At 45.8% G+C, this 72089-nt stretch overlaps 2 protein-coding genes and 1 long non-coding RNA gene across 3 annotated transcripts in view; 1 reads left to right on the top strand and 2 right to left on the bottom strand.

Annotated features, from left to right (window-relative positions):
• The first annotated feature begins 12129 nt into the window (after positions 1-12129).
• On the top strand, positions 12130-49627 carry prkx (protein kinase X-linked). The gene is made up of 9 exons (XM_030361464.1): positions 12130-12276; positions 12642-12862; positions 25741-25909; positions 27604-27867; positions 32427-32546; positions 36430-36525; positions 39005-39062; positions 39364-39441; positions 48328-49627. Exons 2-9 carry the CDS (start codon positions 12706-12708, stop codon positions 48451-48453), a joined length of 1068 nt encoding a protein of 355 aa, XP_030217324.1. The 5' UTR covers positions 12130-12276; positions 12642-12705; the 3' UTR covers positions 48454-49627.
• A 20837-nt stretch (positions 49628-70464) lies between these two features.
• LOC115547560 (uncharacterized) lies at positions 70465-71392 on the bottom strand. Its single transcript, XR_003977386.1, has 3 exons — positions 71147-71392; positions 70686-70856; positions 70465-70549 (listed from the first exon to the last, which is right to left on the bottom strand). It is a non-coding gene; the product is annotated as an uncharacterized LOC115547560 (long non-coding RNA).
• Positions 71393-71447: 55 nt separating this feature from the next.
• Positions 71448-72089, bottom strand: part of LOC115546676 (uncharacterized) — a 1792-nt gene continuing 1150 nt past the window's right edge. The window contains exons 4-6 of the mRNA XM_030360343.1: positions 71971-72061; positions 71632-71748; positions 71448-71549 (exon numbers count right to left, since the gene is read on the bottom strand). Of these exons, the coding sequence (XP_030216203.1) occupies positions 71448-71549; positions 71632-71748; positions 71971-72061 (310 nt within the window). The remainder of the gene's footprint in view (positions 71550-71631; positions 71749-71970; positions 72062-72089) is intronic.

The raw sequence follows: 72089 nt of genomic DNA, 5'->3' as shown, positions 1-72089 counted from the left end.
ATACCGTCGCTCATCCTCCACGCATTTCTTTCAGCATTTGGAGGGTACAACAGGTGGGAAACTAGACGGCTATGCCTACAATCATAGAACTAGAGTTATAATAACATAACTATCGTTCTATTTCATGTAGGCTACGCCGTCTAGGCTTCGCCTTATGGGCTAAGGTGAAGCTGCGAGCGGAGCCCGATCAATGTACTCCTGCTGGACCCCAGTCAAAACGACTTAAGTCACCACAGCACATTAAGACTCAAAAAGCCAAGGAAGTGTAAAACACAACAGCTTAATAAAAAACTAATTCCTCCTAGATCAAGCAAGGCAATGATCAAGAGAGAAAAAAGTGAGTTCATAAAGACTCCGGCTCTAATCTGTGCTTCATGGAACCCATGAAAAGGAAAAGAAAAACCAGAGCAACACGGTTTCCATCAGGTCTGCTACCACCGGGGGCGGAGCTACGGAATCCGGCTCTCCAAAAAGGGGTCTCTCTCGGCCGTTTCTCTTTTCGGAGTGCCATACTGGCAAACAAAACCACCTGACAATTGGCGGGCCAATAGAAAAACCCCCTAGCCTGTTTTTCATTTGAAAAACGGTGGGAGAGTAAGACTGGTAGTTAAGTCCAACTGGCCAGCCGGCGAGAGGAAATCCAACCACGCCGCTTTAAAGAACATGTCTATATTCTTAAGCCATAAAAGGGGTCCCGGACTCCAGCACAGAGTTGCCGAGTGAACCCCTGAACATGTCTAACATGTAAAAACAGACAAAGGGGCCGGGGGAAGACCAAGACGCAGCCGCGCAGATGTCTTCCTCCGAAACGCCCTTGAGTAGAGCCGTTGAAGCGGCCACGCTCCGTGTGGAGTGAGCTTTAACGCCCAACGGTGGCGCCAAGCCCTGCCGAGAGTAGGCTTAGCAAACACCCTCACATATCCAGGGAGAAAACCGCTGCTTAGAGAGAGCGCAGCCCCTGCTAGCGTCGCTATAACACACAAACAACTGTTGTGTGGAGCGGAACGCGGCCGAGCGATTCACGTACATAGCCAATGCCCGAACCGGGCACAGGAGATGCAACTCCGCCTCCGCCTCACTAGAATGAGGCGGGGGGTGAAAAGCCTTAAGCACAATATCCCTTGACCGAAAAGAACTATTAATGTTCTTCGGGAGGAACGCAGTATTAGGTCTGAGCAACGCAAAGGAGCTGTCCTCGTTTAGCAACAAGCAACTTGGGCTGACAGACAGAGCGGTTAGCTCACCAGCCCGCTTGGCAGAAACCAAGGCCAACAAGAGCGCCGTCTTAAAGGACAGGGCATCCAAAGGGGCCTGAGAAAGAGGCTCGAAAGGATCCCTGGACAATCCGCGCAACACCGTGGGGAGATCCCAGCGTGGTGTAAGCACGCATGAAAACAGGCCCAACCCGTCTAGCCCCATGCAAGAATCTCTTGACCAGTGGATGGCTGAAGATCGGTCCACCATCATAGCCTGCATGGCCAGCCGAAACGGCTGTCGCATAGACCTTGATAGTGGAGAAGGCCAAACTTTCTCCAATAAGTTTTGCAGAAACGAAAACACGTCTCCCACTTCGCATTGAGATGGGACAGCGTGGTTCCTCTCACACCAATTAGAGAAGGCGCACCACTTCGCCGCATAGAGGGAAGAAGTAGAAGGCGCACGAGCACTCTGAATAGTGTTGATAACCGTCTCAGGCAAACCTTTGCCCTGCAGGATCAACCTCTCAGGAGCCAAACCAACAGCCGTCCCGAGACATCGGGCGGGTGGTGCACCGTCCCGTGGGCCTGTGAAAAGCGCATCCGGCCTGAACGGTACCGGCCACGGCGCCGACCGCGAGAGCGCGGCCAGCTCTGGAAACCACAGAGCTGATCGGTTCTACGGGGCCACTAATATCAGGGACAGTCTCTCCTGTCTGACCCGTTCCAGAAGAGGAAGGATCAGCTGGAGCGGGGGAAACGCATACAAGAGAGCCCGCGGCCAATGTGTGTGTGCCAACGCATCTACCCCCAACGGGGGGAGATCCCGAGGGCTGAGGGAGAACCACCACCTGCAGTGCATGTTCTACCTGGACGCGAAGAGGTCCACCTGCACCGTCCCGAACCTCTGCCAGATCAGTCTGACAATGTCGGGATGTAACCGCCATTCGTCTCTCATTCGTCTCGGCGGGGACCGCCTAGAGACATGAGGTGCGCCCCAAAGTTCTTGGCGCCCGCGATATGCAGGGCTCTCAGACTGAGGAGATACTGATGAGCCCAAAGCCAGAGCTCGACCGCCTTTCGGTGGAGAGCAGGGGAGCGGACTCCCCCCCGTCTGTTGATGTACGCCGCCGCCGACACGCTGTCTGTCCTGATCAGAACGTGGCGGCCGCGCACCAGGTGAAAGAAATGCAACAGCACTTTACTCACAGCGTCGAGCTCCAACACATTTATGTGTGCTGCAGGGGGCGTGCGCCACTCGTCTCCGACCGAGTGAGAGAGGCACGTTCCTTCCCAACCCGTCAACGAGGCGTCCGTGAAGACCACTACGTAGGACGCCACCCTGCCCAGGGGAACACCCCTGAGAAGGGCGGAGGGTCTTTTCCAATATTCCTGGTCTGGTGACACCGAACGGGGAACAAGGAGCACCCTGAGCTTGGGTCGCCTGGGGTCCAACCGTTGGCGAGCAAAACACCGCTGGAGTCTGCGCATAAAAGGCAGACCCAGGGGGACCACGGGGTGCGCAGCTGCCATCAGCCCTAACAGGCGCATGGTGGACAGTGCGGTCACGTTTCTGCGAACGCGAAAACGGGAGAGCGCCGACAGGATGGCATCTCGCCGAGGAGGTGAAAGCATCGCAGTCATGGTGGCTGAGTCTAGGCAAAGCCCCGACTGTCTGCCGGCTGGGGAGCGGGGAGCTCTTCTCCCAGTTGATGGCAAAACCCAGGAAGGAGAGATGGATTATCACCAACATGGTGTCCCTTCTCGCGGTCTCCTCTGAGTTGCACAGAATAAGCAGGTCGTCTAGGTAGAAGATAATCCTCTTTCCCTTACGCCTGAGCGGTTCCATCGCCGTCTCCACACACTTTGAGAAGGTGCGCGGAGCCAGGGAGTAGCCGAACGGCAGACACTGGTACTCGTACGCCATCCCCATAAAGGCAAAGCGGAGAAACTTCCTGTGCGCCGGCCGAACAGGGACGTGGAAGTAAGCATCCTTGAGATCCAGGGATGTGAACCAATCGCCCTCTATCACACACCGGAGCAACGCTCCGACAGTGGGCAATCTGAATTTTCCTCGCGGCAACGAATCTGTCGAACATGCGAAGATCCAGAATCGGTCTCTTTTCCCCTGACTTCTTGGAAACCAGGAAGTAGTGGGAATAAAACCCTAGGTGAGACTCGTGGGGGGGGAACGACAGTGATGGCCCCCTTCACCAAGAGACGGGCCACCTCTGCTGCCAGAGCCGTGCTCGCAGCCGGGTCCCGTAGCGTGGTCTCCACCAACCCCATAAAGGGTGGGGGACGACGCTTGAACTGTATGGGATGGCCCCATCTCAGCGTGTTGTCCAACCACGATGGTAGAACGCACCGCCGACAATCTGTCTCTGGCGGCGGTCGGGGGGCAGCGGGGCAGCGGCTTTTCGTTAAGGCACCATCCGGCGCCCGGACAGAGAAGCGCTGCCAGGGGAGGCTCCACCAGAGTATCGGCCCACCGCTCCACACTGGTGAAATCCGTGAAGGATTTTCACCGGGGCCTTCAGGGTCAAAGGGTCCCCACCGGCAGCAGTGAACAGGTGCTGCACAGGCGGGAACAGGGGGCACTGGGTAGCCCGCCGGGAAGAAGATGGGGTGCGGAAAGAACTCGCCCTGCATATCAACAGATACGGGGACGAGTGGCGGGGCCGGCATGGGAATCCCCTTGATGGCCGCCGCCTCACCCATGATCTCCAGAAGAGATCGGCCATCCGGCGCGGTTTCCCACGTTGGACGACGGTGGCGGTTGTAACCCGGGAGCGGGAAAAAACCGGACGCCGAGTCACTGAAGACGTCGTCCGTCGTCGATGATGCCGTCGTCGTCGTCCAGATCAGGGCCGGCCCTGAACAGGTCGAAGGCGTCAGCGAGGTCCACCGCAGGAGAAAAGAAGAGATGCCTGGAGAGGATCCCCTCTTCAGGCAGCTCCCGGCAGGCGACACAGGAGACGGGGGCCGCCATAGCAGCCGCGGCGTGGTCGGCGCCGAGGCACCAAAAGCACGCCCATCACCCGGTGCCAGGGAGGCGGGACAGGAGGCGCATAGGGGTCCTGAAAAGGACCTAGCTCCAGGAGCGCTCTCAGGTGGCCCGTTTGTCCAAGGCCTCGCCCAAGCCGCTGCCACCGGCTTGGGAGATCTGTTTTGTCTGAGTCATCTTAATGTATTCTCGATTTTCCGCTGATAAGCACAAGTTCTGAAAGAAAAGGGATGAGCGACGGTATGCACCGCTTTATATAGACACGATACCGTGGGAAATGTGGGCGGTGCCCACGCTGATTGGTGCATAGTTTGAAATTCGCCCATAAGGCGAAACCTAGACGGCGTAGCCTACTTGTAATAGAACAGCTCAAGGTGATCTAGGCTCAGCTTGTAGGTGAGGAGGTAACGACATGGTACGTTTGGCTGGATGACCACTTCAAGGAAAATATTCCATGCACTTGCGCAACTGGCAATTAAGCCAACTACACAAGTTTTCCTCTGGCCTAAATGAACCAGCTTGCCTTTGCTGTCTTTCAATTCCAAGAGTGACCTTTGAGCCTTTAGCAGGATTTCCTGTACCTGGCCTTTGTTGGTTGTCGTCATTGGGGCTTTGGACCCCTTCCCCAAAGTTCTCAGGAGCTTCACTGTCTCCTCACATCCGCTGAACGGTGGAAGTTGCAACTCAAGTTGTTACTCAAGAGCATCTGTACACTGCTGCTGAACACCTGAGCTGCAAGCTTCACCTTCATCTTCTGTTTCACCCACCGTAAATGAGCCATATTTAACTTGTTTCCAAGTCGTAGTCCCTCCATCTCTTGAAGTTTAATCAACTCCTCAATGTATTTCCAACAGATCTCACCATTTGGAGTTCGGAGTAAACCTCCGTCAGCCAATGTGTTTCTGAGCAGCTTCAACATATGGCAAACATCCAGCAGCACATGGACCAATTGTGTTGGATCAGGAGGATGTGCAAAAGAGTATCTCATGTTATTGACATCCAATGTTGCTCCCAGTGCTCTCAGCATGGAAAAGTGGCATGATGGTCCATCGCACGTAAAGGAGACTGTACGAACTCCGGTGGCATGGAGTCAATCAAGGCATTCACTGATGATGTTGGCACGCTCTTCACCAGTCATTCCACAAATGAGGAAATAGGCAACACAGATTTTCCAGGATTTGTTGATGGCTACAACCATGAGGACCAAGGCATCTTTGGCTGGTGGTAGACTGTCATCTACAGTGCCAGAGCCAAGGTACACATATCCATGGAATCTTCCAGCTGCATGTTCCACGTGCTTTTGAATGGCCACTTCCTCCAACATCAGAGCACACAGGATCACCTTTCCTTCAACCTTTCTGTTCTGCACATGACATGCAAGAGCAGAAAAGGCGGGCTTTGTAAAACCGGGATCTGCAGAAATTTGGCTGTACCACGTCCGGATGGTGTCGGGATGGGGCAATATAAGGTCAAAAACTTTACGCACAAAACTATTTGGCGGAATAGAAGTGCAGTCATCGCAAATGAACGCACCTCCTCTGACACTTTCGATCTTTTACCTTGCACCTTTCTGGAGAGCAAGGTCATATGGATTCCACTGAAGGAGTTCTCCAGCATCTTTTCTTTGAGAGAAGTGATGACCTGGGTTAAGCAGGAAACTTTTATCTTCAATTTCCTACTCTTCTGCTGCACCAATCTAAGTTTTTTACTAATGGATCCCAGTTTAGTTTCAGCCTGCCTTTTGAAGGATAGAGGAGAGTTTGCCACTGCATAATGATGCTCAGCACTGTTTGATGCTGTGGCTGCAGAAACATTAACCTGCACCTTAACCGCTTCATCAACAATACCTGTAACCTCTGTGGCTTCCGAAACATTAACCTGTACCTCATCATCAACAACAGCTGCAACATCAGCTGCAACATCAGCTGCAACATCAGCTGCAACGACTTGGCAGTAATTGTGTTCCTGATACACATTACTTACCTCTCCCCTTACCTTAGATGGTGCTCCGGGCTTGCCGAAAAGTGTGGGGACCGCATTTGGTTTGAGTCTGCGTATGATGGTGAAGCAGTCCTCTGTGAAATTCCTGGCACACAATCTGCTGCACACATTTGGTACCCACATCTTGCGGTTAATGTTTTTCACCCATTGGCGGAGCCTTTTCTTCTGTCGGAGCGGGAGCCTGTGGAGAAATGTTTATTACCTTCAAGGCTTTTTCAAAGTCATTTTAAAGAACAATAGGAAGGGATGCTATTGTGTAGTAAAGATATTAGTGAAATTTCAAGTTAACACGCCCAATAATCGACTTTTTTGAAGTCTGCCTCCTCTAAAAAGACACCTGTCTCTTGTTGTGCAAAGCCCTTTGAGCTGCATTGTATGTATTGAAAGGTGCTACATAAGGACAATTCTCCTGCACATGTACCTTTTACATTTCATTTTATGCATTTCATCAATTAGTCAGTGGAACAGAAATAAACAAATTCCATTCATGTCTGAGTAATAACAGAACTGTAATGGGGCGTGAGGTTGGACCCAAGAACAGCACAGACCGAGACCAGCGTTGGAACAGTTCAACAGTTTTATTGTCCAAAACGGGGATCCAAGCTTACTAGAGACAGACAAGGGGCGAGCAGGCAGAGGGGTCAGGGACAGAAGTCTGTTCGGGTTACCAGGGCAGAAGGACGGGTCAGGGACAAGTGGGGTCGACGCCAAGGAAGCAATCCGGGAAATAGTACTAGAGCGCTTTGCATGCTGCAAAGACAATCTGGCAGAGACTGAGTGGAAGGAGTTGGTTTAAATAAGGTGAGGGAACACATGTGATGGTGGTTGCACTGATGAGGTGGGAGTGGCAGGCAGGTGATCTGAAGGTTGTGTGATATCTGGCTGTAGGTAAGTTGGTAACTTCAGATTCCTTTTGTTTTGAATTACAATTGCTAGATTTAACTTTTGATCTGTTATTGCAGTTTGATTGTAGCGTTTTCGGTTGTGATCAGCTAAGTGGTCGTTTTTGGTAGTATCGGCTACTTGGGTGGAAACAAAAGCCGTGATAGCTGGGCGGAGCCAAGTCTGTCTATTTAGAAGAGTGAGGAAGTAGAGTGAATTCAGTAATACATTTGTCTTTCAAGAAGGTTGTGTGATATCTGGCTGTAGGTAAGTTGGTAACTTCAGATTCCTTTTGTTTTGAATTACGATTGCTAGATTTAACTTTTGATCTGTTATTGCAGTTTGATTGTAGCGTTTTCGGTTGTGATCAGCTAAGTGGTCGTTCTTGGTAGTATCGGCTACTTGGGTGGAAACAAAAGCTGTGATAGCTGGGCGGAGCTAAGTCTGCCTGAGCTGCCTTTGCACACTTAAGGGCTAGCTGTTTTTAGCGTCAGCTGCAGCGTCAGGACCCAGCAAACGAAGACCCGGGAAACAAAGACTAAGGGAGTCTCTCTGTGGGAGTCAAGACCCGGGAAACAAAGACTAAGGGAGTCTCTCTGCGGGAGTCCCTCGAGGAAGCCCGGGGAGGCCCCCTGCCCTATTGTAGCTATGTGTCGTACTTCAATCATTGTCAGGATTTCAACCCGTAGACGGCGCTACCATGGCTACTCTGCTTGGCGCGGTAACCCGTCTAATCTTCGCCATCCACCCACCCGTGCTTCCACTGACCTTGAGGTGTTGGGGGGACTCTGGAACTGCCAGTCGGCGGTCAAGAAGGCGGACTCGATTTCAGCCTACGCGTCCCTCATGACCCTTCACTTCCTGGCCCTGACAGAGACCTGGATCACTCCAGAGAACTCTGCTACTCCTGCTTCCCTCTCCACCGTCTACTCATTCTCGCACACCCCTAGACCATCCGGGCGAGGAGGGGGGACCGGACTCCTCATCTCGCCCATGTGGTCCTACCAGGTCCTTCCACTAGACCACCTGGCCAGATCTGCGTTTGAACTCCACGCTGTCACGGTCACCATTCCTATCAAGCTCTCCATTGTGCTGATCTACCGTCCTCCAGGTCCCTTCCGTGACTTCTACGACGATCTATCTCACTATCTTTTCCTTCTTTCAGATTTCACCTCTTGTGTGTCAACAACCAAATCTGCCTTCTACCGGAACAAAATCAACTCCTCTGCCTCAAACCCCAGGAAACTGTTCTCCCTGTCCTCGTCCCTCCTCAACCCTCCCTCACCCCCACCTCCTTCCTGCCTCACTGCTGATGACTTTGTTAACTACTTTACCCAGAAAGTGAAGGACATTAGTTCCTTTTTTATCCCTGCCTCCATTCTCCCTCCTCCCATCCCCTCCTCTGTCTTTACCCAATTTATCCCTCTCACCTCTGACGAGGTCAACAGAATAATAACATCTAACCATGCCACCACCTGCCCCCTTGACGCCATCCCCTCCTCTCTCCTCCAGGATGTCTCAAGCGACATTCTGCCATTTCTCACATCAACTATCAATTCCTCCCTCACATCAGGCATTGTTTGTCTTTCAAGACTGCCAGAATAAAGCCTCTCCTCAAAAAACCAACTCTTAATACCACCGACATCCAGAACTACAGACCGGTATCTCTTCTTTCGTTCCTGTCTAAAACACTGGAACGGCTTTTCCTATCACTGCTATGCTGACGACACTCAGTTATTTCTCTCTTTCCCCTCATCTGAGAAAACCCTGATTGCAACACGCATATCGGAATGTCTGGCGGATGTCAGCACCTGAACAACTGCCCATCACCTGAGGCTTAACCTCAACAAAACCGAGCTTCTCCTAATCCCAGGGAAAGACTGCCCACACATGGACTTACTGGTCACCGTCGAGAACATTACTGTATCTCCCTCTCCAACTGCCAGAAACATCTGTGTGGTATTGGACAACCAGTTATGCTGCACTGCAAACATCACTGCGGTCGCCCGATCCTGCAGATTTGCACTTTACAACATCCGCAGAATCCGGCCCTTCCTCACAAGGGAAGCAGCTCAGCTTCTAGTCCAATCACTGGTCATCTCCCGCCTCGACTACTGCAACTCACTCCTGGCTGGACTTTCTGCCTCTGCGATTAAACCTTTGCAGCGCATCCAGAATGCGGCAGCTCGCCTCGTGTTCAACCTACCGAAGTTCTCCCATGTGACCCCCCTCTTCCGGGACCTCCACTGGCTCCCTGTAGTAGCTTGCATCAAATTTAAGACGATGGTACTGGCATACAAGGCAGTCGATGGAACTGCCCCTGCCTACCTCCAAGCATTGCTAAACCCACACACCCCTGCTCGATCCCTCCGCTCGACTACCTCAGCTGGACGACTGGAACCACCATCGCTAAGAGCTAGCAAAGGTCGATCAGCAAAGTCACAACTCTTCTCGCTCTCAGGACCGCAGAATCGCTCACTATCTTCCGAAAAGGACTCAAGACTCACCTGTTCAGAGTTCACCTCGACTCTGCATAGCCACCTTTCCTCTTCTGACCACCATTGTAAACTGTATTGTAGTGTATGGTATTGTAATGTAGCACTTAATAATAGTGGATTGTATTGTATTGTAGCACTTAACTGTGTAGCAACTGCAGCAGCTGCTATCATGTCTGTAATACGGGGAATTGATTAGCCTAGCGATTGTGGTACTTGCACTTGGTTCTATGAACATCCTTTCTGTACCGACAGCGATATATTGATGCACTTCTTATGACAAATGTACTTATTGTAAGTCGCTTTGGATAAAAGCGTCTGCTAAATGCCCTAAATGTAAATGATCTGAAAAAGTACTGGTAGGGTTGGGAGTGGGATGGAAAGCCAGGAGGGGATCATGACAGTACAGAGCTGGCAGTAGGACGGAAAGCCAGGAGCAGAACATGACAAGAACATTATAATAAAGTTTAAAGAATAGTCGTTTGCCCTTTCCATTGCTTTTAAGACACACACAAGTGATGGCATTCTGGTACTCCCCCAATCGTTTGCAATGGCCATTAGTAGGCTATAATGTTTAATTTAATCTGTAGGAGTCAGTATGAACATTAAGGTCATCTTTTTGAACTTCATCGATCCAACATATAAAATGTGAGATTACAACAACACTATAGAATAATGTGTGTATCACAAATTGGTACATCACTTCAATCTAAAGTTTAACACTGCATCACTAGCATGATCGCTAAGCCTAACATATAACTTAGATCTAACTTCAAGCTAATGTTAACTAATTTACTTTTTTATAATTAAGTATAATTAATAATTATTAGTATAGAAATGATCTTTTACATACCTGTAAAGTGCTATCTTGGATTCCGTTCGATTCACGCAGTTGATACCAACACAACCAGTAATTTTTGTCTTGATTGATGACTATCTTCTGGAGTGAGTTTGGTGAAAAGGGAAGCATGTGCAAATGATCAAATTATAGAGAACACATTGTCCATTCCCAACTTCAATCCCTCACCGCTAGTTCAATGTGTGCAGCGTCGGCCCATCGAAGGTACATTGTAAAGTTTCTTATGAGTTTTGCATAAAATATATTTATAATAGAAATCTATAATGTTAAATAATGTCAAACATTACAGCTCTCCAGAAATAGTAAAGTATGCTACCATTGGATGTCTACAGTTGATGTTTGCTGCCGCCTTAATCCTTTTTTCTTATATTTATATTTTATCTATTGCAAAAAAAATAATATAAAATGATACCGTAATGGACCTGTTCTTTGTCTTTGGATCTTTTGAATAAAAGGATCAATATATGGTGAATCGCAATGATCGCAAGCAGAGGAACGTGAAAGTTATTGAGCAGCAGCTGAACCAGTCTAAAAATCGGACACGAGAAGTTAACGGAGCCGTGAACTATAGGCCCTCTCTGATGCCAGGTCGAAACAACATTTGTTTCACTACGACTCCTTTCAGCTGCCCACTCCTCCTTCTCCAGCAAAAAAGAATTACAGAAAACGGCTAATAAAACGCTTGAGGTGCCTTTTTGAAAATAAATAACTTACATTTTTTTAGTACATGGCATAAAGATAATTATGTGCCTTTGATTGATATCCAGACATTTTTTGCAGAGACACATTCCTGCTCCCCACTTGTATTGGAGGTGGTACAACCTGAGACAATAAAAAAGAATTGCCTTAGTTTCTTTTTGGATTGTACCGAACTCCTACTGAACCTTGATGTCTGAACCGAGGTATGAACCGAACCATGACTTCAGTATACCGTTACACCCCTATATCATACTGACTTTATTGCTGTTGGTGATGTATGATACTGAGTGGTTTGATGTCAGTGAAGGAAACCCAACATTTTGTAATATTAAAAATTGCTTTAACCAATGAAACATTTCAAATGTATAATATTGACAATTGCTGTAACTGAAGGAAACACATAATACTATACTACTGAAATAAATGCTGTAACGGGAAAAAGCCAATTATTGTATACTGTGTTTTTGAATGCCGACTTTAAACTAAATATTTTGCGTCCCAGGTTCAATGTGCCCCTCCAACAAAACAACTGGCCCCAGTCTGGCCCCCCCATGAAAACTGGTCTAGAACCGCCCCTGATAAGGAGGTCAAAGTATAAAAACGTTAAAAACTAAATAAATACACGTATCAAATATTATAATGGTAAATGTCTAAATAATAAAAAATCATAATAATAAAAAATATAGCCTATATATATTTATTTCTTAAATATGTTAAATGTTAAATACCCCCATTTTTTTTTTATATGTATATATTTTTTTGCGTATTTAACATTCTAATATTTAAATGTTTATTTATTTATTTTGTATTTAACGTTTTTATAATTTTATACTAACGTGCAGGCATTCATCATGACACGGAACCCAGGCCAAAACGTAGCTCTTCCAAGGTCCTTGTTCCATACACCTCCCACCACGCCCTTCCCGACCTCCCATTGGCCAACACCCGACGCCAGTCGCCCTCTCATTGGTGCATTTTGTAAACAGCGCGGCTGGCCGCTTCCGTGTTGATGTGGTCGCAGGGTGAGGTGTTGTGCTGTCAGCTAAACAGTGAAGGATTACCGGGAGCGGAACACCAAAGCCGGGGAAAGGATGTTAAACTTCCCGTTAGGAACCGCTTCGACTCCTTGTTTTTCTCGTACGAAACTACACACACAGATTCAGGGCTTTTCCCGCGTTTGACCCATGTATAAATTGTGTTTTTGAAGCTAACGCGGCGGTGCTGCTACCCAGACGAGCTAACGCGGCATGCTAACGCGGTGGCGTTGCTAACCAGACGAGCTAACGCGGCACAGCGAGGCGCACCTGTCGCCACACGTCGTCTGCTTTTAGTCTAGTTTACTCGTTTAGTTAGCTCTCTTTATTATTCTAAACGTTGTATCCCACTTCCAGTACCTCCGGTCTGGTTCCATACGACCACAGTTCCAAGTTAAACAAGTTCACTGACCGCCAGAGCTGAACAAAGACCCACAGAATACAAAGCGCTTCCCTTCAAACCCCCAGAAATGGCGTAACGTCGCTCTGACGCGCATCACCTGACCGTAAGCTCCATCCCTGGATCATCACCATGGCATCCCCCAAGGCTAACGTTGGGGTGCAGCCGGACTCGAACCCGCACCCTCTGAAGGAGAGCAGGAGTGGCAACGCGGTGGCGGAAGACGAGGCAGCGACGCGCAGTGAGCGCGTGTACAGCCTGGACGACCTGGAGACGATCGCAACCGTGGGTGAGTCTTGAGTGACAGGTGACAGTGGACACGCATGCACGCGCGTGTGGAGTTTAGGGTCGTGTGGATGTCTGGCGGTTTCGATGTGTTGCACGTTTGCAGGTTCGAAGCAGACAGACAGATATCTAGATTAATAGACAGACATCTAGGTTTACAGACAGACAGATAGGTAGACAGACAGACGGATAGGTAGACAGACAGATATTTAGGTTATTATACAGATGGAAAAAATGGATAGGTAGACAGACAGACAGACAGACAGACAGATATCTAGGTCAATAGACAGATTGGTAGACAGCAGACGCAAAGATATCTGTTATTAGATAGATGGGTAGACGGACGGACAGAAAGATATCTGTTAAAAGACAGATAGCTAGCTAGGTAGACAGACAGTCAGACAGACGGTTAGGTAGACAGACCGACACACCCTTACTCACGTGCTGAAGTTGTTGGGTTGCTGGAGAAACACCAATAGCGACTGGCCCATCCCAGTAACCTAACTGGTACAGTGAGTCAGTATTATTCCTTGTCTTTAAAAGATCATTAAAACTAGACGAAGCCATTCGTCAGTATTAATCCTTTTATTCACCATGACTTGCTTGTTGATGCACACAGAGATTGTGCCAGCAATGTTGTGGTAATGTCACTTTAAAACAATATTCAGCATTGTGTAGCCGTAGCTTCTTATCCTAGCTATCTGTGTTGTGTACGAGGAATGGGTTAACCTAGCTTTGTTAGTGCTTTGCACTCACTGTACCGACAGAGATATATTGTTGTTTAGCTTCTTCTGACAAATGGACTTACTGTAAGTCGCTTTGGATAAAATCGTCTGCTAAACGACCTCAATGTAAATGGAATGTCATGTTATATAAATATAAACCAATACAGGTGTTGTTTGCTAGTGCTCTGTTTGGCATTTCTGTTATGTTGTCCTCCAATATTTGTGTTGGTTTTTGAGCGACATTCTCAGACACGCTCCTACAGGAATGTTTCTGAGTACGGCCTCTATCAGTGGCCGGCTGCTGATACGAACACTGAGGTTGTGTATGACTCTGTTTCTCAGAGTGGAAGGCCAAAAACGCCAACACATTCATCCATTCACGCATTCATACCGACATTCACATATCCATGCATACATTCACCCATATTAACCCATTCATACACATACTCAACCATGCATACACATTCACCCATTCATACCAACATGCATCCGTACACCCATTCCCCAATTCAAACACGCTGTGGCACTGCGGTTGGCGAGGTACCACACATCAAGACTCTCCTGCCAAAGACTCCAAAGCTCCTGCGTCTGAATCAATAATTGATAAGCTGTCCATCCTGCTGGCCTCAGCCTCTTTCCTCTCCTCTCATCACAACAGCCATCGGGTCTTCACTGTAATGCGGGAATCATCAACCAATCTGTTTAGAGAGAGAGAGAGAGAGAGAGAGAGAGAGAGAGAGAGAGAGAGAGAGAGAGAGAGAGAGAGAGAGAGAGAGAGAGAGAGAGAGAGAGAGAGAGAGAGAGAGAGAGAGAGAGAGAGAGAGAGAGAGAGAGAGACTCTAACAAAAGGCTTAACGTGTTGGGACGTAAGGAGGAACCAGGGTCAGCTAAAGGGCAATTCAGAGCTCCGGATCCGAACAAAATTTGTCCGTCCGTACCAGACGTTGTCTCCGGAACTTCCCTTCATACCTCCGTCCGGTTTCAGCTTTGTTATGGATTTTACGCAATACATCCTCTAGAGCAGTGGTTTTCAAACTGTGGGGCGCCAGAGTTCTTCAGGGGGGGCGCAACGTGAGAAAAAAATAAACCCGAAAAAAAACCTGAAAGTCGATGATTCAAATCATCAGTCGTACTTCATCTGTAGAAGTAACGTAACTAAATCAATTTTCAACCGTTTATCTTCGTGCAAACCATTTAACAAATCACACACACTTCAATAATATCTAAACAGAATTTCGATATCATTTAAAATTTCTTCAGAATCACAGTTTTAGTTTCATACCGCTTCGTTTTCAGCTGTTTTCATTCAAGACGTCAGCCCGTTCTGATACACCTACTTCTAGACATCGTAACTCATTAATTTTTCAACCGTTTACCATCGTTCAAACCATTAAACAAATCTACAACTCTTCAATACTATCTAAACGGAATTTTGATAGCATTTATACTTTTTTCAGAATCACAGTTTTAGTTTCAAACCGGCATCGTTTTCAGTTTCTTATAATAATTTAGGTCACCATAGCAACGCCGGTAAACAAACACCGCCGAATAGTCGAATCTCTGGACTTAAAAGGCAGATCTGATTCGACTCAGAAAATTCAGAGTCGGGGACCCTGAATGAATCTGTGTAAACTGGCAGTTTACACAGATTAAGATGTTCAAATGTATTTAAAAAAGGTTAAGCTAAAACATGCTTGGATAAAGTTGTTAAATTGTGTTAAGAAATGTGTTTAGAAACGCACAAAGATGTTGTAATGTTTCAGAAATATATTTAAAATATGTTTCAAAAATATGTTTCAAATGTTTCAAAAATATGTTTCAAATGTTTTAAAATTATGATCAGAGATGTTTAAAATGTGTAAAATAATTAAGATAGCTTTCAAAACACAGGTATTTAGAACATTTTCTTTTTGTGCGGGGGAGGGGGGGGCTCAGCTGAATTTTTTTCTCTGAGGGGGGGCTCACTCTCTCACACTTTGAAAACCCCTGCTCTAGAGGGCAGTAACTGTCGTGTCGCAAATTATCCCGCCATCGACAATCGCAAACATGGCATCTGTAGAGGATATGATTTTGCTTTGTCATTCGAAAAAGGCGCAAAAACTGTAGGCCTACGCGGCGGTGGCATGTGACACCCCTCACCAACCCGCATATTCTCTCCTCAGTGTGGCGCCATTTTTGAATGACCAGCTACAACTCATTGTCAAAGCAGGTGAACAATAAAATAACAAGTTTAGATAAATAGTCGGGCTGTGAATAACTCAAATTTTTCACGGTTGAATAATTGGTGGGTGGTATGAATGAATAATCACTTATTTGATGTGTACTTTATCGATAAACTGATTGTAAACTTCTCCAAACGTTTTGACAGCTTCCGCTTTGGACAGCGGCTCACCTTGTTCATTCAGAACCCATTTCTAATCACAGATGTCAGTGGGTTCTCATTCTCAAAGGAATCCACACAGTACTTCAAATGGGCAAATGCTGGGCTTCTCCAGATGCAACTGATTGATCTCCAAGCAGATGTGGCGCTGAAAGCAGTTTGGAATAACTGACCCCGCCAGTTTCTGGCTCCAAATGGTCTCTGAGACAGCTTTCCCAGGTTTGAGCAAAGTAGGCCTGTACTAGGGCTGGGCGATATGGACCAAAAGTCATATCTCGATATCTTCAAGCAGAATATCGATATAAGATAAATATCGATAAATAACGTCTCTTGTATATGGAAATACAAGAGACGTCAAAGAACCGACCAGAAACACTTGCGTTACAGTGTGTGTGTTCACACACACATGTGGCGCTCGCACGGTCGTGTCTCATTGGCGGGCCAACGTCTCTGGGCGGGCCAGGCAGAGTAAGGGGAGGAGCTTAGATGCTTTGTGACAGACCAAGACATTCCAAATCAGCGCGCTTGAGCCTCCGTTTTTTCAAAGGCGAGCAGAACAGCTAGTGCTCGTTTTACACCAAACGCAAGTTTTAGCCACTGGGGGACTATAGGCAGGCTAGGGGAACTCATATTTATGTTAGAAAACCTCATAAAGTGAGATTTTCATGTCATGGGACCTTTAATGTTTTATGTTTGGGTCTCGCGGAGTGAGAAACCTTGAAGTTACTGTGGAGTTACCGTTATTACTATACCTACCTACCGTTTCGATTTACAATTACTATTCCTACCGTTCAGAATTGAATACAGTTTGATGGTTGAATAAACCATGGAGTAGACACTGCCTCCGCCTCGTATTTGAGAACATTATAATATATAATATCACGGCCAAAAGCTGTATGCACCTCCGGAATATTATGGACAGAATTGCAACCCTTTGGTTGCGACCGTTTTTAAGCACTCTCCACAAATTACGTGATTTTGTAATTCTTCAGACAACTTATATCCAAACCATTTCCATACTATGGAGCCGTTGGTCTTTCGCTTGCAAACAAGCTCCTCTGAGCTGCATGCGCAGGCGGACTCCATAGCTGTGTTCGAAATCGTTCCCTATCACGGATATAGTGCACTATATAGGGTGCTCGCCATTTTGTAGTGGTGTTCGAATTCTCAGTGGTTAATTTCATGCACAATATAGTGCACTTTAAATACCCAATGAATAGTGAACGATTTCGAACACGGCTCATGTTTCAAAAAGTGACGTGAGTCAGTGGAGGGTGGGGGGGGGGCAGGCAGAGACTGTGTGTGAGCCGGAGGCAGAGCGGGAGAGACATAAGCAGAGTTACGAAATAGCAGGCGGCAGGCGCGGTTCGAAACTGGTGTTATTTGGAACAAATGTGCTGTAATTTCAACGAAAAATTTAATTATATTTAGGATATGGTCTCGTTTCATATCGCGTTTGAAAAAATATCGATATATTTTAAATATCGATATATCGCCCAGCCCTACCCTGTACACATTGACCATGTTTGGCTCCACATACAGCTGTGAGGCAGCTTTCTCTGCAATGAACATACTTAAAAGTAAATATCGATCCAGGCTCACCAATGAGCACCTGCACATGTGCATGAGACATCTGACATAATTCCAGCCTAGATTTAAACTCCTGGCAGGACAAGCTAGAGCTCACTTCTCTCGCTAAACAACAGTAAGTGGGGGAGTTGGATAGAAGAGGGAAAGAAATAGTAGCTAAAACTATTCAATTGTTAAAATTAGAGCTGTCAAGCGATTAAAATATTTAATCGTGATTAATCGCATTAATGTCATAGTTAACTCATGATTAATCGCGATTAATCTCAAATTATTTTTCTATGTTAAATATCCCTTGATTTTTTTGTCCCATAATTCTTCTCATTTTAATTCTCTTATCAACATGGTGAAGTGCATCGGCTTGCCTTGATTAATGATTTTTTATTGATAACAACATTGGCATATACTGATCAAAACAGGACGATACAAAAAAGAGCCTATAGTGCAACATAGCAGTATGTTTCTTTAACTAAAACTCAATAACCTTAATTGAATAAATGCACAAATATGAGTCAATTACAATGTGCACTGTACTGCACAATTTTGAAAACATTTATTTGAGCTATAAATAAAAAAAAAAATAAAAAAAAAATCGGTTTTAAGGCAAAAAAAATCCGATACCGATATTACATTTTTATGCTAATATCGGGCTGATAATATCGGTGGGCCGATAATATCGGACATCTCTAGTTGAAACTGTTAAAACATAGTTTTGACAAAAAAAGTTTTACAAAACACAAAGAAACAGGGGAAACTCAAGCTGCTGCTATACTTTATTTTTTTTTTCAAAAGAAAAGCATACATTTTATCTATATTAAGATTATTATTATTTATTTTCACCATTTTGATTTTAAATGTAGCCCTTCTTTTCCTTGAAGAGATTAGTTTCAGTTGAGTCAGTTGAACCTCCTTAAATAATACATTTCTTCAGTATAATTCAGTATAATTGTATAAAAGTGACAGTAAATATTGTCGAAATGTTAATGAATTGTTCTTCCTGTATTGATCTGACAGTCAGTTGTTGATGACATGCAGGCGTTGTTACAACTACTAGGCTACTTCAATATATATCACACTGAATCATAACGCAAGTTAGACATTGTGATGTTCCGGACCTTTGCTTGAGGACATTTTCTCTAACTGGACCTATTTGGATTTTAATTGAATACCCCTGGTCTATAGCATATAGCTGTGTTTTCTGATTACAGTTTAATGTTACAATAAGCTGGCAACATCGCTAATTAACACCACAACTGCAAATTAACCACACGGAGATAACCATGGCAACCGCTCAAACAAATTTTCTTTTTGAGATCATTCTGCTCGCGCATCCACCGTGTTGATAAACAAATAATCCCCCTATAAATGAATGGTCTTAATTTATTTTCTATGGCAAGTGACCATGGTATAAGCTGGATAATGCCCTTGGACACCAACATTAGTTCCGTCATTTAATTCTTGTTTATTTGAATGGTAAAAAATGTAAACGGTCAAAATGTTAAAAATCGATTTTGACCCTCGGGAACGAATAATAAAATATTCTGACCCATCCCTAGTAAATAGTATTTTATTTGTATAACATTTTAAATACTATGTGTGTATATATATATATATATATATATATATATATATATCAGTGGAGGCTTCTCCAATGAGGAGAGGGAGGAAGATCCTCCCTAACATTGTGGAGAATAAAAAATGTAGATTGCCCAGACTATTGTAATGAATTAATGCCCTTAAATATGACTACTTTATTGCCTTTGAATATATAATGTTCGTTTCCCTGGGTAAAGGGACATTAGCACCCCCTATCGCCTATCGCCAATTACTTCAGGGAGGAACGGCCTCCGTTCGCCTCCGTTGACTCCCATTCATTTCCCCGAAAGTACTGGCGGCTGGTGGATAACATGGGTTTCAATGGGAGAGAGGAGGAAAATCCTCCTCTGAGTGGGTGGGACCTTAAGGGGTCTGATTCGCGCAAAAATCTATCCGTCTGCGCTATGAACCAATAAGCAGGATCCCTGGATGTTGAGCAGTGTTGCCAGATTGGTCCGATTTCCCACCCAATTGGGCTACTTTTAACCATGTTAGGCTGGAAAGATTATCATTGGGCGGGAAATCTGCCCAATCTGGCAACGCTGTCGATAGCAAACCCGGTCTGCATTGCCGCGGTGCTCAATCTGAGAGACGCAGAGCAAGTGAAATCTGCGATAGCGAGATCCTAAATGCACAATGGAAACATTGGAAACGGAGGACATTGTTAACGTCTTATTACAAAAAGCATTCCATTCATTCAGTTACAGTGCTAAGTTAGCGACCAAAGAAAGAGGTAGACCACTTCCCAAAATCAAGGTCACCAGAAGTAATGGCAACGTCAGTGTTGTGAGTGCTACATGGTTTGCTAGGTACGCATGACTTACTGGTAACATTATAAGCAATTGTAACTGAAATTAAACATAGCTAAATAACTTCAGTCAGTGAGGGCAAAAATAGGCCCAATGATAGGCCCAGATTTTTTGATTTACTTTTACAAATCAATAGTAGGCCTGATTTGACTAATATGCTTTGCATCCTTTCCTTCTCAAATTACAGTGATGCCACTGGTGGCTTTGTATACATTTTGTTCACATAACTCCCTCCCTGCTATTTTGTAGTTCACCAAAACACCCTGAAACAACTTGAGTCTCACATTCTTATGCCACCATACACCAACAGTGCAAGCAGGCCAATGGCAACCAAGCGCGCAGTCCTTCCTCCCTCACTTTAAAAACCACCAGCCGCCACTGATATATATATATATATATATATATTATGGATGGGCACGAGTAGTAAATTCCAAACTCGAGTGATCGAAGGAATTCCTCGAGGATCAATCGAGTACTCGTTTAATCAAATCTATTTTTAGAATGCAACGCATCTGCAGCAGGAATAGGCCTGATGATGAACGGCAATATTACCAACCAAACATGTAATGCTTATTCTCCATCAAAACAGTCAGAGTTATCAGCCTATCCATTATTTATTTTTGCAAACGTTCAAAACACATTTTCCTTACAAAAATAAATATGCGTCTCACAATTTAAATCACGTCGAACCAAGGCCTGTAACAGTTTAAAAAAAACGAAACAAGTAGCCTAACCATTGAAAATAATTTAAAGCTGCAAATAAAACTGCAGCAAATGGACTATGGAAATACTCAGCGTTGTGATCTACACGGCCGGGATTTCTGCGTCTTGCGGCGGTGAAAATAGCCGACAAACTTGGTTGCTGCGGGTCTGCTTTCCCGAACTCACCGTTGTGTTTCAGGAGCATATGTTGCCGCATAGTACTTGTAGTACTCTGGTAGCACGATTTCGCTTGGCATATTTTACATTTCACCTTATGATCTCCTATTTCTTTAAAGTATTTCAATTCTTCGCTGCGCTTTGCTTTAACCGCCATCTCTTAACTTTTTGAATTCTGGCGTGCCTGCACACGGCACGGAACACGCCGCACAGAAATTTTATACATTTCATTTGCTTTGTGCCCACGGCATGCGTTAGTGGCACCGCACAGAAAATAGAAACATTTGCTTCAGAAAACTTTGTTTGTGTGTGTATATGCAAACTCGAGTTTGCCTGTCCACCAACCGAGTTCATTTGTAACGAGGAGTACTCGAGTAATCGATTCCTCACGCCCATCCCTAATAAATAAATAAATAAATAAATAAATAAATAAATATATATATATATATCTATATCAGTGATGTTGATAGGTTTTCAATGTAGTGAGTCCCCGGGACCCACAGGTGGCGAGCTGGGTGGGTCCCTGAGAAATTCAATGGGTCCCGAGTCGACTCCCCAGTTTAAAAAATGTGTTTCTTTTTTATTATTATTCTATTTCTTAAATTAAATTAATAGTGTTAAACTCCTTGATGGTGGTATGATATGGTTAGAGCTGGAGTACTCAACCGTTCATGTTTAACACTAGAAACGCCGGGCCATTTTTACTTACTCCTAGCGCCGCAAGCGGGGTCAAATGACCCCTAAGTCATTTTAATGAGAGGCTGTGCATTTGCACATAATGATCACTAGGTGGCGCCAATGAGCTATTACCGCGCGAGCGCCACATTTGTGTGTGTGTGTGTGTCACAAGCCTAGTCCTCACGATTTTGTCATAAATGTACATATATTCAATCAGAAGGATTGCAAAAAAATCCTGTTTGATTTGCTCATTCGACACGAATGAGCACAGCATCGAGCAGTGGAAACGTGGGTTTATTTACTATGAAGTTCGTATTTTTAATTGTTGAAATGAAATCCGCGGTGACGAGCTAGTTGTTTTGGTAGCGGCTAAATTAGCATGTCGCGATACTTTGTACAGGGGATCACGTCTGCGCCAAGTAGATGCGCAGAGGGTTGAAACAGCGCTTGTCCGATCTGCTCACAAGAAGGTTTCTTTGGCCAGTTACTGTGATTAAACACGAGTTGTTTAATGTTCACAATGTATCGTTTTTCATGGGGAAAATGAGATGCGTCCCCGGGACGCATGGATAGTGAGTTTAGTGCGTCCTTTCAGATTTTAATGCGTCAGGGACGCAGGACGCGTACCTAGCAACATCTCTGCTATATATAGATATATATATATATTAGGGCTGGGTATCACTAGGTACCCCACGATACGATGCTATCACGATATTTTACCCACGATAACGATAATATCACAATACAGCGATTCTGCGATTATTGATATATTGCAAGAAATTTCACCCACGATACATCACTATATCTGTGTCACTGAAGAAATTCAGAATTTATTACAAAAACATTTTATGCAAAGTAACAGAAAATTAGAAAACAAAATAAATGCAGAAAACATTTCATTGCTTAGTTTCATTCGCTCTGTTTACAGTGGAGGTATCGCAATGGCGAGGCGCACACAGCCTTTAGCCGTGTTCTGTAAATATTCTAGAACACACGGGAGTCCTGGAGCTCTATATCAAAATATTATCATATAGCCTACATAGATATCTATATCATATAATATATATTATAACCGCCAAAAGATGTGTGAGCCGATATTATGAATCTCAAACGACCGCGTTGGGTTCTCCGACGTTCCTGGTTCTTCAACGTCCTCATCAATGTGAAGTAGACTGAACCACGACAAGGAGGAGAAAGGGATTGTTCCCGGGCAGCACTTAGGCACCTCCGCCTCCGGCGGTGGTCCCTAAGCGGGTCTCAAGCTGGAGACATCCGCCAACAATCCCTTTCTCCTCCATGTCGTGGTTCATGTTCTTGAGGGAGTCAAAGCCAAAGTTCCTTCCCCCCAATTCATTCTCAACCTTGGCTGAGATAACCCCCAATACGAGTCTCGTTGTAGAAATACCAGAGACGAGAGTCCGACAGAACGGTTATCCAAATAACAAGGAAGTGTACAACACTTGCGATACAGTCCTGGAGCTCTATATCTAAATAATATCATATAATACATAGAAATCTATATCATTTAATACATATTATCACGGCCAAAAGCGGTGTGCGCCTCCAGACGATATAATGAATCACAAACGACTTTGTCGGGTTCTGCGACGTCTCTGGTTCTTCCACTTTCAAATCAACCTGAAGTCGACTGAACCGCGCGCTGCCTGCTGCCGGCTGCCCGCTGCCGGGCGATGGTGCCTCGCGGCAACCGGCGGCATGACGCAGTTCATGTACTTCAGCCAATCAAAGCCAAAGTTCCTTTCTCCCAATTCCTTCTCAACCATGGCTGAGATAACATAACCCCCACAACAGTCTCGTTGTGGAAATACAAGACACGTCAAAGAACCGACAAGAAACACTTGCGTTACAGTGTGTGTATTCACACAAACACACACACATGTGGCGCTCCCACGGTCGAGTCTCATTGGCGGGCCAACGTCTCTGGGCGGGCCAGGCAGAGTAAGGGGAGGAGCTGAGATTCCTGATGACGTCAAGAATACAGACATTCCAAATCAGCGCACTTGAGCCTCCGTTTTTTCAAAGGCGAGCAGAACAGCTAGTGCTCGTTTTACACCAAACGCAAGTTTTAGCAATTGGGGGACCATAGGCAGGCTAGGGGAACTCATATTTATGTTAGAAAACCTCATAAAGTGAGATTTTCATGTCATGGGACCTTTAAATATCGATATTTGGCGTCAGCATATCGATAACGTCCCGCAAGACGAAATATCGCGATATGTCGCAGTATCGATATTTTGGCACACCCCTAATATATATATACATACATTAGGGATGCACCGAATATTTGGCCACCGAAAATCACGTTCCCAGCGCCCCCTAGGTTGTGAGAAACCATGTCCTAGAGTGTCGAGGTGTCCCTGGGCGAGACATCTCACCCTGGCTGTTCCTGACGAGCTGGCTGCTGAGGTGTCGACTTGGCCGATCGCTGGCAGAAACATGCCATTGTGGCTTCGCTTCCTTCAAAACGTATTTGTTTCTTCTCTCTTGACCGCGGTCTAGGTCAGTAGGTCAAGATCATCCCACATATATTTATTCATAGACACTAGGGCTGGGCGATATGACGATATCATACCGTGGACGATATGAAAGTGTCTACCGGGAAAGATTTGGCCATATCGTTTATACCGAGAGAGAAAAAAAAAAAAAAAATGTTTATATTGCACTACACTGACTGAAGCAAGGCAGGTGTGAGACTCACCTGTTAACTTGAAAAAAAATCTCATTTGTATTGAAGAAACAGTTCTATTTTTACCACCAGCTATTTGCACAGCACATAACTTTATTTTATAAGTGTATAATTAGTATTTAAAATATTTGTGTGATGCTGTGATTTTTATTTTATATTACACTGCACTGACTGACAGCCAGGCAGGTGTGAAGCACACCTTTAAAAAAAAATGTTATTTGTATTGAAAAAACAGTTCAATGTTTACAAGATGTTTGCACTATATGACACTGCAGTTAATGACAGATTGTTCGCTACTTACTCCTTTGTAAGCATGGAAATTGAAGTTCAAAATAAAAGAAGAAACTGATCAAATGTGAAGTATGGTTATTTTAAGCCATTTATTATTTTAATTTACTTCAAAAATACCATATCGTGATATATATCCATATCGTGATATAAAATTACTCATATCGTGATATACGATTTTGTCCATATCGTCCAGCCCTAATAGACACCGTGCGAAAAACACACCAAGGGTCATGCAAGAAAGAGACTTTCTGAAACCGCACTCTTGATATCGGGGATGTAAGACCGTTTCAGTACGCAGACGAACACAGACGTAACAAACACACATGCCTAAGTTACACACGTCTCACATGTTCCGCGCTGATATTCGAGAGAGAGAGAGAGAGAGTGTTAGAGAGCATATTCGGGGTTTGCTCTCTCTCTCGCCCGTCTCCTTGCGGTTGCCATGACAGCATTCCCCAGGAAAACAAAAGGCTCTTTGTCGACTGAAGACTTGCATTCAGGAGAACGAGGATGACGTCATCACACCCCATCACGTTGACGCAACCCCCCTCCTCTACCCAACCCATGGTTTGTGAATTGCGTGACATCAATGACTGCAGGCTCGCGGTTGAATGTTACCCAATAAAAGCGCCGCTTTTCTTTTATGATACATATCAACGACTCACCACAATAAAAGGTTTACATGTGGTTGACTGTTACACAATAAAAGCGCTGCGCTGCTTTGCACAAAAATACCTTCAGAAAAAATAATTATCTACTTGCAATAACTCGCTTTTATTGTGTTATTATTTTTATGGGACTACATGAGGTGGACTGTTACACAATACAAACTGCTTTGTTACACAATAAATGCGGAGCACAAAAAATCTGAAATAATAAATATCTAATCGGCACAATAAAAGTAATCTTTGTGGAGAGAGAGAGACCATGAGAGAGGGAGAGAGTGAGACCCTCAGAGAGAGACCATCACAGAGGGAGAGAGTGAGACCATCAGATAGAGAGACCATCACAGAGCGAGAGAGAGAGAGAGACCATCAGAGTGGGCGAGATACACCATGAGAGAGGGAGGGCGACAATCGGAGAGAGTGAGAGAGAACCTCTCCTGTCAATCATCCCTCTCTTCTCCCTCGACCAATCAGCACGGGCACGTTCGGCGTGTCTTCCTGGGGGCGGGGCCTACCTTGCCCTGTCACATGTCACTCATCACTCTCTCGTCCCTCGACCAATCAGGCACGGGGACGTTCGGGCGGGTCTTCCTGGTCCAGGACCGGCGGGGTGGGGCGTACCTGGCCCTGAAGCAGATGAGGATCCCCGACGTGATCCGTCTCAAGCAGGAGCAGCACGTCCACAACGAGAAGGAGGTGCTGAGCGAGGTCAACCACCCCTTCCTCATACGCCTGTGAGTGGACCCCCAACCTGTTACTGTGTGTGTCTGTGTGTGTGTATGTGTGAAGGAGGTGCTGAGCAAGGTCAACTACCCCTTCCTCATACGCCTGTGAGTGGACCCCCATACTTTAACTGTGTGTGTAAGGGTAACTATATGTGTCTGTGTGTGTGTGTGTGTTTGTTTGTTTACGTGCGTGTGCGATTGTGTTAGCCTGTGTCGGTCTGTCTGGATGGGTTTATCTGTGTGTTTGTGTGTGTCTGTATGTGCGCGCGCATGCTGAGCAAATCAGCCTTATTTCATGCAGCATTTCTTCATTTATTTCATAAATCTTTCTATCACATGTTCAGTATCGACAGCACCACTTAAAACTCCTATGCAACGTTAACCCAACCACAGTCATAACAACTCGGTGAAACGCATTACAGAACACCTAGCATTGCTTCTCCAACCCCCCTCAACAAAGCGACTCTCTCCCTCCTCTGCACTGCTTCCAAAGTGTATTAATACTCCCAGACTGGGCTTCACAGTAATAGGGTGGTCACGTTGTGGTTATTTCAGGGGGGTGTCTGCAGGGCTGGCCATAGCGGAGCCAAGACCTCTGCGGAAGTGTCTTGAGTGCTCGACTGATCGCTCGCTATCAAGTTTCACATCAATGGTCCATCTCAGCTACTCGCCCCGTGAAGCGAGATGATTCGATTCCTGGAGTCCCCCCTCCTCCGTTGTGCATGAATGTGTTTGTGAATATGTGCATGAATGGGTGAATGTGTGTATATAAATGGGTATAACATGTCTGTACACTACCTGTAAAATTCCAGTCAAATATCTGTAAGATACCACTAAAATGCCACTAAAATGCAAGTAAAATGCCAGTAAGATACCGGGGAAAGGCCGTTCAAATGCCCTTCAAATGCTGTTAAAATGCCAGTAAGATACCAGTAAAAAGCCAGTAAAATGCCATCAAACGCCATCAAACCGGTTCCCCTCCTCAAACCTGTTCCGAGCACCCCCCCTCCAGTCTGCTGCTGTCCGGACGTCCCGATGCAAACAAAGCAGAACCAGACTCTCAGCACACAAGCCTACAGGCCCCGGGCTAAGACACCACGCAACAGGGAGTAAATATCCGAAGAGGGGCCTCATGTGTGTACGTCTGTGTGTCTTTGTGAAATATAGCCAGGTGATGTTTTTTGTCTTTTTTGTGGTTTATGCTGCCTGTGTCTCTTTTTTGTTTTGTTTCCTTCCCTACCTCTATCTTTACTCTACTCTACTGTACTCTTCCTTCCTCTCCTCTCCTCCCATCTCCGCTTCCTCCTCCACCCTCTCCTCTCCTCCACCTTCCCAACTCCTCCTCCTCTCTCCCTCATCGTCCACCTCTCCTCTCTTCATTCATCCTCCACCCTCTCATCTACCTTATACACTACTCTTCGCTTCTCTCCTCCCCCCTACCTCCCTCTTCTCCTCCTCCACCTTCTCCACCTTCTCATCCACCTCCTCCATCTCTTCCACCTCTCCCTCTACCTCTCCTCCACCTGCCCAACACCTCCATCCCTCTCTGCTCCGCCCTCTCCCTCTACCTCTCCTCCCCTCACCTCTCCTCTCCTCCACCTCCCCCACTCCTCCACATCTCCTCCCCTCCTCCTCTTCCACCCTCCCTCCCTCTCCTCCTCTCCCCCCTTACCCCCCCTCTCTCCTACCCCCTCCACCCCCAGGTTCTGGACGCACCACGACGACCTCTTCCTCTACATGCTGATGGACTACGTGGCGGGCGGGGAGCTCTTCAGCTACCTGCGCTCGCGGGGTCGCTTCGGGAACGCCGCCGGCCTCTTCTACGGCGCCGAGCTGGTTGTCGCCATCGAGTACCTCCACGCCCGCGAGATCGTGTACCGCGACCTGAAGCCAGAGAACATCCTTCTGGACGGCGAGGGACACATAAGGCTGACGGACTTCGGCTTCGCCAAGAAGCTCTCTGATAGGTGGGTTTGGGCGTTCAAGCTGAAGTTTGTGTACGTTTGCACTTATGTTCGGTACATACGTTAGGCTCTCCGATAGGTGGGTTCAAGCTTTCCGACTTAAGTTTCGAACATACGTTTGGATATACAGTCGAAGTTATCTTGAACGTACGTATATTTGTACATTTGAATGTTAGTTAAAAGTATGTTTGTATGTTTCTTCGTACAAGAAGCTCTCCGATAGGCAGTGTTGGGAAAGTTCACTTTCTACGTGAACTAGTTCAAAGTTCAGTTCACAAATTTTAAAATGAAATAGTTCAGTTAAACGTTCATAATTCAACATTTTGAACTAAGTTCACAGTTCCAAAAAATTAACTGGTTCATAGTGAGCTATTTGTTTTTTCCGGTATGAATTTCAGCGCGGAAAATGTGAGACATATGTACACAGCCGCCCTGCATCAATACTCGCGCGCGAGAGAGAATAGGAAACGTTTGAAGAGCCCTCTCCTTGTGTTTTCAAAAGCTCTCGCCGCATAAACACCACAAATAAACACAAACACACACATAGTCTCTTCCGGAGTCTCTGTGTTTTCAAAGAGATGTTGCCGAAACAACAGACAATCACAGGAGACAGAGTCGAAGCGCGGTGTTGTGCGTCGCGGAAGTCCTCTCTCTCTCTCTCTCTCTCTCTCTGTCTCTCTGTCTCTCTCTCTTTCTCTCTTTTTCTCTTTCTCTCTGTCTCTCCCTCTCTCTCTCTCTCTCTCTCTCTCTGTGCTGGGAGTCATGAGGGCTTTAGACTTAGAGTACACCGGGTTTCTGATGTCTCTAGTCGAAGACAGGCAGGTGGATACAAATAAACATAAAAACCTGTCTGTAGGGATGTGTGTCTGTGTGAGAGTAATTGTTTTGTGATAGTGCGTGTGCGTGCGAGTATGTGTGTGTGTGTTTGTCTGCACGTGTGTTCGTCAGAACCTGAAAAACTAGAACTGTCCGGGGGGGAGGCAGGGTGGGGGGGAGGCAGGGTGGGGGCTTGTGAGTGTGTGTGTGGGTGTGTGTGTTTCTGAGAAAGTGTGTGTGTGTTTGCGGGTGTGTGTTTTCTTGTGTGTGTGTGTGTGTGTGTGTGTGTGTGTGTGTGTGTGTGTGGTGTTTGTGTGTGTGTGTGTGTGTTTGTGTCTGATTGAGCGATTGTTTGCGTGAGAAAGAGTGTTTGTCGTCTGTGTACTTGTGTGTGTGTGTGTGTGTCGTACCTCAACATCAAAAGCCCTCTGGTCTCCTGTCTTGCCGGGAGAGAGCATGCATTACTATGACGATGATGACGAAACAATACTGCAAGAAAAACGAAAAACGTGTGACTGAGAGACGACTGTCAGAACTGTCTCTCGTCGGACCTGAGGCCGCGAGAGGAGTCCTTACGCAAACGCGGCCGTCAAGAGCTCCATTCGTGGTTTCATCACCCCGTCTCCCCCTCTCTCTCCCCCCTCCTCCCCCCCTCACCTCTACGTTTTGGGGGGGGGGGGGGTGAGGGGGGGAGGAGACCCCCAAAACTTCCTCAACCACCACCAACCATGATGCACCACCACTACTAACTCCACCACCTCCACTCTTGATGCACCACCACCTTCAGGAGAAGCCTACCAGACGTCCAGATTGTTGGGTGGTTCTGAATGGAGGGGGGTACCCCCCTCTCTACCCCCCTCTCTCACTCTCGCTCTCCTTCTCTCCCCCGCTTTCTCTCTCTCTCTGCTGCCTCTCTCTCTCGTTGTCTCTCTGTCTCTCTCTCTACCCCTACACCTCTTTAACTGTCTCTCTAGCTCTACCTATTTTTGTCTCTCTCTTTCTCTCTCTCTCTCTCTCTCTCTCTCTCTCTCTCTCTCTCTCTCTCTCTCTCTCTCTCTCTCTCTCTCTCTCTCTTTCTTTCTTTCTTTCTTTCTTTCTTTCTTTCTTTCTTTCTTTCTTTCTTTCTTTCTTTCTTTCTTTCTTTCTTTCTTTCTTTCTTTCTTTCTTTCTTTCTCTTCTCTTCAGATGGGGAGGAAGGGGATTGAAATATATATCTCTCCATCTCTTCACCGTGTCTGCAAGAGTGAAACACATTGGGGGCAAAATTTGTGTGTGTGTGTGTGTAGTTGCTCTGTGAGAGTGCGTGCGTGTCTGTTTGTGTGTGAGTGTTATTTTTCTTCTGTGTATGTATGTTTGTGTGTCTTTCTACTGTGTTTCTGTGTCCATTCGTATGTCCGTGTGCGTGTCTGTGTGTAAGTAATGTATGCGAGTCTCTACTGTGTGTGTGTGTGTGTGTGTGTGTGTGACTCTACTGTGTGTTTGTGTATGTGTCTCTCTACTGTCTGTGTGTTTGTGTGTGTGTGTCTATCTCTACTGTGTGTGTCTACTGTGTGTGTGCTTGTGTGTGTGTGTGTGTCTCTTCTGTGTGTGTGTGTGTCTACTGTGTGTGTGTGTGTGTGTGTGTGTGTGTGTGTGTGTGTGTGTGTGTGTGTGTGTGTGTGTGTGTGTGTGTGTGTGTGTGTGTGTCTGACCCACTTGCATAAATAGAGGGCAGGGCGAGGCCTGGCCTTCTGCGTGCGGAGAGGAAAAAAAGACATGGTCGCTCGGGTGTCCCATGATGAAACAGTGCCCCCTGGTGGGACGTTCTTGTGTGTGCGTGTGCGTGCGTGCGTGTGTGTGTGTGTGTACTTCTAGCCCTGCAGGTACCTGACGATCCGCTTGTTCCTAACTAGCTATTAGCATCGCTGCTAGCCACACAAACATTCATACTCGCACCCAAAAATGAACACACATGCTTGCAGACATACACAAACACGTACACACACACTGAGACACACACACACAAACACATGCTTAAAACACACACAGACAAACTGCTTTGCGAACATGAAAACACATTTTCCTGCAGACACTAACACACATGGATGAACACACCATAACAACACACAGATGCGTGCAGACATACACACACCTGTATTCACACGAACACACCCACATAAACATTCATACAGCATAACACACAGCTACAAACACACAGACACACACACACAAACTTGTTCATACTGATACACACACACACCTCAACTGAAACACACACACACACACACACCTCCCTCCTCCATGGTTGGAGATCACAAGAGAGGCACGGCCAACCGCGGACGGGCGCTTACCGAGTCATTTCCATTTTTAGACGAGGATGAAAAAAAACAACCCATTGTTGCCACGGCGACCGGAAGAGCGAAAGAGAGACAGGGAGAGAGAGAGAGAGAGACAGGGAGGGAAGGAGGGAGGAAGAGAGAGAGGGGTCATTACCCATGCGGTGTCAGTGACAGGCACTGCAGCGGGCTCTCCTCTTCATCAGAGGACGAGTGGTCCCCCTGTCAAGTGACACCAGAGTCAGGTGCCAATCAGGCACTGATTGGCAATCATGGCTGTCCCCCCCCCTCCATCTGCATAACTGTCGCTAACGACAACCCAGCGCCTATTAAGGTGCGTTCACACAAATATACCTATTTGTCGCCCGTCTGCGTTGTCACCCAAGTTTTGTCGCACGACAAACCATAAACTGCACGTTTTGTCAGGCGAATTTGCTGCGGTTCAACCCAGACTGCGCTGCAGGGAACGGTTGGCCAGTTGAACGCTGATTGGCTGTTACGTTACACATGTCACTCAGTGGCCACGCTGTTGAACGCTGTTTGGCTGTCATCACGTGAATGTGGCGGCAAAGTTGAAATATTTCAACTCGAGTGAATTTGTCGTGCTACAAATCCTCGTGAACGCGCTCGCCTGTGCAGACACAAACACCTAGCGAATATTTCGCACAATTCGCGTCTCTACATTCACTTTGTATGGAATCGTGTCGGAGTCGTCGAGACATTAAGATGCAATGCTACGATTTTCCGACAAAGTTATTCAGATTTAATGTCTACTATGGTTTTTATGCCACATTAAATACTACATCGTAATATATTTAAGAATCATAGCATCGCATCCTAAGAACTTGAACCCAAACTTTAAAGATCAAGTTCTGCAGATGCAATGCTACGATCTTTCAAATGAAAGTTATTCTGATTCAATACTTAGTGTGGTTCGTTGTTTGGGTTCAAATACCTAAGTTGCGATTCTTAAACATGTGATGTTATGATTTTTCAAAAGCAAGTTATACTGATTTAATCTTTAGTGTGATTTAAAGTCTGGGTTCAAGTTCTAAAGATAGTTAGGGTAAGGGTTAGTGCGATAGTTCTTTTATACCGATTTACTATTCATTATGGTTTAATGTGAGTATTCAAGTTCTTAAGATGCAGATTTGATATTAAATATAGTTTAACGTTAGGGTTCGAGTTCTTAAGGTCTGATACTTAAGATGCAATACTATGATTTTTCAGTGCTGATGTGATATAAACTGCGATCCTGTAAATATTGCAACCCAATATTGTGTATACAATGTTTTTTTTTAATATTCAAAAAACTATTAATTATTAATCTTTTCTCTCTCTCTCTCTCTCTCTCTCTCTCTCTCTCTCTCTCTCTCTCTCTCTCTCTCTCTCTCTCTCTCTCTCTCTCTCTCTCTCTCGCCCTCGCCCCAGGACCTGGACTCTGTGTGGGACCCCTGAGTACTTGGCCCCTGAGGTGATCCAGAGCAAGGGCCACGGCCGGGCAGTGGACTGGTGGGCCCTGGGGATCCTCATCTTCGAGATGCTCGCAGGGTACGTTTGTGTGTGTGTTTGTGCCATAAGGGGGCGCTCTCTGTCTTCTCACCTCCACCGTCACGTCCTCCTCTGACTCTCTCTCTCTCGCGCGCGCGCTCTCTCTGTCTCTGTCTCTAGAGAGAGACGGTGTGTGTGTGAATGGTTGGCTGAAGCGGTTGATGAATGGGTGTGTGTGTGATGGGTGGCTGCCATGTTTGGCGGTGGCAGAGCTCCCCCATCTCCCCCTCCTCCTTTGGCGGCTTTTCATTCATGTTCCTGACAAACTGTCTTTGTGTGTGTATATATGTGCACGCACACGTGTGCATGTAAACTATCAAAGAAAAACTCAGAGAAATGCGCACATGAACACACACCACTGCATGTGTGTGTGTCTGTAGGTGCGCCTGAACATATAAATGTTCATGGGCACGCACAGCAACAAGAAAAACTCGCACATGCACACAGAAACACGTGTGTGTGTGTGTGTGTGTGTGTGTGTGTGTGTGTGTGTGTGTGTGTGTGTGTGTGTGTGTGTGTGTGTGTGTGTGTGTGTGTGTGTGTTTGTGTGGGTGTTTTCCTGTTTGTGTGAGTGTAACTGTGTGCGTGTTTGCTTTCCTGTTTGTGTGTGTCTGTGTCTGTGGGTGTGTGTGTCTGTGGGTGTGTGTGTCTGTGTGTGTGTGTTTCCTGGCTCTCTTGTTTACCTCGCTCCGGGGGAATATAAGGGCTCTTCCCACCTCCCCCCCCCCCCTCCATTTCTTCATCTCTGAATCCCTGAGTGATGTGGGAAAATCTATTACGCGGAGCGTTGGGAAACAGACATGACACGTGTGTGTGTGTGTGTGTGTGCAAATGTCTGAGTGTGTGCAAGTGTATGAGTAGGTTAGTGTCTTTGCATGTGTGTAAGACACACACTCATGCAGTGGTGTGCTCTGTCTTTGTGTGACAAACGCAGACATCTTTTGAACATGTGCTTGTGCATGCAGAAAGACACACACATGCACACCTAAACACACACCACGGCATTATGTGAATGTGTGTGTGTGTGTTTGTCTCAGACACACAATGACACACACAATGCCGTGGTGTGTGTTTAGGTGCACATGGGTTTGTGTGTGTGTGTGTGTGTGTCGTCACAAAGACACACACACATGCACAAAAACACACACAGTTACCTTTTTCCAGGGAGGGGAGGGTGTAGGGTGACCTAGTTACCCCCCCGCTCCCCTGCCCCAGGGAGGAGGAAGGAGGGGAGGAGGAGGAGAGATTCTCCCCTTCCTCTCTTTCCTACCAGACCAATGTCTTTTGAAATCCCCGCTGGAACCGAGGGGGCAATGGGGAGTCGGGGGAGGGGGAGAAGGAGAAGGAAAGGAGGTGAGGGTAGGGGAGAGCGAGGGTGGATGAGAGGGAGTACGAAGTAGGGGGTGGAGGGAGAGGAGGAGGGGCTAAAGGAGGTGTTGTTGGAGGAGGAGGAGGTGGGAGGAGGAGGAGCGCCAGGCACGCGTTGTGAGGGGGTGGGGGGGGGGAGTCCGATCCAAGACCAACACAAAGGACTCCCTTCACCATGGAGGGGGAGGAGGAGGAGGAGGGGGGTGGTGTCGTCGTCTAGGAATGTAACGCGTGCTGCTGAGAGGGTTCACACCGGTGCTACAAACCCTGTGTTTTTGTGTGTGAGTATGTATGCATGTGTGTGTGCAACACACATGGAGAAGGTATGGAGAAGGCGCTGTTATCTCTACCCATGATACAACTTGAACTATACATGTATCTCTACTGATTCACTTGGTTGTGGTTACATGCAAAGTGTTTGTGTTGTTTTGGACATAAATAGGCTCTTGCAACATAAATCATAAATCATCACTTGCAACATTACATCCTGGTACGGCTTCCTCACAAACGCAAGCAAAAGCAGACTTAATAGATTAACTAAGCAAGCAAGCAAGCTAATAGGAATACACCAGAAAGCGCTGGAGGATCTGTATATCCAGGCAGTGGGAAGGAAGACCAACTCCATCCTCTTAGATCCCTCCCACCCACTCCATCCTTGTTTTGATCTACTTCCTTCTGGCAGAAGATTCAGAATGCCTTTGGCCAGGAAAGCTATCTACAAAAAATCATTCATCCCCATAGCTATACACACACAGAGCAATCATTCCTCAAAGAACACACACACACACACACACACACACACACACACACACACACACACACACCTCCAAGCCTTCAGTCAAAAGACAATTTTCTAGTATGGCAACATACTAGACAATAAAGCTTTTTGAATCTTGAATCTTGAATTAATATTTGGATGCTATGGTGTTGTAGTATTGGTCATTCCAAATAAATTTATCAAATGTGTGTGTGTGCAAGTGTATGAGTAGGTTAGTGCGCGTGTGTGTGAGAGAGAGAATAGTGTGTGTCTTTTGATTGATTGAGTGAGTGTGTATGTTGTTGAACGCGTGTGTGCTTCTCCGTGTGAGTGTGTGTCTGTCTGTCTGATCATAGACAATCGAACCAGAGAATCATGTCATCACATAGTGTCCGTGTGTGTTTCTGTGCGCATGTGTTTTGGTGTGTCGTGCGTTAGTGAGTGTGTCGGTGCGCATGTGAAACACGCATACTTCCTGTCTCAAATTTCGAAACCAAACGAAAACATCAAAATCGCCCTGCTCGGATGAAAGCCAAGCCAGTGTTCAGACACACCCCATCTTTGGGGGGGGGGGGGGGGGGGGGGCACTGATGGCACGAGTCAGCTTGAGGGCCCCAGTTTCCCAGTCCTCGGCATAACCCCCACCAGTAACACCACTACACCACTCCACCGTCCCAGTAAACCCCCTCCCCTATCCCAGTCCAGAGTGGGAGCTGGCTATCCCCTCGTCCCCACGTCAGCAGGTTGAAAGCAGCCTTGTGGTTTTTCCTTCTGTTATGCAACTGGAGGAGTGGGAGTCATCCTCCCCCCTCCTCCCTCCCCCCCCCCTCGTCCTCCCTCCCCTCCCACTACACTCTACTCTCTCAGTCGCCTCTTCTTCATCTTCCTCCATTTCTATCTCTGTCTGTCTGTCTGTCTGTCTGTCTGTCTGTCTGTCTGTGTGTCTGTGTGATTCTCTCTCTGTCGCTGTGAGTGTGTGTGTGTCTCTCTCTCTCACTCACTCACTCACTCACTCACTCACTCACTCACTCACTCACTCACTCACTCCCTCCTCCTCATTTCTCCTGTGTCCTCTCTCCCCTCTCTCTCTCTCACACGCACACAACTCCACCAGACTCCAGATTCCCCGTCTATGACCACATCTTGATCGTTTGATCACGACCGGGGGGAGAGAGAGAGAACACAGGAGTCTGCGGTAGAGTGACCCTCACACACCAACGCAACCACACACCGAGTCTGTGTGTGTGTGTGTATGGTGTGTGTGCGCGTGTGTGTGTGTCTTTCCCATGATGTAATGACTTGCAGACATCCATATGTGCAGAGGTAGAGGGGGGGAGGGGTTCTGCAGTCCTACGGCTCCAGACCTTTCAAAATAAAAGACTTCTGCTTAACTATATCGGCTCAAATAAAAGCGCAGAACGCACGCTCCGGGTGAGGGGAGAAACTGAAGTAGAGAGGGAGGGAGGAAGGGAGGGAGGGAGGGGAAGAGGAGAGAGGTAGGAAGGGGGAGAGAGAGGGGGGAATGGGAGAGATAGAGGGGAGGGAGAGACGAAGGGAGGGAGGAGGGATGTCACATAGGGAGAGTAGGAGAGCAGGAGAGCGATGCTTGTTTTCCATCCTTCCCGTTTCTACAGTGATGGTGAGGGCTTTGTCTCCGCTCCCAACACTCGGTCCACGAGTTCGAAACTTCGAAGTTGAAGGTGAGACCTTTTTTAATTTGACTTTTTGTTTGTTTGTTTGTTTGTCTGTTGTTTTCAGATACCCTCCGTTCTTTGACGACAATCCTTTCGGAATTTACCAGAAGATCCTGGCGGGAAAGCTTGAATTCCCTCGACACCTGGACTTCTACGTCAAGTAAGTTATGGGGATGTGAGACCAAGTTAGTTGTGTCTTTCTCCCCTCCCTCCTTCCCCTCTCTCCCACCCTCTTCCCTGTCACCCTTCTACCTCTCCCTCCATCTCTTTCCCTCCTCCTCCCTCCCTGCCTCCCTCTCTCCCCCACCCTCCCTCCTTCCCTCCCTCCCTCCTTCCCTCCCTCCCTCCCTCTTCCTCCTCCTCCTTCACTCTCCCACCCTCTCCCTCCCTTTCCTCTCCCCTCCCCCTTCTCCCTTACCCTGTCCCCTCTCTCCCTCACCCTCCCTCTCGCCACTGGGGCTATTTGCCATGCCTCTGGGCGTTACCCAAAGCATTGGGGGGGTGAGGAGGGAAGAGGGAGGAGGAGGAGGAGAGGGAGCCACTAATGACACACCCAGCTGATTTGAAGTCGTTCCTCTCGCAGCTAATGCCCCGACACTGGTGGTTAGAACAGCTGGGGAGTGCTCCTAGATTAAATTGTGTGTGTGTGTGTTGAGCCACTCGTTCCATCATAGCCGACGTATCCTGTCCCCCCGGAGACGGCAGATAGGCCGGCGCTCCTCCTCCTCCTCCTCAAGTCAAGTCAAGTCAAGTCAATTTATTGTGTCTCCCCGGGGAGAAATTTGTTTGGATCTGGGCAATAGCTGCATCACATCAGTATGAAACAACATACAACATACAACATACAAACAGTTCATCACATGGGCAAGTGCAAAATTGTTTAACATAGTATTGGCAAATCACAGATACGAAAACGATCAGTAAAAACTATTGGACAAACAGGCTCAAAAACTGTTGTACTTAGTATTGTGCAAACAAGCATTCATGTGCAAAAATAGCAATCTGTAAATTCCCACACTCCTGTGCAAATAGCAATCACACCAAACACTCAGCATTCATCCTGACCAAAAACTGCTCCTCCATTCATTCATACATCCATACCTGTGCAACAATAGCAATAGCAAACCAACCAGGCATACGATCAACATTAATTCTGGTCTCATTCATTCATCCTTGCATACGAATCCTCCTTATCTACCTCCTGTCTTCTCCCTCTACCTGCTCTTCATCCTCCCCCTCTTCTTCCACCTGAACGTGGCTCTCTTCCTCTCCCTCCCTCCCATCCCTCCATCTTCTGGAGCAGGGAGCCTGAAGGTGTTCCCCTCTCCTCCCTCCCCCTCTCCCTCCTCCCTCATCCTCCCCAGTCTATATCAGTGTTACGGTACCCCTTCCCTCTCTCTCCCCCTCTCATCCTCCTCCCCTCCCCCACTAACTCCCTCACTCCTGCCCTCCCTCTTTCTCTCCATCCCTCCCTACCCTCCCCCTCCCTCCCTGGGGTACATCTTAAAACCATGGTATTTCTATAGTTAGACCAAATGCCCGGTATCGACATTAAGTTTCCACATCGCCTGATTTTAACTTTTAATATTCCATATTTGTTTTGACTCTGTCTGTCTGTCTGTCTGTCTGTCTGTCTGTCTGTCTGTCTGTCTGTCTGTCTGTCTGTCTGTCTGTCTGTCTGTCTGTCTGTCTGTCTGTCTGTCTGTCTGTCTCTCTCTCTCTCTCTCTCTCTCTCTCTCTCTCTGAGTATTTATGAGTCTGTCACCAGCCTGTCTGAGCTCAGGTCTATCACCTTTATCAAACGCTTCCTCCCCCGCCCTCTCCCCTCTTTCCCTCTCTTGGCAGATATCTCCCCCATCAGAAAAAGCAAGCGAAAAAAACATGCTCCGTTCTTATATCCCCGTGAATCATCACCTTTCCCCTCTCCTCCTCCTCTCGCTTCCCCAAAGGAAACTGCCTTAGTAATTTTCAAAAGGAAAAAATTAAATTAGAAGACTGTCAACGAGGACACAACTCACTTCCACCTCTTCCTCTTCCCACTCTCCCTCTTCATCCTTCTCACCCTCTACCTCCTCCTCCTCCTTCTCCCCCTCTTCCTCCTCCCCTTCCTCCTCGTTCTCCTCTTCCTCCTCCTTTCTTCCACACACACACACACACACACACACACACACACACACACACACACACACACACACACACACACACACACACACCCCCTCCTCTTCCTCCTCCTCCCCTTCTCCTCCTTCTTCCCCTCCCCTCTTAATGGGGGGGGGGAAGAAGGAGAACGAGGAGAAAGGGGAGGAGGAAGAGGGGGAGAACGACCGATGCTTAATGAGCATCGGTCGTTAAACTCTGTCCCTCTCTCCCTGAACTCTGTCTCACTTACTCACTCTCTCCCTCAACTATGTCTCTCTGTCTCACTTACTCACCCAACTCTCTCTCTCTCTCTCTCCCTCAAATCTGTCTCTGTCACTCTCACTCACTTACTAAATTCTCTCTCTCTCTCTCTCTCTCTCTCTCTCTCTCTCTCTCTCTCTCTCTCTCTCTCTCTCTCTCTCTCTCTCTCTCTCTCTCTCTCTCTCTCTCTCTCTCTCTCTCTCTCTCTCTCCCCCTCCCTCCTTCTCTCTCTCCAACAGAGACCTCATCAAGAAGTTCCTGGTCATCGACCGAGCCAGGCGACTGGGCAACATGAAGGTGAGATCACGCCACTTCCTGTTCCATATGTGGCTCAGGAAGTAGAGTGGGTTGACCGGTAACGGAAGGTTGCTGGTTCAATCCAGGGAGTATGGCGGTGTCCTTGAGCGAGACGCCTCACCCTGACTGCTCCTGACCAGCTGGTTGTCGCCCTGAGGGGTCGACTCCGATGTCGGTGTGGGAATGTGAGCCTGAATGGGTGATGTGTGTGTGAATGTGTGAATGCGGGTATGAATGGGTGAATGTGTGCATGAATGGGTGAACCTCGCCTGACTCTGAGTTCCCCCGACCCCTCTTCCAGAACGGGGCAGAGGACGTGAAGAAGCACCGCTGGTTCAAGACCATCGAGTGGGACACGGTGGCCCAGAGGAAGCTCAAGGTGAGCCGGGGGGGGGGGGGGGTCGGTACCAAACCGAAAGGCTCTGACCTCACTGCCGGATTCAGACCATCGTTGAACCGGAATCGGACACCAATCCAATGTTGCACCTCGCCAATGTGTCTAATTAAAATCATACTCTGTGCCGTGTGTGTATAGATACATACATATATACATGCATACATACATATATACATACATACCAGTGGAGGCTTCTCCATTGAGGAGAGGGAGGAAGATCCTCCCTAACATTGTTGAGAATAAAAAATGTAGATTGCCCAGACTATTGTAATGAATTAATGCCCTTAAATATGACTTTATTGCCTTTGAATATATAATGTTCGTTTCCCTGGGTAAAGGGACATTTGCACCCCCTATCCCCTATTGACAACTACTTCAGGGAGGAACGTCCTGCCTCCGTTGACTCCCATTCATTTTCCCGAAAGTACTGGCGGCCGGTGGATAACATGGGTTTCAATGGGAGAGAGGAGGAAAATCCTCCTCTGAGTGGGTGGGACCTTAAGGGGTCTGATTCGCGCAAAAATCTATCCGTCTGCGCTATGAACCAATAAGCAGGATCCCTGGATGTTGAGCAGTGTTGCCAGATTGGTCAGATTTCCCACCCAATTGGGCTACTTTTATCCATGTTAGGCTGGAAAGATTATCATTGGGCGGGAAATCTGCCCAATCTGGCAACGCTGTCGATAGCAAACCCGGTCTGCATTGCCGCGGTGCTCAGTCTGAGAGACGCAGAGCAAGTGAAATCTGCGATAGCGAGATCCTAAATGCACAATGGAAACATTGGAAACGGAGGACATTGTTACAAAAAGCATTCTTATTACAAAAAGCATTCCATTCATTCAGTTACAGTGCTAAGTTAGCGACCAAAGAAAGAGGTAGACCACTTCCCAAAATCAAGGTCACCAGAAGTAATGGCAACGTCAGTGTTGTGAGTGCTACATGGTTTGCTAGGTACGCATGACTTACTGGTAGCATTACAAGCAATTGTAACTGAAAATAAACATAGCTAAATAACTTCAGTCAGTGAGGGCAAAAATAGGCCCAATGATAGGCCCAGATTTTTTGATTTACTTTTACAAATCAATAGTAGGCCTGATTTGACTAATATGCTTTGCATCCTTTCCTTCTCAAATTACAGTGATGCCACTGGTGGCTTTGTATACATTTTGTTCACATAACTCCCTCCCTGCTATTTTGTAGTTCACCAAAACACCCTGAAACAACTTGAGTCTCACATTCTTATGCCACCATACACCAACAGTGCAAGCAGGCCAATGGCAACCAAGCGCGCAGTCCTTCCTCCCTCACTTTAAAAACCACCAGCCGCCACTGATACATACATACATCAGGGGTTGACATTAAGGTTTCAAAAGCACTTACCCATCGGGCAAGTACAGGTCAGGTTCTACTTGCCCGAATGTGATGTTCACTTGCCCAAATTATAATCAGAATCTTGAACAGGCCTCTTTTTGCCAGGCACGCGGCCTGGTTTTGGGGGGGCTCAGAAAAATCATCCTAGCTCAGACTGAAGCTGAATGTTAGCTTCCACACATGTTGTGTTTAAAAAATAACAAACTTCCCTTTGTTTACTTATTTATCGAGCGTTCACATCGTGCCATGAAGTGATTTCAGTCCACCGTTGCAACCTATTAAAGCTATCGCCAAGTTATATGTAGACCTGCATGATTTCATGCAAATGTACTTAACTAAATGTCAGAGGTAGTAGCAAAGATATGTCTTTTTTAACTTTCACGTTTCTTGTAGCTCTAACTGAATAATCACAATCGCGTTTCTAGTAGTGTTGTCAGTCACGATACTGGATTTTCTAAATTTGACACTATACCTGGAAAAATATCGATATTCTATACAATTTTCGATATCAGGGGAAAAGTTTTTTTCAGGAAAGAACATACCCAAAGTAAATAGAGTATATCTCCACAACTGCAAGGGCGATGTAATGTCATCTTTGTGCCAAAAGAAAGATTGTTGTGCAAGTGAAATATTCTATGGGGATGATACTTGGTTAAAGTGAATAAAGCCATGGAACACAGCATAAGTGGAAGATAACATTTCCACCTGAAATAATTATCAGTTGGTCGTTATCATTTGGGAGCGATGTCTTACTCTGAGACACAAATAAAGGTAGATATCTTACAATTTTGACACTTGACACCTCTATTTAAATTTCAGGGCAAATATATTCGAATGCACCAAGCCAAACACTCGCAAATAAACATATGGCCACTAGATTGCGCTGAAGAATATGTTTTCTGATTGAAGGCAATTTACCTATTTCCTAAGAAACCTTCTCTTATTCATTGATTGAAAATACCATGTTTAGTTGCAAAATTTGGCCCAGACACTGGGTTATCTGTTTATGGTGGTTTTATTCGACCAGAATCAACTTTGTGGACAAAAATCACAAAGGTAATACTTCATTTTTGGTTGTTAAAAGAAAAGGGGACGTTTTTTCTTAAGTTGTTATTTGCGAGTTTTAGTCACAGAATGATATGGTTTGGACTGTTGGAATAAGTGGAGGCTCAGCTTTCATGTAATATATAGTTTGTGAGGGTCTAATTTCATGAAAAAGATCGCTATTGCTGTGCATGTGCACAGTTATGAAACCCAAAACCGTGTTCTTGCATATGACTTTCCTTGGTAATTTGCCTCAATCCTAAGTACTTCCAAACTGCACTCCTCCATCACTACTTCATTTTCCTTCTACCTAAACCGTTCGCGGAGGCGCTGCACTTGCGATGCTAGCTTTGTAGGCTAACCTTTAGCCAACACCTTCGAATCACGGCCAGAGAACGCACTGCGAGTGACAGAAGGCGGGGCTATATTCGCACTGAAGCGAAGCGTGTCTGTTAACTCGCTTTCCGAGAGAAGAGAAGACGGCGCGCTGATCAATTGCAAATACTTATATTTTGTGTTATTTTGCTGCAAACAAGGTTGTTCTGCAGTTTCTAAAAACATTTGAATAAAAAGCCTTTATATTAACATCCACCCAAAATCCACTTGCCCGTTCGGGCAACCAGAAATCAATCTCAACTTGCCCAACTATGACTTTTGGTTGCCCCGGGCAAGCGGGCAACCGTTAATGTCGAGGCCTGCATACATACATACACACTGTGTAAAAGAGCTTTCTTCACGCACATTGTTGTTGTTAAAAAGCATCTCTTTACTTAAAACACAGCACAACTGTCGAGTCACTTGCACAACTCCAGCCCCTTGATTCTAAAACTCTGGCCCGCTTAAAGAGCACCAGAATGGGTTTGGCTCAATTAGCCTATGAGCCACAGCTGCAGACTATCACGGCTAGCCAGCCAGACAGGAGCACGTGAATCTTTTAAAACATGTTTAAAAACAGTGAAGATGCCATTCACATCTTCACATTACCTTCCCCCTCTTTTAAGCTTGTAAACACAGTTACAAGCTAATTAGATAAAAAAAAAGGTAAAATATTGTGCAAGACAGTCATTTGTGCTAAATGAACAGTTCAAAAAGTCTGGTGACCACCAATCTTCATTCCATGATCCCTCCTTCTTGGCCAAACACTGCACTCTTCGCAGTATGTCCTCCGCCACTGCTGTTCTGCCAAGGCTTGGCAATAGCTCCCCACATGGCTCATGTCAGCAACAAGGAGTTCCCGAGCAATTCCTCCTTCAGGCTTTGGCCAACCCCACAGGACAGCAGTTCAACTTCCCCAGTGATCTCCTCTCCTAGCAGGACTCTTCGTCTACTTGCTCTTCTTCACTGCGGTCCACCACGAAGCTCCTCGAACAATGTTTTTCGAAATGTGGGTCCCCTCATCTCGGCTAGAGGAATATCCCACCACTGCCACCAAATGTGAGGGACCGGCGTAGTCGCCCCACGTATCTGGGATACGGCCAACTGGATATTGAGAGTGTGGGCAAAAATGAGGGCAATGGTCTCAGGACGAAGTTTTATTCTCTCCAAAACATTCACAAAAAATAGAGCAGCGTTCCAAAAGAAAAGGAAATGACTGCATCAGTCAGCAAACATAAACTAAGATAATATAACATAGCATAGCCTAACCAAAACATACGTCTCTCGTACTGGTCTCACGTCAAGCCAGCACCACCTTCAGCCCCTCCAGTCTAAAACTCTGGCCCGCTTAAAGAGCACCAGAATGGGTGTGGCTCAATTAGCCTATGAGCCACAACTGCGGACTATCACGGCTAACCAGCCAGACAGGAGCACGTGAATCTTTTAAAACATGTTTAGAAACAGTGAAGATGCCATTCACATCTTCATACATACATACATACATACATGCATACATGCATACATGCATACATGCATACATACATACATACATACATACATACATACATACATACATACATACTAGGGATGGGCGTGAGGAATCGATTACTCGAGTACTCCTCGTTACAAATGAACTCGGTTGGTGGACAGGCAAACTCGAGTTTGCATATACACACACAAAGTTTTCTGAAGCAAATGTATAAATTTTCTCTCAGCGCCACTAACGCATGCCGTGGGCACAAAGCAAATGAAATGTATCCATTTCTGTGTGGCGCGTTCCGTGCCGTGTGCAGGCACGTCAGAATTCAAAAAAAGTTAAGCGATGGCAGTTAAAGCAAAGCGCAGCGAAGAATTGAAATACTTTAAAGAAATAGGAGATCATAAGGTGAAATGTAAAATATGCCAAAGCGAAATCGAGCTACCAGAAAGTACTATGCGGCAACATATGCTCCTGAAACACAACGGTGAGTTCGGGAAAGCAGACCCGCAGCAACCAAGTGTGTCGACGCAGCTTTAATCCCGGCCGTGTAGAGAAGATCACAACGCTGAGTATTTCCATAGTCCATTTGCTGCCGTTTTATTTGCAGCTTTAAATTATTTGCAATTAATTTTTGTAAGGAAAATGTGTTTTGAACGTTTGCAAAAATAAAAAATGAATACTCTGATAACTGACTGTTTTGATGGAGAATAAGCATTACATGTTTGGTTGGTAATATTGACGTTCATCATCAGGCCTATTCCTGCTGCAGATGCGTTGCATTCTAAAAATAGATTTGATTAAACGAGTACTCGATTGATCCTCGAGGAATTCCTTCGATCATTCGAGTTTGGTATTTACTACTCGTGCCCATCCCTAATAGATACATACATACATACCAGTGGAGGCTTCTCCATTGAGGAGAGGGAGGAAGATCCTCCTTAATCTTGTTGAGAATAAAAAAATTTGATTGCCCAGACTACTGGAATGAATTAATGCCCTTAAATATGACTACTTTAATATCTTTCAATATATAATGTTTGTTTCCCCTGGTAAAGGGACATTAGCACCCCCTATCGCCTATTGACAATTACTTCAGGGAGGAAGCTCCTCCCTCAGCCTCCGTTGACTCCCATTAATTTCCCCGAAAGTACTGGCGGCAGGTGAATAACATGGGTTTCATTGGGAGATAGGAGGTAAGTCCTCCTCTGAGTGGATGTGACCTTAAGGCGTCTGATTCGCGCAAAAATACATATGCGCTGCGCTATGAACCAATAAGCAGGATCCCTGGCTGGTGAGCAGTGTTGTCAGATTGGGCAGATTTTCCACCCAATTGGGCTACTTTTAAACACGTTAGGCTGGAAAAATTATCATTGGGCGAGAAATCTGCCCAATCTGGCAACGCTGTCGATAACAAGCCTGATCTGCCTGATTGCCACTCAGTCTAATAGACGCAAAGCAGGTGAAATCATCTGAAGGATAACGAGATTCTAACATTTGCGAATAAAGTGTACAATGGAAACATTGGAAACGGAGGACATTGTTCATGTTTAATTACACTTAACATTCCATTCATTGAGTTACAGTGCTAAGTTAGCGACCAAAGAAAAAAGTAGATCACTTCGCAAAATCGAGCTCACCAAAAGTAATGGCAACGCCAGTGTTGTGGGTGGCTCCAGACTAACTTTTTCCTTGGGTGCACTGGTGCGCCTAAATTTTTAATTTGGGTGCACCAGCACGTATTTATGGTGCACCCATGTTGTGAGTTGTTGAGAGGGGGAGGGGGGGGGGCATTGGACCGTGCCTGCCTTGCGCTGAGTTGTTGACGGGGGGGGGGGGGGTGACAGCGTCTGGGCTCCCGGGCAGCTGCACCGGTTCCACGTCGATATTTACGGCACTGATTAACAGTGTTGGGAACGTTACTTTAAAAAAGTAATTAGTTATAGTTACTCACGAATTGTTCCAAAAAGTAACTGAGTTAGTAACTGAATTAGTCTATAATAAAAGTAACTAGTGGAAAGTAACTATTTGCGTTACTTTAAAAAAAAGAAAGTTGCTATATGTGAAAGATTTGGATTTTTCTGAGCAGTTTTCGCTTGGCCTTAATGGGTTAAATGGTTGAACTGCCGATTCAAGGCCCTGATATGCTTCCAACTGAGGCCCCGTCCACACACTAACCCGGGTAAGTCTACAAATGCATCAATATTCATCCGTTTAGTCCTTCCGTCCAAACTAAAACAGAAAATTCCAACACTGAAAACGATGCTTTTCGAAAACGATCGCTGAGGTGGATAAATGTGAAAACGCTGGGTTTGCGTTGTAGTGTGGACCGGAGGCTTTCAGAAACGATGACGTTCGATTGCCATGACACTGCCACAAGCTTGCACTATAGACCGAGAAGCTCATCAAAAGAATGGCAGGTGAAATGCAAATGAGGATCTCTCTGTACATTGCACTAATTTATCTCCAGAAACAACTCGACATATTGAGTCAAACATATTCGTTGCTCCAACGCCGGAGGCGAGCGCTGTACTTAATGTTCTTAAGTGATGGTAAAACAAAACGAAAGACGAGAGTTCAAACCGTAGCCTGCTTGGAGCGGCGTTTCTGGACAAGACTGGGTTGAAAATGATTAACCAGCTGATCAACTGTAAATATCATCTGATCACGCGTCTGTAATCTAAACAGAGAGGCGTGGTGGAGTAACGTAACCATGAAAAAAACTTTATCAAAATAATTTCAGTGTGGAACGTGGATGCAAAACATTCTGAAAACGATATGAAAACGATAGTGTGGAGGGAGATCATTTTCATTGCGGATGTGCGTTTTTACATTTACCCGGGTTAGTGTGGATGGGGCCTGGATTGAAATTTGCTTGGTTGCAAAGGCTGTGGAACATCTGCCAGATACTACAGAAAAATGCCAACTTTTCATCGGATTGCTCTGCACTCGCCATTTCTGCTGCTTCATCGAATCGATTTGGTGTGTGCCTTTGCGTGTGTGTGGCGCGCGTGTCCTGCCTTGTTTGTAAAAACCACTGGCTCCGAATGGCTACCATGATACATGACTCTGCCTTAGCCGATCATAATCGCTTATCTCGTTAATCCACCCAGTCTCCTCACTAGCAGTTTGTGTTTGGAGCCAGGACTGCGTTCGGATTACGCAGTTTATTCAATCAATTCATAGTAACGCACTGCATTTTTCGTACAGTAACGGTGTTGTAACGACGGAAATAGTAATTAGTTACGTAACGCTGTTCTTTTAAACGGCCTTATTACCAACACTGCTGATTAATAATATTTTGACCATTAAATAAATGCCTTCAGTAAAACCTGGATTGGGCTTCGCGGGTTTGTTTACCGGCGTTGCTATGGTTACCGGTCTTGCGTGTTCCAACGGTTTATTAGGTATCTAATAAATCGCTGTCCATTCAATACTTAATTCACGGCTTCTTCCGTGGTCATTACAATATTATGAATAGACTGCTCTGTAAAAAAATTATGCTAGATACATTTTCAGTCGCACCGGTGCGCCCAAATAAAATATTTGGTCGCACTACCCCGAATTCTAGGCGCATGTGCGCCCAAATTAGTCGCACTCTGGAGCCCTGTGCTACATGGTTTGTTAGGTACTCATGGCTAACTGGTAGCCTTACTAGCAATCGACTGTACTGCTGGCCCTATTTGCTAATGAATAATGGCAAATCTCCAACGTGGGCTGTTCATGGTTTCACTGTTGGGCAACCAAACGCCAAGACAAATGTCAAGTTCACGTTGGTGCTGCTATGCGACTTTCCTTACTAGGCACCATGCCCATAGATCAGGTTGTTTGAAATAATGTGCTCGTTCTTTTACTAGTTTGTTACTCTGACCGTTCTGTTTGAAATTGTGGAAAGGGTGAATGATTCAGAGCATGATGCATTTTAAATGGCATCACTTTTGGTCTTGAGTCTTTTCTTAAAACAATTGTAACTGAAAATAAACATAGCTAAATCACAACCAATAACTTCAGTCATTGAGAGCAAAAATAGGCCCAAATGTTTTTATTTACTTTTACAAACCAAGAGTAGGCCTGATTTGACTAAGGGGCTTTGCGTCCTTTCCTTCTGCCCTTTAAGTCCATTTCAAAGACATGCTGCCCACCAACTTTGAAATAACAGTAATGCCACTGGTGGCTTTGTATCAATTTTATTCACGTAACTACCCTCCCTACTATTTTGTAGTGCACCAAAACACCCTGAAACTACTTGAGTCTCACATTCTTATGCCACCATACACCCAACAGTGCAAGCAGGCCGATGGCAACCAAGCGCGCAGTCCTTCCTCCCTCACTTTAAAAACCACCAGCCGCCAATGATACAAACATACATGCATACATACATGCATGCATGTATGTATGTATGTATGTATGTATATATGTCTATGTATGTATGCATGCATGCATGCATGCATGTATGTATGTATCAGTGGCGGCTAGTGGTTTTTAAAGTGAGGGAGGAAGGACTGCGCGCTTGGTTGCCATTGGCCTGCTTGCACTGTTGATAAAAAAAAATGAAAAAGTTTTTTTAACCTTTGCTTTTTGTCATTTTTTGACCCTTGCAGCCCCCCATAGTCCCCAAGGTGTCCCACGAGGGCGACACGTCCAACTTCGACGTCTACCCCGAGGACGACTGGAAGAAGGACACGCCGGTGCCCCAGAAGGACCTCGACCTCTTCAAGAACTTTTAAACGCCCACTGCCTGAGGGGGCTCCGGATAAACTGCACCTTAAGGGGGCTCCGGATTAGGAGCGCCTTAAGGGGGCTCCGGATTAGCTGCACCTTAAGGTGGCTCCTGAGTACGGACCACTGCCCGATTTATTACTGGAATAATAATATTAATAACTACAATAATGACGAGCAAACGCGTGTGTGAAGGGAGGAAGGTGTGGACTGTCGCTGTTGGTACCTACGACGGAAATCGCTTGTTTTTTGGTCGGTGTGCAGAGCAGAATTACAAAATAATTACGAAATTACGAAAAAAAATCATGAACAGAGCGATAGGACTGCTGTAATGTTCCAATCGACTGAAAAGTTACAAATGTTTATCGGTGGCATTTATTGGTGACGTACGTTCTATCAAGAGTAAAACAAGTTTGTTTAGCGACAGAATGCTGCTTTAGTATTCTGTCGCTAAACAACTCTTGCTCCGAGGAAGATCGCTACTGGGAAAAACAAAAGGTATAACTGGTGCTCTTGTCAGGATATTTCACCAGAGTGGAAATAGTAAGACTTGTTTCCATCTTCTGTTTTAAATGTTTTCGTTCGGTTATTTTATTTTTTCCGAAGCTGTACTTGTTTTCCGATTTTTGTTCGTTATCGTTTCGCTTGTTGGGGGTTTTGTTAATTCTGTATTTAATTCTGAGCCTACTCATATGATGCAAAAAAACCTCAAACTTCTTTTCAGAAACCACTTGACTGTTACATTCTATGTTTATTACACGAGGAACGGTCAGGTCTTTTTTATATTGTTGGGTTTTTATACTTTGGTCGTCTGTCAGCGACGGGTTTTTGGGGAAAACCAAAGCTTTACAACCCCCCGCAAAAAAAAAAAATCTTTCGGAAACTGATTTCTTATTTAAATGTGTCTTGAGTTCAAGTCTTTTACGTTTGTCATGCTATGGGGTTGAAACCACCTCCACGCTTGATGCTAACAGCCTGCGATCTACTCCCCTTACACTCGGAAACGCATCATGGTGCTTCTTACTTACGTTTTTATCATTGCTTTTACTTAAATGTTGATGGTTTACATGTGGAAAGCATCGCGGTTTGTGTTGTGTTTTGAGGATTGTGGTGTTTCCTGTCCGACCTTGTTTGGGTTTTGATTTTTTTCAAAAAGCCTTTTTCTAATACGTTTTGTTTGTTTATTGTTGTTTGTTTTTTTTACATGTAGGCACAATCCTACCTGATTTTTCTACGTGGTACCAATTCAGCCTTTTTTTTTTACGATATCACTCCCTTTTTTAACTTTAAAGGTAACATATTATAACACCAGGGGCCCTATTTTAACGGTCTGAAACGCAAGTGGGAAGCGCAAAGCGCAAGTAGCTTTGTGGGCGGTTCTACGGCGCTATCGCTATTTTACAGGCGGATAAATGACGCTTGCGCCGCGGCGCAAGTGTCAAAAGGGTTGGTCTGAAGCAGCCTAATTGCCCGTAGGTGTGGTTTGGGCGTAACGTGCAACAAACCAATGAGAGTGCCAGCTCCCATCCCCTTTAAGAGCCATGAGCGCATTTGAATCGGACGAGTTGATATTTTGACAGCGCGTCTGCAGTCTCCGATGAGACAGATGCACATGAATTTGCAAATGGCTTAGTTTATTGCCAAATAATATGGCCTAATTCACACATGGAATAAGGGGTTTTCTTCCACAACTTCAGAAATACTGAGTCCTCAAATAAATTTCGGCAAAGAAAATGTATGATAGGCTATAACATATGATATGCGGTAACTGTGGTTCTATTTAATGATATACGCAATACATTATAAACATTGTTTCTTATCAGTATTGTATGCTATCCTAATATGCATGTGTCCCCGCGGTAATAGACATTGCCATTGATTGTATTATGCGTTACGTGTTTAGTTTGCCCAAGTGAAGGAGTTCAAGTACCTCGGGGTCTTGTTCGCGAGTGAGGGAACTATGGAGTGTGAGATTGGCCGGAGAATCGGAGCAGCGGGGGCGGTATTGAGGACGCTTTACCGCACCGTTGTTACGAAAAGAGAGCTGAGCCGCAAGGCAAAGCTCTCGATCTACCGGTCGGTCTTCGTTCCTATCCTCACCTATGGTCATGAGGGTTGGGTGATGACCGAAAGGACGAGATCGCGGGTACAAGCGGCCGAGATGAGTTTTCTCAGAAGGGTGGCTGGCGTCTCCCTTAGGGATAGGGTGAGAAGCTCAGCCATCCGTGAGGAACTCGGATTAGAGCCGCTGCTCCTTTACTTAGAAAGGAGTCAGCTGAGGTGGTTCGGGCATCTGGTAACGATGCCCACTGGGCGCCTTCCTTGGGAGGTGTTTCAGGCACGTCCAGTGGGGAGGAGACCTCGGGGAAGACCCAGGACTAGGTGGAGAGATTATATCTCAACACTGGCCTGGGAACGCCTCGGGATCCCCCCGTCAGAGCTGGTCAATGTGGCCCGGGAAAGGGAAGTCTGGGGCCCCCTGCTTGAGCTGCTCCCCCCGCGACCCGACCCCGGATAAGCGGACGAAGATGAGATGATGATGAGAGTGTTTAGTTTGCGTGTGTTTAAACAGAGCACACACGCGCGCCCGCATTCATTCATTCTCACTCGCGGTAAAACAATGACCGCACGATCAAATAGGCCTACTCATCAATCCTAAAAGTTATGGGCATGTAGGCCTACACGATGTCTGTGTCAAGAAAATATGTGTTTGCTGTACGGTGTTTGCAGATGCATTGATTTAAAAGTACAACTTATTACCGCTGCATCAGCTGTTCTTTCCCAAATAATTTACCAGGAATGTGCGGCTAGGTAGATGAGAAAAGCAAAGTGTATGCGCGAGGTGCACAAGCAATTCGTATGCATCGCATGCGCATGTATGCTTGCGCCCTTAAAATAGCATCTGAACAACGCGCCACTGACTTTAAATCAGGTATTTCCTGGTCAGTAGCGCAATGGTATTCAGAGACGGCAAAATACCGTTTGCGCCAGAACACGCCTCCTCCTCCGCCGAACCGCCCCTTGGGGCGCATGATTTACCGGCGAGTGGCGCTGGTGAAAAAAGAACGCTCTGCGCCAGTTGTAAACTAGCAACGACACATGCGCCAGTGACTAAGTCACTTCCGCCGGATGCAAGATAGGGCCCCAGGTGTGAGTGTGATTAGCCTTTGCAAGCCGTTTTGAAAACCTTCTGACATCACAAGTGGTCCACCTAGACTTACACTGGATAGATCAGTCTACCAGCCTACGCAGTGAACTGTAGCAAACGTTGCTCATCTATCCAGCGTACGTCTAGGTGGACACACCCACTTGTGATGTCAGAAGGGAAGCTATTCAAAACGGCTTGTTACAGCTAATCACACTCACCCCCGATGGTATATTATGTCACCTTTAACCGAGGGACACTTCCAATAAGAGGGCGCAGATTTGTAGGAATGGAGCGAATAAACACACCTTTAAACTTTCTTACTTAAATCTCTTCCTTGTGTTTCCATTTAATTCATTATTCATCTTGTTTTATACAGGGAATGGGTTAACCTAGCAATTGATAGTACTTGGTTCTATGAACATCCTTACTGTACCCAAAGAGATATATTGTTTCTCTTTCTTCTGACAAATGTACTACTACTTATTGTAAGTTGCTTTTTGATTAAAGCGTCTGCTAAACACCCTTAATGTAGCCGTAAACATTTTATATGTATAGTCTCAACCCCAAAGCACCTCAGCACAGATGTGCTCTCAAATTGATTCCTCTCCTCCATCATAACTGTACAGAGTTTCCACAGCAACTCACTTTTTCCCATCTCGTTAATGAACCCTCATGTCAGACCACCCCCCTCCTCACCACTCCTCCGCTCTGTGATTGATGGACTAATCCAACTGATTTATGTCTGCCATTTATAAACCACAGGAGTGTCAACCGACAAGACACACACACAAACTTTTGCGAAAAAACGCACACACACACTCCTGCCATCACACACACAAACACACACTTTTGCTAACACACACAAAAACTCACAAACGAACACGGACTCTCGTTAAAACACACACACACACAAACACGCACACACACAAGCACAAACTCTTGCTAAAACACACAAACAACGACTTTTGCTATCAGACAGACAGACAGACACACACTGTGAAGCCATCGTCAGTATTCAATTGTTCAGTCTCTCGCCCGACGATTATGTAGAGTGAGCAGCTGGTCTGAATGTAGGCTGCCTTGCTCAAGGGCCCAGGCAGCGTTTGGCTAAGAGGGCGCTGGGGGAGGGATTTCAACATGCAGCAATTTTTTAAATGAAAGAAAAATGCTTGCGTTAATGATGGATTTTGGGGATTTGAACTAACCACTTCGTTATCAATCCTCAAAAAAGTCTCTCTTTAATGTTGGTGATTTATCCAAGATTTATGAATGTGGATATTCATATTTGTTCTAAACTTAAAGGTTGGGTATGGAATTCTCTTTTTGGCCATTTTTCCAAAATTACTTGAAATCCTTATTATAACCCACTTGCAGCCACTGAGTTAGTAGTACTGACATGAAAATTAAACAAGTCAATCATCTGTGGAACGGGCAGGGCTCGAAAAACTCCAGGCAATGATTTCCAGACCCACCGAGTGGCATTGGACAGTAAGTACCTCAATCAAACGGTCGTGCTGCAGTCCCCCGCTCCCGAGCGACCCCTTTGTGCACGTACTCAAAGCTTGTGACCCAGAGCAAGCTTCTGTTTGTTGTTATCCTGCGGTAGCTACTGGAGCTAGCTAACTAGCTAATGGCTCGTTCTCGCGCATCTGTGTTCGCTCATGCATGATTGCGCGTCCATGTACTTGGAATGGGTGGAGTCAGAGTCAGCGTTGAAGGAGAGGGGGTAGGACCATTTGAGTTGTGTATTTTCAAAATCTGCTGGCGTTTCGCAAATCCCGTACCCAACCTTTAACAAACTAACTCCACGTGTTGCTTCTCTGGGGACATTTTTACGGATGAGGATTAAGATTTAAAAAATTAAGTATTACAAGGTGCAAAAAAATCTTCATAAGTTTTTATAATTTTTTTCGTTTACCTCTCCCTAAAAAGTTGGAATTATTCAAATCTGTTTCACATCGGATACACATGGAACGACTCGACCAATGAAATAAGATCTCTGACAGAAATGAGAACAGATGTCTCTTTCCCCGGAACAAGTTATTTTTCCGATTAGGGTGGGGTAGAGGGGTCTGGAAAGTGTGGTAGGATGGAGGCGAACTGCAGCAGCAGCATGTTTGTACACACATGTACACATCAAACAAATATGTAAAGACACGTATGTACACACGTATGAACACACACACACAGACACACATGTTTGTATACACACTCGTATACGAGTGTGTATACAAACATGTGTGTCTGTGTGTGTGTGTGTGCATATATGCACACACACACACACAGATTAGGCGTGCCGGACATCCGAAACACGTCGAACTGTAAACAGCAATCCCTCACTGCGACCCTTTGAACCCCCTCCTCCCCCTATGAACAGACAGTCATGCTAATTGCTATTCTAAAGCCGTTTTTGGCCATTCGATTCAAAGAATAAAGAACTCCATCCAACAACTGCTTCGCCCTTCAAACAGCCCTCCTGTCACGCTAAGGGGTAGCTTAGCCTTTGTTCCTCCTGTATCAAAGCGGCGCTAGGAGCTTGATGCTAACACAGCCGCGCGCTAAACCCTCTCATTAAGACCCATTGAGTGGATTTGTTCCAAAGCCCTCGGGCCCCCAAGCTCTGTCATCTTCTCTCCCCTCCCCCTCCCGATGGTGGCAGTTGAGCTAGGCTACGGCTAAATGCTAAACACTAGACGGAAGAAAAGCCCTAAACTATAGACCAGTGGTTCTCCACCTTTTTGGAGCTAACGCCCCCCTGACCTAGCCCTGATCCTCTGGCGCCGCCCCCCCCCCAACCCCAATAAAAAAATTAAAATAAACTAACAACCCCACTCATATGTGTTATATCGCTTAAAGTTGTCAATGCATCGTTTTTCATTGATTTTGCGTTGGTCACTAAAAGCAATGAATGCCCTCTGAGACGGTTTTGGGGCAAAAAATATATATTCATGTTATATATATTTTGATTAGCTAACGGCACTGTCCATCATTGTAATAAACCCAATTAAACTTCCAGAGCGACAGGGGGGGGGATTCATTCACCGAGACTGGTGTGAGCACTCCCGCGACGTCTCCCGTCGTGCCCCGGCCGCAGAACCCTGAGGACCGGGCACCTTGACCTTGGGCACCGCGACCACTCCCGCAGTGTCCCGTGAACGAATGAATGAATTGCCCGGGAACCACGGGCACCGCAGCCCGGGCAACGCGGACACCGCAAAAACAGATTGCGCGCAGAGGCCTAATTAGGCCTATATATTTTGTGTTTGAAATACATTCGTGGAGACTACGCTCAGAGCAGCTGGAACTGAACAACAGCAAGAGGAAGGAGGAAAACGGGCTATGAAACAAAATTTGATATTTTTTTCTTGCTATCGGCCTTGTTTTATTGTGTTGCGTTGTTTATTGAACTGTTAACCCGCAAACTTGGGTTATGTTTATCAGCGTTACTATAGAGATCATGACGATAGCTGATGTAACGAGAGTCCGGGCGTGTGCAGGACCGAACCGCGCTGTATTATCACTGTTCCAATGCGCATAGACAGTAAAAAGTAGCTGAGACGGTAGAGGGGTTAGAAACCAATAAATGAAAATAGGCTACTTATTTCAGGTAGTGTGCGAACGCCCCCCAGGGGGCGGTACCGCTCCCGTTGAGAAACCATGCTATAGACGATAAACGTGACCGGAGGCTAGGACGTTAGCTCGTCGCTCTGTGGTTTTTGCAGGAACGTCGATGCATAAAAAAAAATTGTGTGTGGAGAGAATGAAATAACAGGTGGTGGTGGGGGGAGGAGGACGCCTTCACAATAAAGGTGCGGCGCCTCTCTCTCGTTCTCTCTCTCTCTCTCTCTCTCTCTCTCTCTCTCTCTCTCTCTCTCTCTCTCTCTCTCTCTCTCTCTCTCTCTCTCTCTCTCTCTCTCTCCCCATGAGTGATGACACGGTGGGGCCCAGTCGTCAGGTGTGACGGACATCAGTGTCGAGGATCCAATCGCTTAGATGTGACTCAAGAGTCAACAACAGAGAACAGCTCCGGCCAAAACCCTTTCAGCAGCAGCAGAACCGCAGTCAAAACGTGTGTGTGCGTGTGTGTCATCTGCGAGCACAGACGACGCAACCTCAAGAACCCACACATCCCTTCCCCCCCCCCTCACGTTGACAGCCTCGACAGCTCCGGCTCGGCAAAGTTGTTTTGAACGTCATCCGGTCCTGTTCTGACGTCCGTGTAAGGTATTCAAACGTCTGTCGTCAGGACGGCAATGTCAGGGTTCACGAAGGATGGAAACAGTTAGAGCAGTGGTTCTCAAATGGGAGTGAGCGCATTTCAGACTTTTTTGGGGAATTCATTTTTAAATATGAATAGAATATAGAACAAAGTGGTTGAAACATACATCTGACAAGGAGAAACGAGAATCTGTGTAAAAGATCCAGAAAATCCAGAAAGAAAAAATGTGGTCAGTTTCAGGAGGAATATATTGGAACGGGATTCAACTCTGTCTCTCTGTCTCCCTCTATCTCTGTCTCTCTCCCTCACAAACACACACGGTAATGGCAAACCCAATAAACAACGCGCAAACTTCTCTTTGTGTCTCCCCGCCATCGTTGACACACCTCATCTTTTAACGATCACACCACGCCTAATCCTGACACACACCTGTACGCATTCACCAGTCAACCACAACCACAAGACCACAACAAAACCAACCATCTCTGAGGCATCTCTGACACAGGCATCAACACAAACATAGAAGAAATGGGTACAAGAATGATCACAACCTCACAATGACCACAAATTGGCCATAGCATTAGCATAGTAAAACTGAAAGAAGTAACATAATACTATTGTAAAAAAAAAAATATATATATATATATATATATATATATATATATATATATATATATATATATATATATATATATATACATACATACATACATACATACATACATACATACATACATAATAATAAGAATATTAATAAGAATAATAAAAAAGAAAAATGTATATATTATCTGAAACACATGCAGTTTAACTCAAAATAAGAAGACAAGGCATTTCTTTAATTATGAGAAGATGTCAGTGATCGTATGTTTGAAGGGAGATTGTTCCAGTCCGACGGCGCTTTGAACATAAATGCTTTTTTACCAATAGTTTTATACACTGTAGGAATGGAAAAGAAGTGCTGGGATGAGTGTCGTAATTGATATGTTGAGGAATATGGAATCAATTTTTTTTGTAAATAAGCAGGATAATTGCAGTGTATACATTTAAAGATAAACTGTAGCCAGTGGATATGTCTTCTTATATTGAGTGCGGGCCATTTGAGTGTGTTATACATGATACAGTGATGAGTGTAAAATGAACAATCAAGAACAAATCTACAAAGACAGTTAAATGCTGTGTTGAGAGGTAGAAGATTGGTTTTAGATGCATTTAGATATAGTACATCAGCGTAATAAAAAAACTGTAAAATAAGTAGTAAGGCAAGTTTCTTTCGAACATTAGATGTAAAACAGTTCTTGGATCGAAATAATACACCAATACCAAAGTTGATTTTACGAAGCATATAGTCAATGTGAGGTTTGAAGGTAAATTCTGAGTCAAGCCATAAACCTAGATATTTAAATTGTTCAACTCTAAGCAGATTCATACCATCATTACATGTTATCATTAAATTATTAGATTTTGTTTTTAGATTATGTTTTGTACCAAAGACCATGGAATACGACTTTGTTTTATTGAGCAGAAGTCTGTTAGATGAGAGCCAGTTTTTAACGATATCAAAGTCCAATTGAAGAGCATTTTGTATCTGTGAGATGTTAGATTTAGAGGTATAAAGGACAGTATCATCAGCATAAAGTTGAACTGAAGTATTAGAACAAATCAAAGGAAGATCATTAATAAAAATGGAGAAAAGAAGAGGTCCAAGTGTTGAACCTTGGGGTACACCCCTTTGTTGTGCAAAAAAATCAGACTTACATCCCTGAAGAACCACACATTGCTTTCTATTATGAAAATAAGAATTAAACCAGAGAAGTACATTTTGCGAAAAACCAATTGCATAAAGCTTGTCTAAAAGTAAATAGTGGTCCACCACATCAAAAGCCTTCTTCAGATCAATAAAAATTGCTCCTGTGAGATCACCAGAGTCAGATGCTGAAAATATATCATTAGTCAACTTAACAAGTGCAGTGGTTGTTGAGTAATTAGGTCTAAATCCAGACTGAAAAGGTGAGAGGACATTGTTTATTTTAAGATAATGTGATATTTGATTGAAAATTATTTTTTCAAAGACTTTTGTGACAGTACAGATTATTGATATTGGTCTATAATTATTTGGATCAAGGACGTTGCCTCCTTTGTGAATTGGCGTAATACGTGAGTATTTCCACATTGTTGGTATCTGTTGGTATTCAGACAGGTTGAACAAATCAGCTAGAGGAAACATAAGGATATGGGAGGCCAATTTAATATATCTTGATTCAATCCCATCAAGGCCAGCACCACTACTCAGACTAAGTTGTTTAATGGCGTTCTGGACTTCTTGAGGTGTAATTGTATTAAATGAGAAGGTACTATGACAGGCAGACATATTATTAGAACACTGATTGTAAGAGAAATCTGATATTGAGTCAGAACAGACTGTGGAGAAATGCTGACCGAACACTTGAGAGAGGGTCATGAATTATCGCATTCATCTCATCTCATCGTCATCCGCTTATCCGGGGTCGGGTCGCGGGAGGAGCAGCTCAAGCAGGGGGCCCCAGACTTCACTTTCCCGGGCCACATTGACCAGCTCTGACGGGGGGATCCCGAGGCGTTCCCAGGCCAGTGTTGAGATATAATCTCTCCACCTAGTCCTGGGTCTTCCCCGAGGTCTCCTCCCCACTGGACATGCCTGAAACATCTCCCAAGGGAGGCGCCCAGTGGGCATCCTTACCAGATGCCCGAACCACCTCAGCTGACTCCTTTCTAAGTAAAGGAGCACGCGGCTCTAATCCGAGTTACTCACGGATGGCTGAGCTTCTGACCCTATCCTGTATGTTTCCCAGTCAGCGTTATCCCTTGTCTGCCGAAATCTGGCCCAGGCCTTGTCCCTCTGTCTAAACAGGCTTAGAAGATCAGCATTTATCCAAGGAAGATGTCGTCCCTTGACCTTTGACATTTTCCATTTAGCATGTTTATCCACTACTTGTGTTAACTCAGAGTACAGAAATTCCCAGGCATTCTGCGCAGTTGGAATTAACTGATACCTGTCCCAGTTAATATGAATTAAATCATTGATAAATAGGTCTATATTCATTTTCTTATGTTGTCTGATTTTTACTAATTTTGGTGGTGCTTTTGGGATTTTAATTTTCCATACACAGTATATAACAGAGTGATCACTGAGGCAGTCTGACAATATACCAGCTTCAACAGATCTTTCAGGATGAGTGACAAGTATCCAATCAAGTAGGGACTGGGACACGGTTATTTTTATCTTTACCAGAGGACTTATCTAGCCAATTTTTGTTAAAATCGCCTAGAATGATCATTTCATTTTTAGAGGGGATAGCATCAAAGGTAGATATCAAGCACTTGGAGGACTCTACCGGGGCAGAGGGTGGTCTATATAATTACCAACAGTTATATATTTATTCTGATGAAATATAATTTTAACAAAAAGGCATTCAAAGTGTGTTGGTTTAACTGTAGGTGTAATTAGCTCAGCAGTTAAATTAGAAGAGACATAGGTAGCCACACCACCTCCACTGGAGCCTCTATCAGCTCTATATAATACGTAATTTTCTAGTTTTATTTCATTGTCTGAGATGTTGTTATTGAGCCATGTTTCAGACAGAGAAATAATATTGGGATTGTGTTGGGCTACCCATTAACGAAGTAAATCAATTTTCGAATATTCAGATGAATGATTTTTAAACCTTTGCTATTATTTGTTTGGGATATTTAGGTTTATATGTATAAATTAACACTGTTCAGGGCTAGGCAGATAAAATCATCAGAAAATGTTACAAAGGGTTGTGACAATATAACACAAAAAAGTAGGCCTGCAACACAGACACACAAAACTGACAAGAAACAAACACAATACAAAACAGACAGAAACACAAAAAACATTAATGATGATCCAGCAGCATCAGCCATCCTAGGCCAAGGCATCTCCGTGAGGGGGCAAATTAAATCAATATACGAAAAAATAGGCCGCAAACAGGTCGGTCTGCATCAAAGGAAAAATAAAAAATAAAGTGATAACGATAGCTCTGCACCTGTTATCTGTCAATGGAACTGAAAACAAATGGCATTATGACAGTTCAGTTTTACGACTGCCGGATGTAAACAACAGCTTCAGTTTACGGCAGTTACAAAAAAAAAAAGATGCCAGCGAAGATAATCCATGGATACAGGCGAATAAGTCGTTAAAAAGTGAAATAAATCAAGCTATATGTTACGCCTAATTAGCGTGATCCCAGCAAAAGTTCAGTTCATTAAATAATAATGGCAGCCGACATTGCTCCTGTATTAAGGATTGTAATTAAATGTGAACTTTAGTTATGGGGAAGAGGCGTTCATGGGGGTCTCAGGAGAGCTTGAAGAAGTCATAAAAGCTGCTTCAGCGGCTCTGTGGCATGTAAACAGCTGTGGTTTCCCGTTGACAATGACACTCAACGTGGATGGATACCGAAGGGAGTATTTTAAATTTAACTTCCGAAGACTCTGTTTAACAGTATCAAAGGAGCGGCGTTTCTTCATGAGATCAGCACTGAAGTCAGGATATATGTATATTCGGTTACCTTGAGACACCAGCTCCCTCTTCTCTCTGGCAAGACGGAGGATTTTTACCTTATCCTGGAAATTGAGGAGTTTGATCAGGATGGGTCTTGGACCTGCTCTGTCGGAACGCAGGCGTGCGGTGGGCTCGCTCAATGACCGGAGGAGTGGAAAAGTTTTCCGGGCCAAGTAACTGAGGAATTAACTTGGACATGAACCCCAGGATATCGCGGCCCTCCGCGGATTCAGGAATCCTTACAAAGCGAAGGTTAGAGGCTCGGCTTCGGTTCTCCAGATCCTGGATCTTGTCCATCAGGTAGGCATTGTCTTTGGTTAGTTCCTTAGTCAGCGTGCTGAGATTTGTAACGTTGTCCTCGTTTGCTCCAACCCGCTGCTCTAGTGAAGCCACGTGTTCTCCAAGAATGCCTAGAGAAACCTGAATGCTGCACAATTTTGTTTGAATGGGATCCACCTTTGAATCTAGATGAGCGAGCATTTCAGTTTTGATTTGTTGTATTCCATCCCATAAAGTTTGTAGGGAGATCTGGCTTTGTTGATCAGCTGCCATTGTTTGTGTTATCCAATGTTGTGCCAATCAACAATATGCAGGAGAGAAAACGGGACTCTTAAGACCCATTCGCCCACCGGTGGGCGATTTGTGTTTGTTGACGACATGTTTCCACTACGCAGCGACATAACCCGCTTCAACTTTCATCATTACAGACATTCTATACATCGTTAGAAAGGGTAGAATCTCCACAATTTATTCATCCGGTTGTTTTTTTTTATAAATCATGAGCACAAAACCATAAATATTGATATTAACCAGCATGGTAAACCGGAAATGCCAGAAAACAGAGTGACTCCCTACCTTTGAAGCAATCTGAGAACCGTAATATGTGTCCATTCCTCAATTATTTATATTCCAATTGTCCGTGAGAATCCACTGATCAAAAGCATCCAAATGGTTTTTCATAAAATTATTCCAGCTTGTGAATATCGTCGTGTAAAGTCCATTTGTTTACCATCTCCAAACTTTGTTCGTCAACTAACATACAGACGTTCGCAGCCGTATCGATATTTTCTCTAGCTCCAGCATGCAGTTGTTGGATATGCTTGTTTTCATCACTTTGCTGGCTACAAAATAAAAGTGTCCCCGTCTTTTTCTGTTCAGTTTTCACTCCGGTACAGCCCGTGAAGTAGATGGAGCGCTCCCAGTTCGAAGGGCCAATGGGCTTTGTTTACTTTGTTACGCGGCTTTAGTATAGGGACAGCGTATTGGCTATTGATATGTCAATCACTTGGGCTTCTAGCCAATGAGTTTACCTTTCCAACGCTGCTAGGCGTGTCCAGCTGTGATACGTATGAGCCGAGATATAAAGCTGCGTCAACACGGCAGACAACTCACTTTGCGCATATTTTGCGCATATATTGTTCATATTTAGTTCTTGTCATATTTTCATGATATGGCCAATATCTCAATATGAATGTGTGAAAAAATTATGTTTTGAATCACGGAGAAAGGTTTTATAGTCACCAAAATGCTTCAGTAATGTTTCCAGTGTCACAGAAGTAGAGTAAATGCATTTGGCACAATTTGGCCATTTGGAGACATTTTGGAGAGGTTTGTGCCGCCAGTGACAACACACCATAAAAACTCCATTAACTCCCCAAGGTTTAGGCCTAGAACTCCAAAATTTCTTCCAGGTGTAGTTGGCATGATGTAGAAGGTATTTGGCATATTGCCATATGCCTTACATATAAAGCACATCCTAGTTATTGTAGTTCAATTATGACCTATTATTTTCGAAGACAAAAAAAATTGCTTTAGAGCCATGTCTGAACTGATGTCATTTAGGTTGTGTGTATGATACATGCCAAATACATATCTACAGAAACTAGAGCTTGTCAGCTTTCAAATGAAGTATCATACATCCATCTAGGACTTAGGGTTACTGTGTTATAAGCTTTTCCATTTGGGTATGTGTATAGGCGAAAAAAACCAAAATACTGCCGGGGCTTAACAGGTTGGTGCAGGTTAACCGGAAGTTTTGATTAATGGGTACATAAAGCACTCAAAATATGTATATAAAGTTAGAAATGTCTCCAAAATGGTGTTAAAGTCTAGTTTTTGTAGTTTTTGGTTAGTAACGGTTATTTTTTACGCAATTTGGCGATGACGTCACGTAAGGTAGGCGCATTAGAACTAGCATTATGGCGGACGGGGATGAGGAAGAGGTAGCAAGACCCACTGTCAACATTTATGATGGCCCACAGCCATATAATTTCGAACCGGTTAGGCGTATGAGGGGAAATGAGGAAATCCCGAGAGCCGATGGCCGTCAAAGACAAATAAATGCATGGTCAGAGGAGAATGAGTGGAGAGTTGGTGAAGTGTCCTGGTGAGTTGCTACCATTTAGAAACGCAGCAAGGAGCGCTGGAGCTAGTAGTCTATGAACAGCAGTGCATACAATAACTTATTTTCTTTTACTGTCAGTGAATAGCATCGAATGAAAGTCAACGTTTTCTTTATATCTAGTGACAGTGATTATGTCATTGGCTCAGATAAGTACCCTAAACTTAGTCAGAAGATCCAGAAATAGAAGGCATATTATGCCTTCTATTTATTCTAAATATGGGCTAGCTTGACAGTCCCACCTGTGAACCCCTAGTGTTTATTCTAAGCTTTTACCTTTCTCCGGTGAAAATGTTGTTTGCAAACGTAGCCGACGCCGAGTAGGCTGGTTATGTCTTCAGTGTGATTATTTTTGATAGTGCTAACTCGTTTTCCTCGTGATTGATTGTCATTGAAACTGTCAGGGTACCGCTTACCGGGAGAGAGCAGTAAGCGTGTCTGTGTCGCTGTGTTTGGCAGGTGTCTGTGTGGGCGGTGTCGTCCCATGGAAACTGTGGTGGAGAGCTTGTGTTGTAGGGAGGTGAGCGCGTTTTGGTCGCTGGTCGAGGAGCTCAACCCGCGGCCAGCAGATGTAACGTGCCTAACGCAGCATCCTGGATTTGAGGCATGCTGCCTGAATCCGTTTGTGCTAAAAATAGCATACACACACTTCAGGCAGGATCATGGTCCCCTTCAAGCCAGCACGCACGAGTATGTTCACGGTTTATGTTTACTTTACAAATCTTTTTACACTGAGTCATTTGAACCAACAGTTATAGGTGACACGAGATGTGTTGCATACACAATAAACATGCATAAGAAACAGGCTTAAAATGACGTTTCCAACCTACTTACAGTTTTAAACTTAAGAATCTTTCCTACTTATCCCTAGGCAATACCGGTACACTGCGTACAGGCAAGCTATACGCTGGGCTTATGGCGTTTTAGGGAGGAGTATAAGGAAGCCTCTACCCTCGTGTGGTTTCAACCATCAGACAGTAATTCCAGAATGGTGACCAGACCTATCAGGGCTTTCAATGGCCTTGTTTGGATTAAAATGAATAAAAATAATAGTTATGCTTATTCTGTTGTGATCATTCAATTGCCCTTAAAATGTTATAAAGTACACAGAACACATGCATTTTGGATAAAAAAAAGTTGATTGGCATTGCTTGTAATGGTTACTGAACAAAGACACAGGTTGGAATTAAATCTATATAAAAAAATGGTTAGGCACAAAACATACAAGGAACACTGATGAAGGGCTAGACCCGCAATGTTTAATTCTAATTAATACTGCAATAGTGTAGTCATACCCGAGGGTCAGTTGATGGTTCTCTTTCTCACACACACACACACACACACACACACACACACACACACACACACTATTTCATGCAGTGATACATGCAGTGATACATGCAAAAGCACATCAGGCAGACACACAGTGAGCCCAGACAACACCGCACACAGAGGTTGACAAGGCACAGGTAAAATGATTACCAAATTATTTTGAATTACATACAAAGAAATGTCATGCAAATAACAACTAAATCATTGGACTTGTCCGTGGAAAAAAATAATAATGTGAAATTAGGTTTTCTTGAAGCGTGACTGCCGGGCTAGGTAGAGGCTGATGGCCTCCTCCTTAGGAATCTGTTCGAAGGATTTGGCGATGGGGGCGGGTGCATCGGAGGACAGATTGGCGCCAACCTCTCGAAGAACCGCGGGTGAATTGGCGTAGCTCTCCCGAAGGGCCTTCATTAATGATGTTGCATAACCTGCAGACATAATAATAATATTACTTTATAAAGATCATTGTCACTGATCACTCGTGCGCCATCTCAAAATATGATAGAACTGCCTGACACTGCTTACCGTATGAGGCTGCCTCTTTGATGGGACGCACCACATGGGCACCTTTTCTGAAGCGCGGTGTGAAAATGAGCCTCCCGACTCACTTCCAATTCGGAACGTAGCGGTTTAGGACGCAATGAAGGTCTTTGAGTAGGCCGCAAAAATTCAGCAAGCAGCATAAATTAGTTGAAAAAAACTGATTTATTTCCCATGCTTGAAAAGTGAAATGCCCACAAAACGAAATACTTTGATAAACAAAACAAACAAGAAAAGTTCCCTTAATCTGAACGTGTACCAGCCTCACGGCAAGCCGTCTCTCTATGCCTCCACCCCCTTGAAAGCAGAAAATACCGGGCTTAAATAAAGCCAACCAATTACACAAAATGGTAGATACCAACTGCCATGGGGGTTCACCGACCCAAGTACCACATTACATTTATATTTTATAACGAAATCATAATCAACCAGACACTTCATTGTATATCTCAACAGTTTGCATCTTGATCATAAAGTTCACTGTTGCACAAATGACAAAATATCATGATAATTAAACATAGAAAAATAACGTCCCCCCCTTTACAACCAGTCATGTTCCTGCATCCCCAATCAGGCTATGATTAACTTCCAGGTGCTCATGTTCGGGAAAAGGAGGGCAACCTTTTCACATTTCCCTCCACCTCACGAGGCTCGACACTGGGGTGGCGAGACAAGAAATCGGCCACCATGTTCTGCTTACCCGCCCTATACTGTACATGAAACTTAAAAGGTTGCAAAGCCAAAAACCAACGAGTTATGCGCGCATTAGTGTCCTTCATTGTACCAAGCCATTTCAAGGCTCTATGGTCTGTTTCTAGCACAAAGTCCCGACCCAAAAGGTAGTAACGAAAAGTGTCCAACGCCCACTTCACCGCAAGGCACTCCAGCTCAATGGCTGAGTACCGTGTCTCTCGGGGAAACAGCTTACGGCTGATGTAGGCCACCGGCCGCTGCTGTTCTCCCTCCCCCTGAAGTAGGACTGCCCCCAGCCCAACTCCAGAGGCATCAGTCTGTACAGTCCATGGCTTTTCAAAGTCCGGGCTCTGGAGCACTGGACCGCTGCAGAGCGCTTCCTTAATGTCCATGAAGGCTTTCTGATGTCGCTCCTCCCACGGAACATTCACAGACCCCGACTTCCTAGTCAGGTCCGTGAGTGGCGCTGCTCTGGTAGCAAAGTCCGGCACAAAACGCCGGTACCACCCAGCTAACCCCAAGAAGGACCGGATATCCTTTTTTGTCTGGGGCTGTGGACAGTTGCGGACGGCCTCAATCTTGTCCCTCTGAGGCTGGATCACCCCACACCCGACCAAATGCCCCAGGTAGCACACTTCCTGCTGAGCGAAGGCACACTTCTTGGGCTGGACAGTCAGCCCCGCCTGATGGATGCGCTGGAACACCTCAGCAAGATGCTGCAAGTGCTCTGCCCAGGTGGTGCTGTAGACAACAATGTCGTCCAGGTATGCCCCCGCGAAGGCACCAGTCCCCTCCAGCACACGGTCCATTAGCCGCTGGAATGTGGCTGGCGCCCCATGCAGGCCAAAGGGCATCACCGTAAACTGGAACAGTCCATGGGGTGTTCTGAAGGCTGAGTAGGGTTTGGCCTCCTTAGCCAGAGGCACCTGCCAGTAGCCTTTGCTAAGATCCAGAGTGGAGATAAAATGCGCCTTCCCCACACTCTCAATGAGGTCCTCCAGTCTGGGCATGGGGTAGGCGTCAAAGTGCGACTGAGCATTGACCCGGCGGAAGTCGATGCAAAAACGCATGCTGCCGTCCTTCTTTGGCACCATGACCACAGGGCTACTCCAGGCACTACTGGACCGCTCAATCACACCCAGACTCTGCATCACCTGCAGCTCCTCCTGGAGAGCAGGTAGCAGACGCTCCGGGACCCGGTACATCCGCTGCCGGACTGGAGTGAAGTCCTTCAGGCGGATGGGATGTTCTGCCAGGGAAGTTTTCCCGGGCTGTTCACTGAACAGACCATCAGGGATGATGGCCCGTAACTCCCGCTGCTGTTGTGTGGTGAGGTGGGCAAAATCCAGCTCCCCAGCTGGACGGTCAGTTGGGAAGAACTGCTCCGGGGTGTCTTCCTCCTCCCTCACGGCTTGCACCAGCAGCTGCTGCATTCGCGGCCGCTCCCTCTCGTGCCACTCTTTCAGCAGGTTAACATGGAACGCCTGCCGCTGTTTCCTCCTGTCAGTCATTTCCAGCTCGTAGGTTGTGGGCCCCAACTTCCTGCTGATGCAGTAGGGTCCCTGCCATTTGGCCAGCAACTTGTTCTCCTCTGTAGGCAGGAGCAGAAGAACTCTCTGGCCGGGCTGGAAGGTCCGCCGCCTTGCTGACTTGTCATACCAGCGGGTCTGGTTGTCCTGGGCGTCCTGAAGGTTGTCCCGGACTAGGCTGGACATCTCCTCCATCTTCTCCCGCATGGCCATGACGTAGGTGAGAATGTCGGTGGTGGTGGACTTTGGTGACTCCCAGGCATCTCTGAGGAGATCAAGAGGCCCTCGGACCTGCCTGCCATACAGGAGTTCGAAAGGCGAGAACCCTGTAGAGGCTTGAGGAACCTCCCGGTAGGCAAACATCAGGTAGGGAAGCCACCGGTCCCAGTCCTTGCCATTAGCAGCCACAAACTTCCTCAGCATCCCCTTCAGCGTCTGGTTGTACCGCTCAACCAGGCCATCGGTCTGGGGGTGGTAGGGAGTGGTCCTAATTCCCTTTATACCTAGCAGCCTATATACCTGCTTAAGGGTGTTGGAGAGGAAAACTGTTCCCTGATCAGTTAGAATCTCCTGGGGAATCCCTACTCTGGAGAATAACTGTAGGAGTGCAGGGGCAATCGTTCTGGCTGTGACCTTACGTAAGGGAAAGGCTTCGGGGTAGCGGGTAGCGTAATCACAAATTACCAATATGTATTGGTGGCCTGTCTGTGTGCGCTCTAGGGGTCCAACAATGTCCATCCCTATCCTGGTGAATGGCACCTCTATGATGGGGAGGGGCTGAAGTGGAAAAGGTCTAACCTTGTGTTTGCTGAAGAGCTGACAGGTAGGGCATGTTCGACAGTGTTTATGTACATCAGTATACAAGCCTGGCCAATAAAATCTGCTGGCTATCCTCTGCAAGGTTTTCACATTACCCAGATGACCAGACCACGGAAGATCATGTCCTAAACTCAGGATCCTTGACCTTAAGCCACAGGGAACCACTAGCTGCTCAGTACTATCACCCTCAGGTTGATGAAATAGCAAGCCCCCACGCACAAAGTAATACTCCCCACTAAGTGCTTTTGCCCGGCCTGTGCTTACTCCCTCAACCTCAGTAGCCTTCGCAAACAGCTCTTTAAAGGACTCATCCTGCTGCTGTAGCTCTTTTAGATCACCCGGGATATCCCATCTATCCTCCCCCGCGCTAGGAACAGCTTGGTCATCTACCCTAGACATTGCTTCAACTGTGCCAAACAGCTTCTCCCGTCTACGTTGACTGCGACTCTTTGGCTCCCTGACTCTCTCAGGTGGACTAATCTCTTCTTGTCTAAAAGGCATGACATCTAAAAGTGTCTGGGGGTCTGACTCATCACCCAACGCCCTCTTAGTCTGAGCTCTCGTAGCAACCATACTCACAGGCCGCGTAGACCGCACTAGTTCAGGCAAGATCGCGACATCCTGACCTAATACCACTGAATGGCTCAACCCTTTAACTATCCCAGCTTTAAGCCTATAGGTTTGGTCATGCACTTTTACCCATATATCCGCGGTGGGATACTCATGCTCATCACCATTGACACAGCATACCCTGACTCGCCCACCTCTCAGCATGTCTGGCTGATCCACCAGAAAGGGGCGCACCAGGGTCTGGGTGCTGCCAGTGTCAAGAAGAGCCCTGACTGGTCTGCCATTAACAGTAATGTCAATTATCTGCACTCTACCAGCACACACAATTTCTTCCCTAAGCTCAGGCACAACACATACACCAGAAAATGTACCTCTCTTCCCTGGGCAATCCCTGGCTAGGTGACCTGGCTTACCACAAGTGTAACACGCAAAGCTGTCTCGGTTGGTGAGGGTTCGGGTTGCAGAGGTGTCTATGGGTCGAGGTGTTGTGGAGTGTGGTGTGTTCGGTTGAGGCTGATGTTGTCTGTGGCTTGGGCCCCTACTCTGCTCGCTATTTCTAGGACTAGCTCCACTCCCATAACCCCCAGACGTACCCGTCACCACAGGTCTGCTGGAGCCTTGCACGCGGAAGTCCTTTGGTCCCAGGCGGGCAGCCAGAAAAGTGTTGACCAGCTCTGCGGCTCGGTGTCCTGTTTGCGGGTCGTGCTCCTTGACCCACACCCGCACTTCTGTGGACAATGAGCGCATGAACTGCTCCAAGATGAGGATCTCCTTGATCTCTTCAACTGTCTTGCCAGCCGGTTTAATCCATTTGTGGAATAAATCCTTAAGTCGGTTGTAGAACTCTCTCGGGGTCTCCCCTCTCTCCATGTTTGGATCCTGGAATCTTTGACGGTAGACTTCGGCATTTATTGCATATTTCGCCAAGATGGCTTCTTTGACCTGGAAGTAGTCCATCGCATCATATGGATCCATGGCCACATATGCGGACCGCGCTCTGCCCGTCAGATAGGGCACAAGGAAGACAGCCCAGTCAGCTGGAGGCCATCTGTAGGCTGTAGCCAGCCTCTCGAACGTGGTCAGGTACTGCTCCACATCATCCCCTTCGGCCAATTTGGGCACGGCTGCCCTGGTCTAGGATACTGGGGACGGTGCTGCTGGGTGCAGTGGAGCTGCCGGCGGCTCGTCGGGTGGTGCTGCAGGCGGCTCGGCGGGTGGCGCTGCAGGCAGCCTGGCTGGTGGTGCTGCTAGCGCTGCAGGGCCCGCTCCAGCCCCATCACCGCTTCTCCGGTCCCGCCCCAGCTCATCATGGACGTTGTTGAGCTGCATTTGGACACTCTGCCACCTCTGCTCTTGCTTGAACGCCTCACGCTCCTGGGTCTGCAGGATCTTCTGTAGGAGGCTATACAGAGATGATAGGTCCAGCAACCCGGGGTCTCTTCCTGTGCCAGCATCCTCCTCTGGCTCACCTCCCACGGCTCCTTCTTCCTGCTCACCCGGCTGGACTAGGTCATCCAGTGTGCGCCGTCTGACTGGCATCGCTCGGCGAATCAGAGCCCGTCTCGTCGGCTTCCTCTTCACTGCTCCAGGGGGCGCCACGATCCCACCACTGCCACCACATGTGAAAATGAGCCTCCCGACTCACTTCCAATTCGGAACGTAGCGGTTTAGGACGCAATGAAGGTCTTTGAGTAGGCCGCAAAAATTCAGCAAGCAGCATAAATTAGTTGAAAAAAACTGATTTATTTCCCATGCTTGAAAAGTGAAATGGCCACAAAACGAAATACTTTGATAAACAAAACAAACAAGAAAAGTTCCCTTAATCTGAACGTGTACCAGCCTCACGGCAAGCCGTCTCTCTATGCCTCCACCCCCTTGAAAGCAGAAAATACCGGGCTTAAATAAAGCCAACCAATTACACAAAATGGTAGATACCAACTGCCATGGGGGTTCACCGACCCAAGTACCACATTACATTTATATTTTATAACGAAATCATAATCAACCAGACACTTCATTGCATATCTCAACAGTTTGCATCTTGATCATAAAGTTCACTGTTGCACAAATGAAAAATATCATGATAATTAAACATAGAAAAATAACGTCCCCCCCTTTACAACCAGTCATGTTCCTGCATCCCCAATCAGGCTATGATTAACTTCCAGGTGCTCATGTTCGGGAAAAGGAGGGCAACCTTTTCACACGCAGTACTTCTCTGTCCCGTCACTTCTCCGTGCTGTCTCGCGATTGGCATTGTGATTATAATGCAGCGCCGCTAAGAGAAGCCTACAAAATAACACATTTGAGAAAACCTTTGAAACTTGGTGTATGACAAAATACTACAATAGGCACGTTAATAGGTACTATTATTACTATAAAAGGCATAATAATTGGCAGTGTTATTCCATTGGATAGCACTGACCTGCTATACATCCCAAGGTATGAAAACCCTGTGTGCTTGGGCGCGAAGTGCAAGATGAGGGAGTGGTAAGCCTCAAGGGAGAAGGTCTGGTGCTGTGGAGACAGCTGACGAACATCTTTCAGCAAGGCAGCCTCATCATTATGTTCTCCAACTTGACTGCTGCCAATGAGCCTGAAAAGACCAAGACAGGTAGGCAGGGAGGCAGACAGACACACAGACGGAAAACGTACAAATAGACAGGAAGATGGACAGACAGAATTCCTTTTTGAAATGGAAACACATGAAATTGTCCTGCATATGAATTATAGCAAACATAAACAGTAAACAGAATGTTATGAGATTGCCAGGGAATGAAAAAATAATTTCATCACAAAGGTCACATATCAAAGCATCCAGACAATTACTCAAAGACAGCAACTAAAACAAAACTATGTATAGCGTGCATAATACCAGTACTGTACCTGGGTCCAGCCACTCTTTGTTGCGCTGATCTTCGTCTAGAGGGCCATGGGCACAACTGGAGAAGGCAGGGGTGTCATGGTCATGGATGTCCTGGATGTGGTTCACTAAACTTCTCCATTTGGCCTCCATGACCGCTGGGTTGCCATCTGGGGTTGAGGCTGCAGTCCAATAGAGGTGATTCACTATAGCTGGCCTCCACAACTGTAGTTGGTCACACTCTTTGGATGCTGCATCCAATGCCTTCCCCCGACCTGTTTTAGAACAAATGGTATTAATTGATATGCACTAACAAAAACTGCTTCAAGGTTCCAACAATGGATACATACTTTTGGCAATGTGCCACACGTCAAAATAATGCTGTGTCCCTTCAGGGATCAGCTCCTCTCTCACCCATTTGGCAACCTAAGGAGAAAAAAACCACAAACATCCAGCTTCAGTGCAATTCAGATATTTACATTCTATACTGCATTTTTATTGTAAATACCTGGCGATGTCGGTCCGTGATCAGCGTTGCCAAATGCAGGTCGTTTCCCCTCAGCAGGCCAACACTGCGCTTGAGGCCTTCAAGCTCACACCATGAGCTGTTGGGGACCTCTGAGCTCTGCAACATGACATAACAGTGTAAGTGTAGAATGCTGGTGGTGTTGAAGGAGGCGTTAATGAACCGAAGCGTTGCTGGACCAGGCATTATGATACACTACTCTAGTTAGGCAATACACAATAAAGCTCTATGCATGGTTGTAGTGGAAAGATGTTATATTAAGATACAATCCTTTTACCAAATTGCAGAGTTCATTTCTTTGTCTAATAACATCAGGTTTACCTGAACAAGCTGAACATCCACCACCTTGTTCACTCTGTCCTCTATCAGAGAGTATGACCCATACTTTGCGCAGTGCCCAGGAGAATCTGACCTGGAATTAATTACAATTTATGTTTCAA

Source organism: Gadus morhua, chromosome 7, assembly GCF_902167405.1.
Source record: "Gadus morhua chromosome 7, gadMor3.0, whole genome shotgun sequence".
Lineage (NCBI taxonomy): Eukaryota > Metazoa > Chordata > Actinopteri > Gadiformes > Gadidae > Gadus > Gadus morhua.
The sequence above is the reverse complement of the archived record's forward strand: the minus strand, read 5'-3'. Positions and strand labels throughout refer to the sequence as shown.

Coding starts and splice junctions, on each gene's coding strand:
- prkx (XM_030361464.1), top strand. CDS start 12,706: ATGGCATCCCCCAAGGCTAACGTTGGGGTGCAGCCGGACTCGAACCCG. Junction 27,868..32,426: donor GCCAAGAAGCTCTCTGATAG/GTGGGTTTGGGC, acceptor CCCTCGCCCCAG/GACCTGGACTCTGTGTGGGA. Junction 36,526..39,004: donor CACCTGGACTTCTACGTCAA/GTAAGTTATGGG, acceptor TCTCTCCAACAG/AGACCTCATCAAGAAGTTCC.